The sequence below is a fragment of the Sparus aurata genome, chromosome 13 (assembly GCF_900880675.1).
Source record: "Sparus aurata chromosome 13, fSpaAur1.1, whole genome shotgun sequence".
NCBI lineage: Eukaryota > Metazoa > Chordata > Actinopteri > Spariformes > Sparidae > Sparus > Sparus aurata.
Window position 1 is genome coordinate 21,802,218 of NC_044199.1, and position 66,884 is coordinate 21,869,101.

The 66,884-nt window shown below is 41.3% G+C and overlaps 1 protein-coding gene across 9 annotated transcripts; it reads left to right on the forward strand.

The window, feature by feature from the left end:
* The first annotated feature begins 13,839 nt into the window (after positions 1-13,839).
* sytl2a (synaptotagmin-like 2a) lies at positions 13,840-57,805 on the forward strand. 9 transcript variants are annotated; one of them, XM_030438574.1, is made up of 18 exons: positions 13,840-13,875; positions 16,391-16,687; positions 16,974-17,134; positions 18,063-18,186; positions 25,586-25,649; positions 25,754-25,862; positions 27,587-28,168; positions 31,542-33,605; positions 34,162-34,263; positions 34,510-34,595; positions 34,813-34,917; positions 35,559-35,728; positions 36,555-36,657; positions 36,749-36,910; positions 36,997-37,093; positions 37,197-37,302; positions 38,870-39,075; positions 57,088-57,805. In XM_030438574.1, exons 2-18 carry the CDS (start codon positions 16,587-16,589, stop codon positions 57,210-57,212), a joined length of 4,467 nt encoding a protein of 1,488 aa, XP_030294434.1. In that variant the 5' UTR covers positions 13,840-13,875; positions 16,391-16,586; the 3' UTR covers positions 57,213-57,805. The 9 variants fall into 9 exon arrangements, 7 of the variants coding, with proteins under 7 accessions (XP_030294434.1, XP_030294437.1, XP_030294439.1 ...); XR_003986496.1 differs by lacking the exon at positions 37,197-37,302; XM_030438577.1 differs by lacking the exon at positions 27,587-28,168 and having other exon boundaries at positions 57,088-57,375.
* Positions 57,806-66,884: the final 9,079 nt, after the last annotated feature.

Sequence of the window (66,884 nt, forward strand, 5' to 3'; positions counted from 1 at the left end):
ATGCCAGGCCCCTGTACGCCTGCCTTAAAAAGAAAGAGGAAGATGGAAACGGTGGGCCTAGGAAGAACTGGGAATGGTCGGCTACAGACCAGGACAACCTGGAGAAGTTGCAGGCTGCCATTCAGGCCGCCGTGAGGTTGGAGCCGAGAAGCCTTACCAGTAGGCTGGTGGCCGAGGTCAGCTGTGAGGACGACGACGTGGTGCTGCGGGTGAGCAACGAGGAGGGGGGAATGGTGACCTTGTGGAGCTATACCTTATCAACGGTGGAAAGGAAATATCCACCGGAAGAAAAGGAGCTAGCAGTCCTGGCCAAGTCCTGAAGGAGCTGGCCCAAGGCCAGGGGATCAGGGTCATCACCCAGAGTCAAGTCCACCGGTACCTCAGGAAAGGTACAGTTGAAAGCACCAAGGCGACGAACACAAGATGGGGACGGTGGGAGGATATCCTGCTGGACCCTGACCTAGATATCGGCCCAACTAAGCCACCGAGCAAAAGACCGCAGAGGATGGACCCCGCAGAGGTGAAACCTTATGAATGGGCGTTGTATACAGACGGATCCAGGAAGGGTCGGGATGATACAGCCCACTGGGGATTTATCCTCAAGCACAACGGGAAGGAATGTTTCAGGCAGAGGGGTCGAGCTACCGGCAGTGCACAGGCGGGAGAGGTAGCCGCAATTCTGGAGGGGTTGCTGGAGCTGGAGAAGAGGAAGGTAAAGAGGGCTGAGATAATAACAGACAGCTACTATTGTGCACATGCCTTGAATGAGGACCTCACCATTTGGGAAGAGAATGGGTTTGAGGGGGCAAAGGGTAAGGTAATAGCCCACCAAGACTTATGGAAAAAAATAGCCGAGTTACGGCTGAATATGGACCTGAACGTGGTGCACCAGAGAGCCCACGTGAAGGAAGGAGCTCACTGGCGGGAAAACGACGAAGTGGACCGCTACGTGCAGCAGAGAAAGATCGTCTTTGTCGGAATTGAGGAGTGGGATGAGTCACCCAGAGGAAGGGTGGTCCCAAAAGTGTCCATGCAGGAAGTGGTGCAGGCTGTGCATGCATCGTTAGGGCATGCTGGCACCTTACCCACATGGAAGGAGATGGAAAAGCAGCAACTCTGGATTCCAGGGAGCCGTGTCCGTCGTGTTCTCAAAGATTGCGAAGTATGTGGGAAGTACAACGCAGGGCGCCGAGGACGACGGGTGGATGGCTTGACCATAAAGAGCACCGTCCCATGGGGATCAGTCTGCATGGATGTGGCTGGCCCCCTGGGAGTGACAGGGAAGAAAGGTGAGAAATACCTCCTGGTGCTAGTAGATTCAATGTCAGGATATGTGGTGGTTAAACCAGTACGAAAGGCTAATGGAAACAGTGTCATTAGCATGCTGGACCAGGTCTGCAGTAACCTTGGAGTGCCCAAGGAGCTGCGAACAGACAACGGTACTCACTTTCGTAATGCCCAGGTGGACCAGTGGTGTCAGCGTGAGGGAGTAATGAGAGTCTACTCGCCACCCTACACCCCTCAAGCTAACGGGGTAGTAGAACGAACCATTGGTTTGGTAAAGAACTGGTTGGGCAAGAATGCAAATTCCAAAGAATGGCGTATGCAGGCAGTGGAGGTTGGGCGAGCCTTGAATGACAGACATCGGGTGGAAAGGCCCTCCCCAGCGGAGGAACTGAATCATCGTTCATTCACGTCACTCGAGGTGGGGCGGGGCTCTGGAGATAAAAACAAGGCTCCAGACCCGAAGGTCTCATTTCAAGTTGGACAACGCGTGTGGGTCAAGGCACGTGACCACCCCACCGGTACAGCAGTAAAAGCAAAGTATGAAGCATCTGACATTGTGAAGCAGATACTGGATAGTAATACAGTACTGTTGAAGAAGAAAGGAATCCAGGGGGTGGAGCAGCTTAAGCCAATTCCTAGCTAGAAGAGAACCAGGAATTCAAAATGGCCAGCAGCACACATCACTTGCCACCCTACATCAGACTGGCCACTGTATATGGGGTGGTCACCATGAGGAGAACAACCTCGGGGCTCTGGACAGGCAGAGCCCTGAAGAAATTGGATTATGCCAAAAAGGGATTCCTGTCAGAAGAAAAGGAGGTGTTGGAGTGGAGGGAGATAAAAAAAACTGTTGCGTAGTGTGCTTGAAGCCCACTACATTGACCATCCGATGGGAAGGACCAGGTCATGGGAAACCTGCAAGGCCCGACGGGGCCAAAGGGGAGTTCAGAGGAATGGACTACAAACCTGTTAAAGTCATGGATGCCTACATCTGTGGAATATGTCGAGTTACGAGCCTGCCACGATTGATCATTCTCACTCAGTGGGATCTGAGGGGGACGAGGCATGAACCAGCTGAGTGTGCCTGCCAGTGGGATGGTGAATATGTCCAGTACTGCAGCGGCTGTTCCCTTCTTCTCAGGAGCGGAAGGCTGTTTCAGGTGGGTCAGGCGAGAGGATGGCAGGTGAGGAGATTCCTGGATCCATTGGAGTCATTCAACCATCCTATGGGTGGTGCGATCTTAAGCCAGGGTCCTGCTGCAGGGGACGGGATTCGCCGGAACAAAGCCCTGGGATGTCCCTCCGCTCCGCCACTGTACCCACCCCTGGGGGTGAGTAAACTCAGGGATGGTGGGGATGGGCTGGAGGCAGGACACCGACGCCAGTCCCACTTGGAGGAAGCAGTTCAGGCAGCGTGGCCATACAGTCCCCTCTACGGGCAGGTGGCTACACCTCCGCTGACCACCACCCAGGTCCCACTGGTGATAAGAGTATATCGGGACCTGGCAGGACCGAGGTACACGTCAGGATTGGAGCAAATGCCTGATGACATGAGGAAATTGGCGCAGGAAAATGGATGGGAGGGACCATGGGAGATCACCACCTGGGGGAACCTGATCGACGAGGTTGTTAAAGGCCAGGACACCCTGCTCAGGGATTTACCCGAGGTCCCTCGAGAGGAAGGAGCTAGGGGCACAAACTTGTACTTCTGGACCACTGGGCTTGATGCCTGGGGTAATGCTGGAGCCAGAGCCAGAGAGAAGAGTGCGGAATTCATTGTGACCCCGGAGGCGTGGCATCGTAATGGTGTCATGCAAGCACCTGGCACTCTGGCTGCCACACCCGTAAGGCCGGAACATACCTTGAGGGTAAGAGTGTCAGTACAGATGGTCATGGTCCCATTTCGAGGAGTGTACTCGGTGGGAGTGGACATCAGAGTTATCAAGAACGTGTCAGAACCTGACACGCCAGAGCCTTCCCCGAAAGTACCTGAGAGAGACACCTCATCGGTGTCCGAGAGGAAGCAGAAAGATGGTTTAATTGATCTCACTGCGGAGGAGGTGGTTGATGAGAGTGCCAGCGACATGAGTGCGGCTATAGGGCGGCAACTTGACCAGTCGGAAATGGAGGTTGATGACGCCATGCCTAGGCCATCCTCGGCCGGGAGCACCCCCTGCAGGGATGAGACCGGGCCCTCCTTGCTCGAGGTCCTGGACTTGTCACCAATATCATCGACAGGCTCACCCGTCCAGCTAGAAGATGGGAAAGTTGCCATGGGGGGGTCAGGTCGATGCCGTGATCGCAGCTATAGGAGCACCACCCGACCCAGTGGATATGGAGGTCGACAGCACCGGGCCCGGACCATCGGAACGCGCGCCTGGCGGATTGGGGCCTGCCATCGAAGGACTAGCGCAGTCACGGCAGCAACCAGCAGATCCACCTGTCGACGAAGGAGATGGGGAAGGGGCCGCAAAGAGTCAAGATGGCGGGGCATCCAAGGCTGTGTCATCACCATCTGACCGAAATGTGATGGAGGCTGACAGCTCCCAGCCAGGGCCATCATCAGAGGATGAGTCCATCATCATCATCGATGCCCAGTGTCTGTCACCAATACCGGAGACGGACTCACCTGGTGGCTCAGACGAGGCCGGTGAATGCATCTGGATCGACTAGGACGCCGCCAGCAATGCCTGATCTCAAGAAGGGGGTGTCAGAAGAGTTGAGATCCATCTACTCCTGGCTGAGAGATATCAGTATGCACACACACACACAGCTGCAGCCACCCACACACACACACACACTCACAACATACAATCCTGCCAGACACCAGACAGGGGTAAAGCTCGGGATCTAACACTCTACAATAGTAGAACGTCTCTGGTTACACCCAACACTGATGGAGGAGCCAGTGGAGTTTCTGAAGGACAGGCGTTATTTTGTCATGGGTGCGGGTGTGGGTGAGCAGGCGAGCAGCAGAGTTCTGGACAAGTGCTATCAACTAACACAATTCCTGAAAAGTTTGGACTTCAGTCGCCATACACCACTGATTGAATTAAACAACCAAAACCCCACAAATTCAGTATGAACAGTTTTAAGTTATTTGCAACATTAAATGCATTTTTTTCCTAAACACCATCCCCAACCAACAATTTTCCTTTTTTTATGAGCTCTAATTTCTATTGTTCAAGCTCCAACTCCCTGTGCTGCAATACTCTTTCATGGTCAAACTTCAAGAATAGAAGTTCCTTCTGTTTTCAAACGTTAAACCTGCAGGGGTCTCAACAGGAGAAGACATACTGGGTTTAACCAGATCGCCACCAGACAGGATTCCTTTTTCCACCATTTCACTTTTCAAACTGATTTTTAAATTTTCATTCAAAGGCTTATCAGTCACTTCAATATGTGCTCAGCAAGCTTTAATAATTTGTCCTTCGTACATTGCTCCAATACCTCCTATGAAGGTGTCCTAATAAAATCCTCTACTAAAGATCCCATTTTTGTTTACTTACCAAAAAGTATAGGACAGTCAACACCACATTGTCCAACTTCAAAAAAATCTCACCAAAACTAATACCTCAACCCTAGTCTTCGAGTGGCCACTTGCAAGTGGTTATTATACACTCACAATCAGTGGGTAGAAAAGAAACTGGTTAAACCAAGTGACCCTCCAGAAGCCACTCAGGGGTTCCTACTTTCACCACCACACTATCGATGAGAACACAGTGAGTTCCCTAAACAGAACCCGCTGTCTTAACCTACCAAGGGAACAGAACTCCAAAACAAAATGCCATACAAATGACCAGCATTTATGAAAAAAACTAAATATTTAAAGGTTACCACAGGCTGATGCAAACTCTCCTTACAAAACAGCAAGACAACTATCTGTGTGAGTCCCCCATTGAAATTTAACCAAGCCAAAAACCAGTAGTCTATTTAGCTGACAAGTCCCCACTTTGTCATGAACCAGCTCTGGGTCCAGACAAAATATGAGAGACCACACCAGAAGATTTCAATTAACAAAAGAGTGTATTGGTCTAATCTAAACAACTATATACAAAAATAAGATCAAGTTTGTAGGTCAGTATCAGCAGTGGTATTTGAAGTGTATGGGTGTGTGTGTGTGTGTTCATAAGTGTAGTGCAGTGTAGCAAATAACTTTTACTAAATTTAACCAAACAAAAGCCCTGCATGGATGACGTATAGTCAGGTTATATAGGTGAGGTATCTCCTCCTGCCAGGCTGGCTCTACACAGTTTGACTTGGCACTTCAGCCCGGCGCGGCAAGGATTTGCATTTCCATTACAATAATGCTTCCCGCTTGAAAGTGTGGCTCTAACTGATGATGTGCTTGGCTTGTGTAGAGGTCTGAAGAGCAATTGTGAACACCCTTCCTCCCTGCAACACTATTGAAACCCTAACTCCAACCCTACTTTAATTTTATAAAATTAATTTGGTGGCAAAACCTATTCATTCATCTCCTATAAATTCTTCACAATAAAACTCCTGTTATTTTTTTATTTAAAAGCATTTATTATGAAGCAGCAACATCAGGAAATGCTGGGACTTTACTAGCAGTGACTTAACACAACTCCTGAAATACCTGAAGAGGACTTGAGGAAACAGTAAAATACAGAAGATACCTAAAGGTTTGAAGAGTGACACTGTTTTTCTTATTCAACTTCCACTTTAACTGAAATGCTTGTCAGTGTAAAAGAATTTCACTTGTGTGTGAGAGCTTTTTCAGTATGGTATGAGTTTTGTTTCATGTGTTTGTAAAATGATTAGCTGTGTATGCAAGCATTTTACTAGTCTGTGTGTGAGCTTATCACAATACTTTATAAGAGCATTTTATGAGTGTGTTTGAAATACTTTTCACAATACTATATGAGAGCATTGTGTGTGTGTGTGAGCTTTCCATCTGTATATGTGGGGAAATCATTTTTCAGCTGTTTCAGTTGTATGTGAAAAAACCTTTCACTTGTATGAGTGTGTGGTTTTCAGTATAGTATGTAAATTAGTTTGGTATATATGTATGTGAGAGATAATTCTTAATATGTCCCCAACAGCCCCTCATCTGCTGCCACCAGGCTGCCCTGCTGTTGCTCTGCCAACTAGCCTGTTATTTCGACGTAACACTTCCAGAGATAGCGCAGTTGCAACAGCCAAAGTGGTCTTTGTGTTTACCAGGGCAAATACATCTCACAATCTGCTGTATCAGCTCTGGCTTGGCCTGTTTGTGTATACAAACCAACTGCAAGAAAACCTTAAAGGGATAGTTCAGGCTTTTTGAAGTGGGGTCATATAAAGTAGATATTAAACATTTTCTCAACCGTAGAACCAACGTATCCCTATGCATTAGCGACAGGTGATTTGCGAGCAGCGCGAGCACAGTGAACCTGAGTGAGCGGAGTGAGAGAGGTGGAGGGGAGCGCTGCACATAAGAGAGACGCTGCGCTCACACAAACTGTGAAGAAAAACGAGTGATTTGCTGAACTTATAGAAGAGAAACTACAACAAAAATATCGATCTCATCACGCTAGTATCGATCTGATACCAATACTCACCTTGGTATCGATACTATCAATATTTGGATCGATCTGCCCACCCCTACTACGGTTAAGAAAATGTAGTGCCAAAAGAAAGGCCGGTCTGAAGGCGATGGAAAGCGGTGTGTATTTTCTCTATACAACGTACACTTGAACTGTTATAGATTTTTTTTAGGTGAGCCTTGTTTTAGGTGGTTAAATTTCGCTCTTTCTCTGTACCCCGTTCACTGCAGTACTAAGCACAATCCATGACCACCACATAACGACCACATACAGTTAGGAAAGAGAATGCTAGGTAGACTACCAGGGTTGCAAAAATCTCCCATAACTGATGGATTATTATTTCCTTAATGTATGTTCAGTGGTTATCTGGTGTTAATGGGTTGTGCTTTTTTCAAAAGTTAAAACAGTACAAAAACTAGATTTAATTTATATTGTAATTAATTATATCAAATTAAATTATTTGAGTCAAACAAAAAACAAATAACTTTCTAAAACCGTATTTATTTCTTAGTCTCTTCTCAATCAAACAATATTCCCTCCCCATCACTTTGCACAGTGAAATACTAACAACCAGGCTACAGCATTGAACTTTACGTACGTTTGCCTGTTTGCAGAATATCTCAGTTGTGAACAGATTTAGGTGTGCAGATTTATTCTTCCCACCCACTATTTGAATTAACACCCTTCAAAATAAATCGAATACTCAACATAAAATGAACACAGCAAAATTATTTGAGTCATAATTTCAATTTTCAATTTTAATAAAAAAAGTTTTTTATAAAGTCTATTCTCAAGTCATTTGTCTTCTGTTAAGTCAAGTTGCAAGTCATTAAAACGGTGACTTGAGTCAACCATGCCCAGATCTCTGACAGGAACATAAACTTTCTGATAATTAACCTAAGCCCTGCTCCTAACCAGGTCCAAGTGGTCACGTCATCAACAGTCCAGAAAGAATTATGTTACAGTGTAGGACAGAGAAATTGCCATATCAGAATCATGACTGAGAGTATTTCAGCAACAGATGCCTCCTTAGTCTATTTTTAAAAACAGGTATAGATGGGGACATTTGCATGTCTCTATCAAGATTGTTCCATACCTGTGGACCTTTACAAACAATACTGAGGTTGGTACATTTGAGTTTCCGTTTTTTTCCCTTAATAAAATGCTTCTTCCTAGTCTGATATGAATGCAGAGGAAAGGAACTGGAATCAGGTCACAAAATCTTTCATTGAGCGTATTAACAACACAAAACATAGTACAAGCATTATGAAAAAGTATTTAAGTTCAGTAATTTTCAAAAGGCCATAGTGATGAAAAAGCGGGTCGGAAGGAGCGTCAAAATTTAGCCCAAGACATAGCTCGAATAATTTTCTTTTGCAGAATTGTCAAATTCCCTACGTGGCTGGGGAATGCATTGCTCCAAATAATATTGCAATAATTAAGATGAGGCTCAAATAATGACCAATATAATGTTACAAGTGCTTCACTATGGAGTAAGGTCGCTGTCAAAAAGACGTGTGCATGATTCTAATATTCGTATTCGTAATGTTAAACTTTTGTGTGCAAATAAAAATGTTGTACACAAAATTCTACTGTCATATACACAAGTCTGAGAAATTGTTTGGGTTAGGATTGTTTTTATGTGAGTATGAATCTAAAAGCTGTGAGTGCAAAGTCTTGTGAGCACGACTCTAATTTCTACGACTACGAAGTCTTCACTGTGAACACGAATTCAAGTTTTTGGGTACGAGTAGAAAAGTGTTGAAATGACGTCACGTAGGTCACAGGCAGGTCACAGGGGAAAATAATCGAACGTCGATCACTCCAAACATTGCACTGTACCTGTCCTCTGTGAGAGGGGCGGGTCGAGAGGCGAGCTACCGGAATCTGACCGGACCAAGACCCCAAGACCAAGAGAGAGATTTACTGAAACTGTAGCAGAACCACAAGGTCCAAAAGACTGAAACAATCCGGTGCCCAGTGAAGGAAAAGAAGGAAAGAAGAGGAAGACGTGAAGAAGATAGAGGTACAGTAACGTCAATGTGATGAAGAGAAAGGAAATTAATAGTTTAATGATCGTAGTTACCGTGTGTTAGCTTGCTAGCTTACGTCGGACGATAGCAGCATTGTTTAATAATCAATAAATAGTTCGAGTCGCCGTGTGTTAATGTTACTCCACCTTAAATTCATCAGGGACGTTTGGAAAGTTAACATTGGGCCTGTTCAGGTGTTATTTTACAGGTGTCTTTCCAGCTTGTATGTCAGTTAAAATGCTAGTAGTTTTCCATCCCCTTTGTAATAGTGTAGTTGTAAGCCTTTGGTTTATTGTGTCACAGTATATGTTTGTTAAAGTGTATTACTGTTAATACTCCACATCTTAGCTTTCCCATATCATTCATAGGTGAATGAATATACGTATATATATATATATATAAATATATATATATATATATGTATATATATATATAAAATTGTATTGCAATGACAATAAACTGAATGAATCTCATCACATGTTCATTATTAGTCTTATGTATAGCACACATCAAGCATCTGTTTTTGTTTTTGTTTTTTTATTAAAACTAGTGCAGTGCCCGTAACAAAAGTGTATTCCTATAAAAAAAGTGGGAGGTTAAGGAGCTTTTTCATGGATGGCCAAATGAGGCTGTGTTTGAAGGTGGGACATCAGGGATATTTAGGTTTTCTGTGAAATCTGATATTCCAGGGTATAATTGGCTGTTTTTGACTATTTTTGATTTTGCCATTATATTTCACCCTAAAAACTATTTACTTGGTGTCATTATTTTTAGCACAACCTCACATGTGTGACTGTACAGTTATTTTTTTTATTTTGACAAACTGTATTAACACAATGACCTAAAATCACAAAAAACCCATAAAATCCGAGTAGAAAAAGTTTGATTTTTTTACTGTGAAAACCACAAATAAACATATTTACAACAAACCATTATTTTTTTTTTTACTTATGATGCAAATATAAATTGTTATTTGCTAAATTTGTGCATACATTTAAAAAATTTACAAAGTTATATGTAACTATTTACATTTAAATGCAGGCAATGCTCAGGTCTGCCTGTGCTCCTTGAGAGCTGCACTGCCTGCTCCACATTCAGCATCTTCTCATTGTTCTGAAGTCAATGCTCCACATTCAGCATCTTCTCATTGTTCTGACTCATTAAACAAAAAACCGACTCCACTACACACTAAACACACTACACCAAACACTACATAACACACTAACTACACACTCCAAACACGCTAAATGTAACAAAACTCTCAACTCTCACACACACCGACCGTCGTTGCATGTCAATCATCCGCCTAGGTCCCTCCCACAACTTCCTGTTCCTCAACAACCAAACTTGCTGCTTGGACACTTTCGTGACAAAAGCCCGTTTTTACCCTTTCTTCCTGCACCAGACACAAAGCAAACGTGACGGCAATGTTCGCGAAAAAGCGTGGCGGACATTATTTACCCTAGGTCCGGTTTTGGACGTGCCGATGCGGCCGGTCCGTCGCCTCGGGAGGTGGGCCGTGTAGCTAGCAGCTAGCGGCTAGCAGCTAGCTAGCGGCTAGCTACACATGAACATCCACAGATTCCGATTCCACTGTGTTGTCCACGCGTCTCCGGATCTCCTCAGACCCGAACAGACTCGGTCCGGACTCGTTTAATCTCATTAATCCACAACAGTCAGTTTAGATGCACAGAACAGAACGGACCGAACCGCCGGCAAAATCCCGGTCCAGCTCGCGCCGCTGCAGGTATAAATCCGCTTGTTTCTTCAGGTACGTCGTGGGCTTGAGCTCTGCAGTGATTGGCTCTGGTGCGCACATGGCCACGGTGTGCAGTGATTGGCTCTGGTGCGCACGTGACTGTGGTGGCTCTGGTGGACAATGCTCAGCGGAATGTGTAAAGCGTTTATGAAATACTTTATTCACGGTATCATTGCAGTCCAAACAAATGCTTAGATGCACACCACTGAACCACGCAGCAGCCATGTTGAAAGTCTCGGGTCAGTGTGATCCTTATCCGCAGAGATATTTGACCAACAGACACACACACACACACACACACACACACACACAGACAGTGATTCCGTGCATTTATAGAAAGATGTAACATGCAGTGGTCACATATACTTCTCTTCTCTCTTCAGATGCAGTTTTAAAATATTTCACCAGCCCAGTGACACAGCACCAGGTGCTCCTGTCCCTCTACCGCAACACAGCCCAGTGACACAGCATCAGGACTAAAGGCTGACTGGACATCTCTTCTGACTAGTTCACAGAGGACCAGTTCAAATAAAAAAGCAGTTACTCATTTTCCAAAAACAAAGATGGGAGAGTGTCAACATGACTTTTGTAGCAGAGTCTTAGTCAATGCTGAAAAAATCAAAAGAAGCTGGCTGATGTACTCAAACAGAAATGATAGCTTGCACTGCTTCTGCTGCTAAATGTTTTCTCCAAAAGTATACAGACTTAATAAGGAAGGACTAAAGGACTGGAAAAATGTAAGCCACTTGCTGAAGGTTCATGAGGATGGCCAGGAACACAATAATCACATGGCAACATGGAGGAGTTGGAGGTCGTTTTGCAAAGTGGCTGACAATAGATAAGAGAGAGACGGCACTCTGAGGCTGAGAAATAATGTTTGTGCAATGCCTTATTTATATTGTATTTTTATCACTTGTTTCTTTCTTCGGTTTTTATTTGGTGTGATATTTTTGACTTAAAATAAATAAAATCTTGAATACATACATGCAGTTTCTGTGTGAGTGTATGAACATTGATTGTGAAATTGATGGCTATGATCTTGCCTAGGGTACCAGATTACTCAGGGCCGGCACTGTGGGAGGAGCTGCCAGCTCAGGTGTAGCATCACAGGTAAAGTCAATAACGTATATATCCAATATTTATTTCATAAATTGTGCCATTTCAAATAATATACAGTTCATGGACTTACAGACTTACTGCTTTAGCTTGCAAGCTAAATTGACATAAATCTGTCCATCATATAAGTCCAGTTTCTGTTCCTCTTTGCTAACCCTCCTCTCGGTCATGTGCATTTGTCTACAAGGAAGCCGGCATGAAATCAATCAGTGGATCGATGGATTATCATACACACATTATGATGTGTATATTGTGTAGTCGTATCTGTCATAAACAAGAGATTACGGGTTACGGGGCGCGTTTGTGTCGCGGTGCTGCAGAGGCGAGAGCTGGGGAACCGGGTCGGAGGCTCCATTCTCCATGTAACAAGTTACAAGTCGTTAATTTAACCAGCACTATTACTCTGAAGCTGTTTAATTAACGCAAAAATGAACCATAAGGCAAATGTCCCGCATAGTTCATTTTTAGCCTCTTTCCATCTGTGCTCCTCTGATCAGAGCGGTGTCTATAGCAACTGTCTGTTTTACAGAAATTGACACAATTTATCGATAAAGTCGTATTTTGATCAACTTTATGTCTCAAATTAATTATTTCATATTTTGCAGGTCAGTGCTAATTAACTAGCAGAAGCCAACTTCTAATGCTAGTAATAGTAGCACAAATTTCGCGTCACCGACATGTCGTTAGCTTGCTAGCTAAAGCAGTAAGTCTGTAAGTCCGTGAACTGCATATTATTTTAAATTGTACAATTTTATAAATAAATACTGGACATACACGTTATTGACTTTACCTGTGATGTTTCACCTAAGCTGGCATCTCCACCCGGTCCACTGCTGTTAGCCAAGGCTTTGGCGCATGCGCGTTTGGAGTAATCGGAGTTCGATTATTTTCCCCTGTGACCTGCCTGTGACCTGCCTGTGACCTACGTGACGTCATTTCAACACTTTTCTGCTCGTACCCAAAAACTTGAATTCGTGTTCACAGTGAGGACTTCGTAGTCGTAGAAATTAGAGTCGTGTTCACAAGACTTTGCACTCACAGCTTTTAGATTCATACTCACATAAAAACAATCCTAACCCAAACAATTTCTCAGACTTGTGTATATGACAGTAGAATTTTGTGTACAACATTTTTATTTGCACACAAAAGTTTAACATTACGAATACGAATGTTAGAATTATGCACACGTCTTTTTGACAGCGATCTTACTCCATACTTCACCAGGTAAAAAATGCCTCAACGTAAAAAATGATCCGACATATTTTGACTTATTTTTTGGTTAATACATCAATATGCCCCCTGAAATGTACGAACTCGTCCATTTGAACTCCCAGGAATCTAGTGGTCTTCACTCTCTCAATAGGGCTGTCATTTATTTTAATATCAATAAGTTCAAGGTTGCTTTGATTTCTGTTTGAACGAAAAATTATAAAGTTTGTCTTGTTTAAATTTAGTGACAATTTATTGCATTTTAACCATGTATGAACCTTGATCAATTCATCATTTAGATTCTTTTGCAGATTGTGTATGTTCTTGTGTGATAAGAATAAATTAGTATCATCTGCAAACAGAACTTTGTGTAGAATGTTAGAACAATGTATAAAGTCATTTATATATAAAATAAAGAGGATAGATCCCTGACATATTGTTTCCTCCCAAACATGTAGCTACAAAACCAACTGAGAGCAGTACCTCTGACACCATAATATTGAAGCTTATTCAAAAGAATTTCAAAATCAATCGTGTCAAAAGCCTTTGACAAATCAAGGAAAACTCCAATGCCTATCTTGCCCTACAATCATACATTTTTTCCAAAAGATACTTAAAAGTAGAAAACAAGATTATTAAAATAAAAATAGTAAAAAAAGAAGAAGTTCTGAACAAGTTCAAATCAAAGCAATGTAGAACAATGTATTAAAAATGTTTCAATGTGTTGATGAATATGTTTCCATTCAGACATGTTGACATGAGATTTTCAGCAGGCCGGTTATAACAGGCTGTACCTGAAGGCAGACTTTCTAGCTGCTTTCTGCTGCCTCCTGCTGCTATGTGTGTGCTGCTCCTCCCACCTGCTGCAACTCGGAATCCAGTTGAAGTTTAGTTGTCACTTGGCAAGGAAGGACTGCGAGAGGTGAGCTGACTACTTTCTAACTTTTCACTTTTCACAGTTACTCTCTTCCATAAATTATATACTCCAAATTCCCCTCTAACTTGTTATTCTTACACTAATAAGATGAAGAACTGGGATGACAGTGCAGTTTCAGAGGAATGTTGAGTGAAAGTCCAAGCAAAGAAAAGAGAAGTATTATTTTCCGATCCAAATGAGCAGTGCTGTTGGTCAGAGAAGTCAAAAGTTTCAGCTGTTTACATTAATGCTAAGCTACACATTCTGTAATTATCAAGTGGTGACATGTGCAGATTGCACGTTACAACAAACTCATTATATATGTCATTGTATAAACTTTATAAAACCCCCAACAGGAATATGGTGTAGATCTTTAACTTTAGCAACTACTGTTTAGACCCTCATAGTATCTAAATATGGATGCAGTTATATTAATAGAACATGACATCAAATGCAGCACTTTGTCTATATAAGAGGATAAAAACATTGTTTTTCTGCTGTTAAATTCTAAACGTCCGCAGTCAATAATGATTCATTATTGATGAATCGATTGATTAATTTTACAATGAATCAATAATTGTTGAGTCTATAAAATGTCAAAAATATTTGATAAATATTCATCAGAAATACCCAGAGGCCAATGCAATGTCTTCAACTTGCTTATTTCGTCCAACCAACAGCCAAAAACCCAAAGACTTATGTTTTGCTTTTTAATGCTTAATTTTGACTTAGTATTCAATAAGTGCAAACCAAGCAAGGATTTGTAACCACAATTCAGCTTTGAATCTTTGAAACCTGGTGCTACAGAGACAGAGGAAACAAAGTGAGGTACCAGGCAGGACTTAGTGTAATAGCATGTTTGGTAGTTAATTACTTGTCAGGTAATCACTTTTTGACAGTATATTTACAGTATATTTTTTAAAGCTCAAGTTTTCTCAAGGAAGTCAGACAGTGATGAGGGGAATCACAGATACCACGACAAGGAACAGATTTCTATCTTTCAAAGCTTGGAAAACAAGACAAGCAACATTCTTCTTTGGAAAGAAAGAACACGCTCTGTTTTTTTCACAGGGACCTGAGTCACCTTACGGAGGACTAACTGTTTCTTGCAGCTCAGTTTTAATGCAGCCTTGTACTTGAGAGTAAGACATGATTACAACCTTCCTAACTTGGGTAATGAATAAACAATGGCAGCCTGTGTAACCACAACTATTTATACAACGAAGTCAAGTCGAAGTTGTAGCTGATTGACATCATTTGTTTTTGGTGAGAACATTTAATAAATAGAAGAGAATTTTCTTAAAAGATTTTTTATATAAAAATGTGAACCTATGTAGCACTGCAGAGATAAACAAACTGAAGTTGTGTCCTTGTTTCACTATAAATCAGTATTGTTGTTAATCAGGCAGACATCACAACCTTGCTGTCTTTGTCAAACACTGATCTATTTTCTTAGAGATACTGTATTTTTGGTGTCCTGTGGCAGACAGAAGAAAAACAAAGAGTAATAGTCAGTGGGAGGGAGGAGTGTGAAAGGAAGAATGTTCTAAAGAGAATATTCTGCAGTTTGTGAGCATTACATGCCCAGGCAAAGGAGCCTGTTTTATCAAGCTGCTGTAGTGACTTCAATACTAATCAGTGCTCTGTATTCTAACAAGATGTGTCCATACATGTATTCATTGTGGACTGCTTTTCTGTGTTTCATGAGTTGATCTTTTTTGTTCTTATTTGAGAACTAATCTGCTGCATGTTTTACTGATATCATCTGATTCCATTTCACATTCAGATTTAATTTCCCCATTCTTCTTAAAATGAACTTAAACAAGGAATTGTTTATAGCCCTAGCCCATCACAATAAAATCACAAACTCAGGAAAGAAATACGAAGATGAGCTTAATTGCCTTGTTAACTCATTATAATACAAACTTAATTTAATTCCTCAGTTCACAGTGTAAAATGTGAAAATATTCCAGCTCACCCCCTGCTGGTGCCCGAATCTCTCTCTTATGTTGCTTAATGCCTCTCCTGTCCATGCCCACTCTTCACGTAAACTCTAGGGCCATTGGCTCTATGGCTAACTGATGAGCTAATTAGTTAACATACATGCCAACACTCACAGGACTCTGCCTATTATTAACCGTTTTTTCCCCACTGAGCTCCTGATTGGAAATATCCCCAGTTAATCTTTCAATTTCATAGTGATACCCCAGAAAATCTCCCTTATTCCCCGCCTAATATTGGCAGGTATGAGCAGTAGCTAGCTTAAATCAAGGATAAGCCATATTCTACAAAGTATTCCTTTAATTGTTTGTTTAATTGTTTTATCCTAAGTTTTTTCTCAAGTAAATCTGAACGTGATGGGGACATAAGTCATATCCCAGCTACCACAATAAAGGAAATTGATCTTCTGCTCATCTATTAACAATCTATTGAAGAATACTAACAGAAAAACAGTCTCTCTCACATTCTTATGTGAATCTCAGATAGAAATTTCCCTTGATTCTTGCTGTATTCTTTTTAGATTCACACTAGTCTACAGAGGGTCAAATATGGCTGCAGAGAACAACTCCAGCTAAAGAGTAAACACAAACATTTCCTGGTGGACAGCACCACTCACCCTGTCTATGTAAACGACTGACTGGACTTGGGAGAACAGAACAAAGCGTTCAGCAGCTTGAAAAGAAAAACTGTATGAAGCAAGACAAAAACTCAGTACTATGATCGACCTGAGTTTCCTGTCGGAGGAGGAGCAGGAGACCATCCTGGCTGTGTTGAGAAGGGATGCTCAGCTGAAGAAGGCTGAGGAACAGCGTGTCCAGTGAGTTCCTTGTGTCAGCTGCTACATGTTTCAACAGATTTGGGTGGGGTGCTTAACTTGTCTCCAAGTTTGATCTGTTACAGTCAAGACTTTGTAGAAAGTACATGTATTGGCTCCCTATAAGTTCCAGGTTCAAGTGAACATTTTGCTTGCAGCACAGCAGAGGCTTTATACCTGGGTTTTCTTGTAGTAGATTTTTGTAAAGACACTAAATTCTATTCTTAATTTGTTTATACTATATGAAATAATGTTCATATCCATTTCCCTCTTACATTTCTGTATTCAGGAACCTCCAGAGGACTGTCAGTGACAGGGGCCAACTGAGGTATATGACTGGAGAATGGTTCTACGAGACCAAGCAGCTTCGCCATCAGGATCGAATCCATGGATCTGACATCATCAGGGCCTCCATGAAACAGAAACACACACAGAAACCGCTGACTATATGTGAGTCTGCTATGTGCAGCATTGGTTCACTCTCGCTCTGTCATTGTGAGATGAGCATGATGCCTTCAAAAACAGGTTTAGTGAGATCTGTGACAGCGTCCATCAATATTTTACCATGGGAAGAGTTAGAAAAAGCTTCAAGGCCTCAGTGAGAAGAAAAATAATCTGTTTTAAGTGCTTCTCCTTTGGAAGAGCCTTTAGTGAACAGCTACATGGCTGAGGTTCATAAACTTAAACAAAATGACAAACAATGTGTGGCAAGTGCCCTCACTCTTGTGAGCTTTAAACTGCAGCTCCCTCCACTTAAAAAGGCAACTTGCTTCAGAAGATTGGACTGGAATTCACTCAATGACCAAGATTCAGCTTTTTTTCTTTTCTTTCTTTTATTTGAAGGTGAAAAACCTTAAACAAAAATAGAAGGTCAAGAAAAATGTAACCCAAGAAACCATAATCCACATAACCCAAAATCAAATACTTAATCTTTTAAAGTACTAGAAATCAATCTTGAAAACAAGTGTAAAATACCCATACTTAAACACCGTAAATGAATTAAATACATTTTAAAGCAGTATCTAATGATGATTTTAACCTTACAAACTTTGTCAGCTTTTAACTCCCGTAAATACACAGATCATTATTTATCAAATTACTTTTAGCTTGAATACTTTTTAAAAATACACCACGTTATTAACTGTGTTTTCAACCCACTTGATATTAAAATACATAATTTTGCAGCTCAACTCAACAATGTGTTTATATGCCAACTGCCAAGTAGGCCGCATTGTTAATTTCTTCTGGGCAGGATGCACATGTTTCACATGAATTTGTCAGGTGATTATTGGGTTGGAATGACGCATGTTGGAATGAAGCATGTTTTACAATGAATGGTTACCTTTCTTTAACAGTAGCTGTTTGTTGTCTGCTGCAGTGGAACTCTCCCAGATGTTGCCTGAGAAACCCAGTTTTGTCAGCTGTGATAATAAAGAAGTGTTCGTCCCATCTGTTCTCTGTGGAATCCTTCAGGAGCCTCAAACACAGCTAAGCAATAAAACGTGAGTACACAGAACCGAAGCAGGAAGTAGTCTGAAAGAGGAGGTAACACATTCATCACATCACATCACTACATTTACGACTATACTGTACTATCCTGAAGTTTCATTTTATTTTCTGCTATATTATACCCCCACTTCCCTACATCTCAGAGGGAAAATGTTGTACTTTTTAGTCCACATAAATTTTTTGTGATAACCTTACTTATTAGAACTTTGTAGGTTGAGATCAATAATGCATCAGTAATTATAATTTACAGTAGTAATATACCTCTTCCACACAAGTCAAGAAACCCACCAACACCCGCTACCATCTGGTTTTGTCTTTAAGGAGAAAGAGTACAATCAGCATTAATCTAGCGTCAAATGACTGTGCTGTAGTCTCCAGCTTCCAATGATGAAATCTCAACCCCCGGGGGACAAGCTCTGTTTCTCCCTTGCGATGCTTTTATGGGTGTTGAAGTGAAGGCAGCTGGCTTGTTAATACTTGTCCACCTGTCTCTTGTTCAGTTTGTGCTGAATTTAAAAGAGAGACTGAAGTACTTTGTTACGACCAGGGCCTAGGGGAAACCCTGGCGCAACATGAAAAGGAGACTCCCCCCTTCCCATCCTCCAAGCACCACTAGCAGCAAAGCATTTTTAAATGGTTTTATTCAAAAACATGGCTTGAACACAATCACACTCTGGCAGTCTGGGACAGCTGGAGAGCCTCCAGGAACTGAGAGGAGCTGGCCCTTAAAGTCCTGGCGTCAAGGCAGCAACCAATCAGCTCCCCAGGACAACTTGCAATCACCCAAACACACTCTCACTCAGGTAAAAGAGGGTTATTCAAGGAGAGCAAAGCACAGAGAAATGTTTGGGTCGTAACACCTCCCCCCTTAAAACTGAACATTTCTCCCCTAAAGAAATATTCATGTTCAGAAATGCAATAGGGTGTTGAGCCATCACAAGTCTGTCAATCAATCTACGTAAAAGCGAGGGGTGCCACTCCCACTAACAAAATGGCCACCACCATGAGAAGAGAACACAAAAGCAAATACGCCAACTGTGGTAACACACACACACACACACACACACACACACACACACACACACACCACAAAAACAGCAACGGGTGTCCAACCCAGCCGTGGAGCGCAACAGCCACCACACAAAAGGCATCACTGTGTAGTCACGACTACACACAAATGTTGCCAGTTTACACCTAAGCTGCAAGCACAAGTGACCCAACAAAAATGAACTGCCACTCCCACAAGCAAAATGGACACCTTGTGGTCTCCAACCACCATTACTATAATGGAAAGTGTAAGAAAAGAGACAAAGTGACCAGACAAACTGGGAAGCCATACCCACCACTCAAAATCCACTGATCTGTGGAATGCATCAGTGCATCACCGAAGACCAGGAACCTAGTCAGCTGCAAAACATCACTCAGGAAAAGGCAAAATAATGAAGTGGCAAGTTCTTGAAAATGCCCGGCAGCTATCTGGTCAGGGTGCTCAGTCAGAAACACAACATGCAGCAACAACAAACTAACAAAAGTGATGACCTTTATACTTCACTAAAAAAAGGTTGTCCAAAAACTCTTTTTAGTAAACTCTGTGTACACAAACAGTGTTTTCAATGCTCGTGGTCATGTGTGGAGACCCTGGTGATACTACGAGCAAAGTTTCATGTTGTGTCAAGCCTTCTGAGTATTTTAAAAATAGTGATTTTGATGCTATTGCTAATTTGCCCCAAGCACTCCCATTGAAAATGAGTTTGACCCGAAAACGATATTACCGTAAATCTTAAAAGTGCCTCTTTCGTCATAATTATGCTTTTACACAAAGGTTTGACATTCACAAAAAAAGCCTAGGTTGCATTTTGGAGAGAGTTTCACTTTAATGTTTTTTTGTCTCTGGGGAAAGTTCCTATGGAAGCAAATTTGTACCATAATTCAAATTAAAATGCATTTACAGAAATGCTTTTTCATTTTCAGAATGTAGCTGCATTTTTTGACTCATAAATAAAATTAGTAATAAATCATCCAGATTGCATTTTCATTTTCTTCTTTAAAACTGCTCATTTTGTTACACAAAGACAAAGAAAACTGCTTTTTCGTTTTGAAGCCCTCCCCCCGCAAAAAAAGGTCCAAAATTCAATTTGAATTCGCAATCCCAAGTGGCGCAGGAGAGTGACGTCAGCGGCCTCTCTTCTTCAGTGTTGCCAACATGGCGACTGTCTCGCTAGACTTAGTGACTTTTCAGACCCTCTAAGCGACATTATTTCGAAAAAGCAACTAGCGACAAATGTAGCGACTTATTCAGATCATCGGGGGAAAGGCGAGAAATAGATTATATAGTAATTCACATGCTGCTCAGAGTCATCGCAGTCCACGGCTCCTCTGCAGCAGCGCCGGGGTCTCTCCTGTCCCCTCCTGCGCGGCTGCTCAGGCGACAGGCCGGTGTGTGGGGGCTGGCTGGTGCAGGCAGGAGCGTGGATCTGATATCGGATAGCTGCCGTTTACTCTGTTTTGATCTGTTAATGTTAGGTGTCTTTAGCACAGGTGAGACCCAGAAGCGGACAGGAGGCTGTAGCTGGATGCAAGGAGTGTTTATTGTAACACAGACAAAGTCAGAGTAGGAGGGGGTGTGCACGGGGAAGCCACGCTCCGGGGCGCCGGAGAGCCGGCAGTCCTGTCGGCACTCGGAGGAGCGCCGGGTGGGTGGAGCTGGAGCGGGGTCTCGGCTCGGTCGTGGCACGGGAGGTCGTTGGAGGCAGAGTAAAGCAGAGTTAGGGGGGAAACACTGGTAGAAGTTAATGCACAAAAGCTTTAGTCTTGGCAAACCTATGACTTAGCCAAATACCGCGCGTCGTGCACGAAATCATCTGGCAACGGGGCGGCGCGAGGCACAACAACACAACAAAACCACAAACAACAACAACAACAACAACAACCAACACAAAACAACAAAACTACCCCCCAGGGGGGACAGCCTGACATTCCGACAAACCACCATTGCGAAACCCCACCATTCCGCTGTTCCGACCCTCCCCTCAAAACACCGCTGTTCTGAAATTGATTTTCAAGTTTACATTACTTCCTACATCAAACACTGCCGGCCGCACTCACACAACTCATTGTTTTTTATTGCTAATAGGCCTATGTCACTACCTTCATTTATTATGTAGTTATGTAGTATATTTTTGCTTGCAGCAAACACATTTAAACGTTTGTCTAATCTTTTTACACGCTCTATCCGTGGTGCTGAAATCCCCACTTCCAGCCGCACTCGCACAATTCTGAAATAAACTGTGGCCCATGGGTGCGATCTGCCGGGGAATGACCCCTCTGGTCGTTCGTTTTAACATAATTTGTCTTTGTGGAAGGTTAACAATGTATGAGTGGATTGAGCAGTGCTGCTCAGTTTGTCTTTGAAAAAAAAAAGCAGAGGAGAAGACAATAGGCTACCTATGTATTTTTGATTCAATAAAAACTACATGAAATTGATTGTGAATCCATCTCTTACAGCCATAGACAGATTATCATGACCACGGGCCTACACACGCAAACTGTGCGCACGCAAAGGCGCAAAGGCTGTTACATTATTACATTGAATGTAGTAATGTCCGTAAACGTAATAAACCTCAAACACCTACTAATACTACTGACCGTGCGTGCAAAATCCAGCTGCTGACCCTCCGCACACAACGGATCCCCCGTCCGCGCTCCCTCTCTCTTATAATTGTTTGCCCGAAAAATAATTTCCATGAAGAAAACATCGCCTGACATTTAAATTTAAATTCCCATTGACGATACAAATCTCAAAAAATCTGGATGTATTGCTCATTTGTAAACACAACACTTATCAGTCTATAGGCAAGAATCTAAAGGTTTATTAATTCAATTCATTTCAAATTCACTTTATTGGCATGAATGCCACAACAACAATATTGCTCCAAGCACCAAGAACCACGAAAAGAATACCTCGCACAGTACCATTATACTTGCTGTGTGTGTGTTTATGTGAAATAATAATAATAATAATAATGATAATAATAATAACTTTGAACATTATCACAATTAAGTTATCAATCTGCAATGTAAACAAAATGCAAACATTACAGACTTCTAACCATTTTTCTAAAAGTGTCTGTATTTTAATTGAGAATAGTTTTTATATAAATTACACAAAAGGAAAAGAAAATGTGATTTGCTTTACCTATTTCAGCCATAAGCGGTCATATTGACCGCACATCATTTCTCGGGATTTCATTCATTGTCTCTCTTGTCTCTTACTTTGTTAGCGGTCTCCAGCTGTGCGACTGTAACACAACTTTATATGAAGAAGGACTAACACTAATAGCCTAATTGATTCTTATTTCTTCCACTTACAGAACTGACTCGAAACAATGTTATTATATATGACGTTTCTAAACCAAATGTCGCGGCTTCAAATGCATCAAATTCCCACATCCAGTTACGCAGGCAGCTTTCCAGGGTGCTGAACCAGGTCACAGACAAAGTAGGCTGCACTCTGCGTTCTGATGTTTGCTGGGCAGATCTGTCCCCCTTGCTTTCTCATCCACTCTGTTGTGGGAGATCTCCCACAGAGCAAAAGCAATACACATTTTTTCTCTCTCGGCTGAACTCTGGCTTGAGCCCACTTCACCCAGGCGTGAGCCTGCAGCCCCCGCTCCTGCTAACAACAGACCGGGGGAGAAAACAGACATTCCTTTGCTCAGAACCCATATCAGGCTGTGTCTGAATATGCACGAAGATCGGTATAACGCATTGGAGTTTGGAATTTCGGATATTTAGCATGATAAAATAATTTCAATTCAACATAGCCATTTGTCCAGCTGAAGCATAATGAGCGTTATGTCATTAATATGAAGTAGGCTTGTTTTACGGTTAATCAGCCACATGATCCGTTTGAACCCACAAAGGAAAAAAGGATAAATGTGCAGCCTCCGTTTCCTTTCTGATTGTGTACGTTCGAAGTGGGGGGGTTTCGGAATGGAGGGGTTTCCCCAATAGACTTTTCGGAATAGCGGGTCTTTGAAAAAAAAAGGAAACCCCGCCATTACGATGAATTGAAGTCTATGTTCGGAACAGCGGGGTTTCGGAAAGGCGGGGCTCCAGGCTATAAAGCGGCCGGTGATTTTGTGAACCGCTGCAGGTGCGTGGGTGTGGGAGAGAGAGACATTTGCTTATAGCACTTTGTAGAAGGAGCTTTATAAAGTTCACTCAATTGACCACATCCAATATGGGGGCGACGTCGACGTACGGTCCAGCGCTGATACCTTCAGTTTATTACCGGGAATACTGACTGTAAATTACTGTGTGTGTTTCATGGGTCTGACTGTGAGTCTGTAGTCTGACCCACCGTCACTGCCAGCAGCTCTTCAGAGCGGCTTCATTACGATCACCGTAAATGTTAGAGAATTTCGCACTGGAAAAAAAATGTGCGGCTGATTTAGCCAAGCAAACGCGAACCATGGCTGGCTTGACCGCAGTACAGAACTGGATATGATGGTGATTTCCCCGCTGTTTCTGAAAACATGTACCACAGTCTATGCTACCAACACAGCCTTCACACTCTCCTCTTGTCCCTTCTCTTGCTCCAGTGTCGAATAAGCACACCACCGCCCCCTAACGTAGATGCGTAGCACGGTCGGTCAGATTGGGGGCTGAAGAAGAAGAGAGGCTGCTGACGTCACTCTCCTGTGCCGCTTGGGATTGCGAATTCAAATTGAATTTTGGACCTTTTTTTGCAGGGGGAGGGCTTCAAAACGAAAAAGCATTTTTCTTTGTCTTTGTGTAACAAAATGAGCAGTTTTAAAGAAGAAAATGAAAATGCAATTTGGATGATTTATTATTAATTTTATTTATGAGTCAAAAATGCAGCTCTGACTTTGAAATGAGAAAGCATTTCGGCTAATGCATTTTAATTTTCAAATTGAATTTTGGTACCTATTTGCTGGGCCATCTTTTGAAAATTAAATCTTAAGTGTCCTTTTCCTTATCATTTGAATTAATACATAATAAGCAGTCTTGAAGAAGAAAATGAAAATGCAATTTGGATGATTTATTACTAATTTTATTTATGAGTCAAAAAATGCAGCTACATTCTGAAAATGAAAAAGCATTTCTGTAAATGCATTTTAATTTGAATTATGGTACAAATTTGCTTCCATAAGTTCCTGCTATTGTGCTATTGTTGCCTTATTTCTGCTGGATGTGTGCATAAGTGACTGTTTGCTCTTAAATTCAGCAGTGCTGTGTTTACAGCGTGTTTCTGAAGTATTCACCTTTTAAAGGGGTTATTTCCTCGGCCAAGGAAGTTATGTTTTCACATATGTCTGTTTGTTTGTCAGTTGGTTTGTCAGCAGGATGACACAAAACCTGCTCAGCATAAATCCATGAAGCTTTATTTAATTAACAGGGACTGTTGGGCCTTGCGGAAGGTATGTGCTCAACTGTGTGCCACTCTAATTTGCTAATGATATAGATATACATGTTATGTTTGAATCCAGAAAAGGTAGAATATGTTTTCAGTCACTCATCGTGTTGTTTTAAAGTGTAAGGCTAGTGTTATTAATTTATTTTTTTTTTTTCGTCAACAAATCCAACAACGGGACTGAGATCATGGGATTGACGATGTGAGTTTGTGATGATCCTCTAAGGCGCAGATCTTTTGGGCTCGGGATACATAGTTATAAGTAGTATACATTCATTGTTGAGCTGGCTCTGCTCACGACATTTGTTGACAAAAAGAGACACAGAATATCACCAAACTTATCCTTGTTCATACAGTTCTTTTTGTTGTGGCACTTCAGCCATTGTTATTCAGCAAGTTCAAAACTCTGTTTTGGTTCACATAGAGCCTACTGCCTATTACAGCACTCAGCAACGTCTAAAGTATACATTTTAATCTCTGTACACATTTAGTAAACAGTAACCTCGCATGATGATGAATATGGGGTCTGTTTAGTTTGTTTTGAGTGCCATCACATGCTGCCAGAGTAGAGCAGATTATTTGGGTGTGATAGTGAGTGGTGTTGTGCACAGTAAATGGATACTTACTAATTGGCTCCATAGTCCCCAGTAATCGTCTTATAAGGTCACAGCTCACATGCTCATGTTTTCCCACTGAGTCTGAGGAATGATTACACTTTTAAATATAGACATTCTGCCTGACTCATTTGAGAGGTCTTACAAACAGCCTTATATAACTGTCATTGTTTGTCTTGAAACATGCTCTATGATATCTTTTGTTGCAGCTTGGACAGCCAGTTGGACTGGGACAGAACTTTTTGAATTAATATTTTGAAGAGAAAGAAGGCGTTTGAAGTTGTACATCCTATCTACAGAAATTGTAAACACAGTAATTTTGTAATCTGTTTATTCCAATAGATATGAAAACCAGAACCTTGAAACACAAGATACATCCAAACCAGTTTTACTTTCACCAACTAAGGTAGGATCCTGTCTTGAGAAACAAAATACTTTGAAAGTTCAGTGTATTTCTCCATGTTTTCTTGTTCTGCAGGTGTTATATGTATCAATCTCATTTTGTTGAAGCAAAGAAAAAATCCATTCAACACTGAGATCACTGCAAGTCACACTTTTGAGGGAAAGGACAGTCAGTTATTGGACAAACCTGTGGATCAAACCCAGACACCGTATGAGGGTGAGTTTTCATATAGATATGGCTTGTGCTAAAACAAGATGTATTGTGTGTGTGTCGATTACTTTATCAATGATCTTATGGTATGTCGTGTTTTATGTTTTGAATTGAGTGGACTGCTTGATGGACAATTTGTGAAACCCGGTACATTACGAATCAATGTAAGTCTAGTTGGTATGACATCTAGGTGTGTGGGTCCTTAATGCTTCCGCTGATACAACCTTTCCTGGAAACAGCATGTTGGCATGAACAGTGGTTGCATGGCAGTGGAAAGCTTGTACTGGCTTGTCATTTCAATGTTATGATCTGATTTCATTCCATGTAGTTTTTCAGACAGGCACCTTTACACAAGGGGAAGGTCAACAAATCACAATTCAACGCAGCTCGTTGCTAGTTAATAGTTCTGGTTCAGAAAATTCTAAAATAGCTTATAATTTCCTCAGAGTTCTGTAGTAGAAAAGCGGCAGTATGTGTGCAAGTGTGCTTTCTTTCAGACAATGTGAAATAAGGCAGTGAGCTGGGACCACAATTTTCCCAGGGGCTGTCAAAGTAAGGGGAGGACCAAATACTCAAGGCTGCCACACTGAGCAGAGGATTACACAGAAATACATTCCAAAGCCTTAATCTTTACTGCATGACTTGTGCTAGCTGGAAATATTTCACAGCAGTGATGAAAACAATGTTTGAGTGGCAGAAATGAAAGGATGAGAAGAAATAACTATCAAATACTAACCATTTAGACAAGGCAGAGTAGGTCAAGTGATAACCTTTAACCTATCGCCACAGAAAACTGTACCAGGGTTATGTATATATGTGTGGATGTTGCACACAACACGCTATTAAAATACTTAGATCTTTAAGACTTGATGATAAACGTTAATATTATGAATTGAGGTCGATTGTGAGTCCTCATCACTGGTGTTAGACATAAAAACAGCCTGACTTTACTTGTACAAGACATAATATTTCTAGAGTAGAAATATTATTTATTTCGAAAGAAATGGTACCAGGTTTTATACGTTAGGCTCTACAAGACACTTGAACTTTGTGTCATCTCAGACAGAGAACAAGATGTACGCCTGAAAAAAGGAGTACTGTAGTCCCTGATGTTCAACAGTTGAGTTGACCTTCCCACTAATTAAACTTGTCTAAAGGTAGACTATAAGAGAAAGTGGTAGAACAAGGTTTTTAGAGCCTTAACTTAAGTAACATTTTTACTTCAGTTTGTTAAATTGTAATTGAGTATTTTTACGTTGGGCTGTCCTTTGAGGACAGTTTGTTTGTTCAGTTTGAAAGTTTGAAATCAATCAATAAAGAATTTTTCTTTTTTGAGTAAAATTACATCCCCAGAATTACATAGTGTGCCTGTAAGTCCTCTTATTGCAGTGGTTCTCAACCTAGGGTGTGGGCTCCTCTTTAAGGTCACCAGATAAATCTCCAGGGTCATTTGTTAATTCATTGTTATGGAAAGAGGACCAAAGTAATTGACATGACAATGTGTGAGATATTTAGAGAGGAAATGTCTCTTTGGTGGAACTGCTAACAACTCATAGATATCTGAAACATGACGAGGAGCCACAACTAGACCAGACTTTCCTCTGCTAATAGAAGACTGGAGTCTTATAATACAGGCAGTAAAAATCACCCCAAGAGTTACGTCCCTGACAGAGACACACAGCTGATGGGTTTTGGTTAAAATGGCGATCATGTGTTTATGTTTCTTTCAGGGCATTTACCATCGTCTGACAGCTGCATTTCTTTTGCTACTGAAGTCAAACAAGACCCTAGAGATAGCCTGGTCACCCAGAATGCATCTGTTCCCATGGCAATGCCTGAAAACAGAGCAGCCAGTCCCAGTTCTCACGAGTCATTTGCTGAGACAGATGAGCCAGAAGGTCGGCAAACTAACTCTGCTGCTCCACGTGGCATCCTCAAGCGCTTGTCCACTTCTAGCTCAACAGACTCCCTTATCTCCCGCATGGACCCACAGAGTGCAGTTAGCCTGGATTATCTTACTGAGACCTTGATAGACAGGAAGCAGGTAAGGTTTAGCTCCACTGTTGGTCAGACCAGAGTTGAGTGGCAGGATGGGAAGGAGTTGGGAGAGCACAGTTTGCTGGACAATGACTCCATCGCTCCTTTTAGGCTGGAAAATAATAGTGACCTTGAGAATGCCGTCAGTACCGCTGTTGGCACATGTAGGCCTTTATTCAGACAGAGTCAAGTGGATTCTCAGGAAGGTGAACTCAAGTGCAAAAACGAGGCATACCTTCTAGAGCAAGAAGCTGGCCAACACCAGGTCCTCGGTGGTAAGATTTTTTGTTTTTAAACAATGAGTCAACTAAACAACCATTCAATAATTCACAATAACTAACAATGACATAAAAAATATTCAAAATTATACTGCTTGCGCATGTTCTTGCATGCAATAAATGTGTGCATTTATGTATGACTGCTTATAGAGTATATTAAATATAGAAACAATAGTATTGGGCTCTGCTGCACCTTGCTTTGGTCTGTCACAGAATTCTGAGATCTCATGCCATGTGTGGCTTCTTCATTGGTTTATTATTTGTCTGTGCAATGAAGTGTGGCATTGCTCCCAAAGTATTAGAGTGAGGCTTAAGTGCAGTCTTCATAATCTGCTAACTAAATTTGGTCCACTCAGCCTTAAAGCAACATTTTGTAGAAATAAAAACCTTGCCTGGAAACAGCATGTTGGCATGAGCAGTGGTTGTATGGCAGTGGGAAGCTTGTACTGACTTGACATTTTAAAATATTTTTTATGATCTTAATTCACACCATTTAGTTTGTGTTACAATTTTAGACAAGGCATCGGCATAGTGAGCTGATAACTTTGCAAACAACCAAACATCAAGCAAGTGCAAGTACAGAATACAGGACAATTTAGCAATCCACCTTATATTACTTGCTATTCAACGGCAACAAGTTCAGCTCTGTGTCTGTCTGCAGCATTTTATTTTATTTAAGTCTTAAATTTACTCTTGTCTCTTACCTCTCGCTTGATGCTTTTTTGTGGTTTTATCACATACACTGCATGAAAAGTGGGATTTTCGGCCCCGTAAACGCCCGGAAATCTCCTTAATTTTCGGCAGTCAACGACAATTTACAGGCTGTGAACGTGGCGTTTGTGTGTGCCGAAAATTGTCGGAAACGAACCATGAAGTCAGTGGAGCTCCCGGAGGTGCGAACGCCTCTAATTTGCATATGAATAGCAGCGAAACCACGCCTGGCCATAGAATGTGTGGGCTGGCTTGAATATCCTCACTCAGTATTGGATGAAACCACTACTCATAAACAAGCAAAATCACTCGTGATTGGTCACCCTGGGTCATTATAAATGTAAACCCCAGTGGGAATATATATATATATATTATGTGTATATATTTATATTTATATGATTTATTCATTCATTTATATTTATGGTATCATCAATGACATGAATGAATTTACTGAGGAAAGGAACATTTGCCAGGAAGGAGTTGTTTATTCAAAGAAAGAGTTTTATTAGCACAAACACAAACACACCGCATGTACAAAGCATAATATGCCCACACAACAAACGGGAAGCTCACAAGAGGCCCAAAATCCTACAGCACCGAAGTGTCTGTTTCTGCAGAAGTCTGTGGTGCGCTGCCCTGTACTTCGGAATCGCCTCTCATGTGACTGCAGTGTGGCGCAGAGCTCGGTGAGCTCCCGGCTGCGAAAGGACGGAGGTCGCACAATTCATCCAGACACCCGCCATCTTGTGCCGTCTTCCTCCTCAGACATCAGATCCATGGCGGCGAACTTCGAAAGGTCCACCTCATCCTCAGCTAGCACACTGTCTCGCTTCCAGCAGCTGTAAAAACAATCAATAAAGACGATCAGTACTGCGCATGGATACAACACATATATTATTTGATAGAATAATAATCACATTGACCAAAAACGGACCTAATCTAATAAATCTTACCCTCTTTGTCCTCGATCGACTCTGAGCTGAACTCCTCACAGCGTCCGCCTGCGATGCAAGATCTGGTTGTTTGATGTCCTGCGTACTGTCTCGTAATGTCTTACAGGCAGCTGGAAAACAATTAAAAAGACTGGTATGAATAAAGAAACGCAAGTCACCGTACAATTAAGCGAGGGAGAAAACAGTAACAGTTACTTACACAATGGCGTCATTATCGGCATCGTGTAAATCTGGTCTTGCAGACGTGGCTCCGAGCTAACAGGAGGTCGCGGCCTTGTTATGAGGCGAAGTTAGTCTGTGAAAACAAAATGCTCGCAGCGATAAACCTCCGTGTCCCTCTGCGGCAGCGAAGCTCCGTCCGTCGGCGACATTCTTCGTGGCGACCCGGCAAAGCTTCTCCCGTCCGCGCAGGCCTCCTCTCGACAATGGCCGGGCCGCTAGCCTAGCTCTTGCTAGCTAGCTTAGCTCCTGCTAGCTAGCTTAGCCGAACTTGCTTCGTGTCCATTAAAACACAAACACTTCGACTGCGATGGAGAGTCCAACTCACACACTCACAGCACGTCGTCCGACAACAGTTCACAGTCTGTTAGTGATAAAACACACACTGTCCACTGTTAGCGGCTCGACGCCATTAACTCTCCGCTCCTTCTTCCTCGTCACTCACGCTCCGGTCTACCCGGAAGTGTAAAAACTCTTACAGGTCATGAACTCTCACACGCAATAAGAATTACTTTTCAACTGCTTTTAAAACATTCAGAACCCATGAAATTATAGAAAGACTTTTTTTTTTACATTTTAATATCTTGGTTATCTCAAAATATTTCATGCAAATTTTAACTTCTTAACAACTGGCGTTTTATCTTTAACTTGTTCCCAGGAGAGAGAGAGAGAGAGAGAGAGAGAGAGAGAGAGAGAGAGAGAGAGAGAAAAGAATAAATAATCTTTTTTACATAACATTGGCCATTGCTAATGACATACACAGTAATTAATCTAGCATACTTTCATTAAATAAATCCATTCAAGCTCAAATATAAGGGTCTATAATTAGGCTATACTGAGCCTGATCTATTTATACCAGAGATTTTCTTAAATGAAGTTAACACCTCTTAGAAAAAGGTCACCTGGGGTAAAACTCCCCCTGCAACCCTGATTTGCATTTGTATAGCTCACTGCATTTTCATTTACATGTTAAAGCCTCCCCTAGAATCAGGGGGAGGGGGGTCATTGGGGGACAACTGCCAAGCAAGGCCCACGTCAATTTCCGACAATTTCCGTCAATTTTCAGTGTTGCCTGCAAATTGCCGCGTGTAGCCGCAAACCTGAAATTCCACGTCAATCTACAGTGCCGCATACTGACGAAAATCCCACTTTTCATGCAGTGATATTTAAAAATTATTATGCTGCCATAGGTATTTGTAGAGAAAAAAGACAAGTGGTGCACTCAAAGTTTTGCAGCCATTTAATGCCATTGTCAGTGAGTCAGATTTGCTAACATGTGCATCACTGAGTGTGTTTGTTAAACTAATACTTAGGGGCACCAAAATTGCATGTTTTTTTAAAATCTTATGCATGGTCACTTTTTAAAGGAAATGCCATTCTTCATTGAACAGTGCATGAAGAGTAGATGACTATTTATAATGTGCACTGTTTAGCGGATATAATGTTCTGTACATGAGTAATCAAATAGATGGTTGCTGTCTTTGCAGATGTCTTTGAGCCCTGTCAGTTGGAGTTCTTAAGCCCAGTACGGTCTGGGCTCATTTCTGCTGAGCAGGAGTCAGGACCACCTGTTCACTACACTCAGGCTAACGCAATAGACTGGCCAACAGGACACATCATCCAACACCAGAAACTACCTGAACAAAGCATTGAAAGTTCTGTTGAGGCCACCTCAGATACTAAACCATCAACTAATGGCAGCTCAGAGGGTACATCTTATGCTTTTGCAGCGAAGCCTAGACGAGGAAAACTTGGATTTTCTACAAGTGAGAACATTAAACCTGTTGAGGTACAGAGTACACAGAAAGAAGATGTAAAGATATCTAAACCGAATTTCTGCCGAGGTCCTGCAAATACAACCTTGTATGAATCTACAAGTGTCAAACAAGAAGTTAAACCATCTGTGGTCAGAACACTGCCACTAACAGCATTGCAGAACACTCCCTTTCAAGAAACTGTGACCTCAGTGAAAGCTCAACAAGAGGCAACAGAAGGCAGAGTTGTTCAGCCTCCAGAGAGACTGTCTAATCTGAACACTTCCTGGGAGAGAGAAAAAACTGGTCCCAAAATAATATTTACCAGAGAAGAGGCAGGGCACACTGACATTGCCAAGAGTGAAGCTTCACATCATCCTAAGACTATCTCTGATGTGGTGAGCATAGGCAACAATATCTCACATCAATTGGTAGTGGCAGTTGAAGATACTGCTTTCACATCCCAAGAAAGGAGTTTGTCACCACAGACTGATTGTAGCCTCAATTTATCTAAAGAAGATGGCACATACAGAGCAAATCCAGTCATCCTCTATGATGAGACAGATGACTCTCTAACAGGCTCAGTAACAGAGTCACAGATTTCTGAGCCACTGGATAGTGTCAACACTCCTGTGCCTTCCTCTGTAGCCATCAACACCCAAAAGCAAAAGGGGGATATTCCAGTTTCCTTCCCTTGGAATTCCATTTCCAGTCCTCAAGAGCACAAGCCAGCCAAAATCATTGAGCTGAAACATTTGTGGGAGAAGGAAAATAGAGGAATATACAGGACCCAGGATAATTCCAACAAGCATAAAGCCCCTATCAGTTCAATATTCAGTAACAAAGTGGTTTCCCCTAAGTTTGATCTGAGAACATCCTCAGATGGCAGAGATAAGTTTGAGGGAGAAGCACAAACATCTCTATACAAAACTAAGTCTAATGTTTTGAAATATTTCAAAGTAACAGACAAGGGTTTTGTCTGTCAGAGTTCAGACAGATCACAGCTGAGGAGTTCTGGTAGTACTGTAGATATGCAGTCAACATATCATCAATACCAGGTCAAGGCTGACACAGAAGCTCAAGAAAGGCCCCTCATTCCTAGTAAATCCCAAACTTCAAGATCAAATGACCAGGATGACGAGGTCAGGAGGAGTCCATCTAAGACCTGCCACCCAAGGGTCTTACCTAGAGAATCCTCCAGTCCCAAGAAATCCAGACTGGAATGCTCTCCCTTAAAAACGTTTCCAATAAACATCGACCCGCAAACTAAGGATGCTGAAGCGCATCCTTGGAAGCCAACAGCAGCACCAAGACAGAGGAAGAGTCCCACTCGTGAAGCAATGCAGACAGTGATGACTGACAGTAAACCTAGCAAAGACATCATCTCATGTCCTCTCCCTTTACATCAAGAAGACAAAGCAACTTATTCTGGTTATGATAAAAGTTCAAGCCCCTCTACTTCAACACCATCCAAACAACCCCCAGACAAGAATTTGGGGTCATTCAAACACCTTGTTAGATCATTCGTCCCTCATGATTATCAACACTACCTCGGGCCACAGGAGACATGCTATGTTCCCACTTTTGACCAAGGGAAAGCTGCTGCTGCTGCTGCTGATAATAATGCCCTACACAGACCACAAAATGCCCTTGAAGACTTTGTGCAAAACCAGAATGACAGTCCCACTGAGGGGAATGCTCCAAGGGGCAGTTCTTGGGTTGTGCAAAATAAAGATGGAAACTTCAGCCACAAAACAACAACTACGGCCTGGTCTCTGACTCGGGCAAGTTCAAGCAGTGAGCTTTTGAACTATATCTCCCTGTCTATTTTTTCAATATAATGATAGAGCAGTGGAAATCAGAATGGTGTTTTCATGAAACAAATCACTTCAAATGAACAAATTACCATTATATTAGCTGTAGACATAGACATTCACTATTCGGTTTGATTGAAATCATTCTGCCTAGAAATTCCAACTTAACTGTTTACATGGGAGCTTAATTCAGTGATCTGATAAGATGTGCGTTTACATGGCCCAAAAATATTTAAATCAGAATATTACTTTTTTGACAATCATTTTTATTCTGATTGGGCTGTAATTCTGATAATTAATGGAATATTAGGGTCCATGTAAACACAGCTAGTGAGTCAGCTTGAGAATTAGTATATATTCAATTGTGTTATTTTATTATTATTTGTTTTGTATTCACACAAAACTGGAGAAAAAAAGGTTTATGTTTCAACTTCCCTTTAAAAAGTGGACAGTTTAAAGTTGAATTTTAGTAAATCTGAAATTGTGCAAATCTGCCTTGACTCTATTTTCCAGAGCTGACTTTGTTTCATTTGTGGCAGGTTATGATGAGACTTCTAGTCCTGTTATGTCAACTCTGAAACGATTATCTGCAAGGAGCATGTCCTCTTCCAAAAGTCTGGAAAACCTCACCACACAAACAAGTAGCTCAACTCTTTCTTATTCACATCCTGTACATCTTTATTACAGCTGATGGTCACAAAGCTTTATTGTATTGCCAGTTCATTATTGTGGTATGTAAAAAATGCTGTCTCATGGTGCTATATAACAAACTTCTCCAAGAGTGAATGATGGTTAGCATGTAGTCCTCTCTTTAAATCAGCTTACAACACTTTTCCAACTCATTATCTAGTAATTGTAAGAAATTGAAAGTCATATCTTTCTTCCAGTTTCTTCTCCACCATCAGCCTTGACTCTCTCCAACTCAGAGCAGATGAAAACCAGCATGTCAGTGCCTGTTCTTCAAAAGGAGGAGGTAAATTTACTCTTGACTGACTCTCAAAACTTATAACAAAATATGACATCCAGTTTTAGACATAATGAACTAATACATCTGCCAACTTTTCACATAATAGATCAGTTGATGAAATCCTCTCTGACAGATGACTGTTTTTTTATTCTTCTGTGACAAATATTTTACATTTGTGTTTAACTAACATTCTGGCTCTTATTTTTTCCTCTGATATTTTCAGACAGACAGTGACAGTACTTTTGAGACCAGCCTGGGCTGGAGAAGAAACACAGGCAGCTCCATGTCTGATATAAGTCTCTCCTCGGGAATGGTCTCCATGTCATCTGTATGTCTGCATGCAGCTCAATTGATAGTATATGTTTTGGGTAAAAATCACACTGTTTAATCCTATTAAGTCAGAATATTTTAATCATTGATTATTGGTGGTCATGTTACAACTATCTTTTTGATTAGATTACTTGATTGATTGATTTATTGATTGATTAGTCTACTATTGAAAGTCTAGTAGGCAAATATTTTGAAGGATAAGGCAGTTGATATTTAGCATTTTGGTCAACAATTGAGAGAACCAAACCAACAATGTGACATCTATAGAGCTCCAAGCCCAACTATTTATTTTAACAAGCTTGCTACTTTGGGGAAAATGAATAAAACACAGGTCTGGGTTCAATCATTGTTGGTTTTGGCTTTTATTGAGATTTGATGACCAGAAAAACTTTCAGGGAATACGATCACACTCATCCTTTAATAAGAAAGAAGCTTCATTTGGGATTTTTTGCTTATACCACTTGTGTTAATGGCACTCACCAGAATGAACAAAAAATGATGTAGCAGCCTTCAGCAAAATAATTCAATGAGTGTTTTTTTTCCTACAAATCATTGTAATCATTCTCCCATCACACAAACATTGAGTTAAAACCAGAGAGGTTGATGTTTTCTCTGTTATGTGTTATTGTGAATGAACAGGTCAGTGGCAGCATCAGCAGCATTTACCCTGCATTTATTGGTGACAGTGAAGTCCAAGGAAGCATCCAGTTTGCTGCGAACTACATCCAGAAACTTGGAGAGTTTCACATCTTTGTGGTACACTGCAGGGATCTGGCCGTGGCTGAAACCAAGAAGAACTGCTCTGACCCGTGTGTTCTTGTTATATGACTGTATGATCCAAATGGTGGTAGAACCTTAGTTAGTTTGGTTATTATCCTTTTCGGAATTTCTTTTGTCCATGTCTATGGCAATTGTTTAACAAAAACAACCACAACATTAGGACAATTAACGGCAAAGTGTTTCACGTCATCACCAACAATAAAGAATATCAGGTCTGACAAAGCAGTGACATACTCTGTTGTTGCTGGCCTGCAGTGTTGCTTGACATATTAACAATCTTACTAAGTTTGTTCTTCTTAACTACAGACAGTGAAATGAATGAATGAATCAGAAAGTCCAAATACTCAATACAAATACAAATTAACATTAAAACATAGCCAGTATTCTTCTGTCTGCTCAAAACTGTTAAAGCTTCCACATGAACTACAGTCATTGCGGTCCTTTCCTTTATGACACCTGTGTTTCTATCCCATGACAGTTTTACATCAATTAATGGTCCTAAATATTCATGTTCATTTACTGTATATACATATACAGTCTTGATGGATACATACACATAGTATACCCTGTATGTCCCTCTTCTCGCTCTAAAATCAAAGGTCATTCCCTTAGTTTTGATAATACTTTACTGAAGAAAAGAAGAACTGAACTGAAGAAACTTGCATGACACAAATTAACAAACCCATCTACACATACAATAAACCATATCACCCAGTGATATTTTTGAGATGAAGGTTAGAGGAAGGCCACAGGCAGATCAGGAAAGTCCTTATCAAATAGTGGCTACCTGCTGCCATTTGAAGTCTTTTGAATATTTCACTGTTCAGAAATGTAACTCCCAATTTCTTTTTACAGGTATGTGAAATGTTACCTTCTTCCAGACAAAACAAAGTTAGGGAAGAGAAAAACCACTGTGAAAAAGAAGACACTAAACCCCACCTACAATGAAATACTAAGGGTAAGCATTCCAGATTTAGTCTTTTACAGAGTTATCATCACCTGTATAACATATTTTACAAGCATATTTTTGCCTTCTCCTATTTCCACAGTTTAAAGTCATAATGGAGGTGCTGAAAACTCAGAATTTTAACATCTCGGTATGGCACAATGACACCTTTGGGCGGAACAGTTTCCTGGGCGAGGTGGTCTTGGATTTGTCAGAGTGGGATTTCAGTAACACAGAGATAAATGAATATGCCTTAAAAGCCAGGGTAAAGGCTTAATTTCCATATGCAGCCATTTTGTATTAAAGAAATCTTTTAGCTAGACATGTATTCACCTCAGCTCAATCCTTAAGGTCTCAGCACAAACTTCAACATTGTCTCCCTCACATCTGATGGACAGCAGAGGACAGATGAGAGTTGCCCTGAGATTCCTGCCACAGGCGTCCCATGGTGAGTTGATGACAGCTCATTCTTTATCAATTCTTTCCTTTCAGTTTTGTCTTTGGTCACCTGTCATTATGGTCTTTATCTGTAACTGTTACTTCATCCACAGGTAAGAGACCATCTAGGATGGAGACTGGTGAGGTGCAGATTTGGGTGAAAGACTGCAAGAATCTTCCTCCAGTCAGAGGAGTTATTATTGACTCTTTTGTGAAATGGTAGGATGTCCTGAAACTGTCAGGTTGCTGACTATGGAGACCCCAAGTATTCAATAAATAAAAGTCAAAATATTCCAATAAAGTCAATAAATAATTAAAACATTATGAGCTAATGATTAATAACAAAAATAAAAACTACTTAGAAAAAAATACAGAAGAACACACACAAAACACGTAATATACTTGTGAAATTGTGAAATAAAACCAACTATGGACATTTCAAAAATGAAAATTGCTTGAATAAAACCTCAATGATTTGCAATCAACTTTGAGAGTGTCGGAAAAGGCAGAATGAAACCAGAATGGCCCTTAGTAATGTGTGATAATGTGACGCTATAATGTGCAAAACTCCGCCAAGGCCCAACAGTCCTCTTTAGTTCAATCAAGCCTAATCCAATATCAAACATGATGTATCACTCTAAATTGTTAACAACCCTCAGCTACCTAACCATAATTTAAGTTCAACAGATCTAGGATCTGCATCAAATTGTTCTCACTTGCCTGAATACACCTAATTTGTTTTCACCAAGATAGGTGCATTATTTCCTAAGAAACAAAAGTGTTGAAAACACCTTATCACGCAATGTGAAAGAAGTGTGCGGATGCCGTTTAGCTCAGCTGGTAGAGCAGGCGTGTCATGTACAAAAACTTTGCCCTCGCTGCAGAAGCCCCGGGTTGGAGTCCTGGCCTGGGGCCCTTTAAATAAATACTAAAAAAAAAAAAAAAGTGTGGAATAATTCCTGCACTCCTCTCTTTATCCAGATATGCCTTAAAAGTCAATGGGGTCTATTCTCGGCCGACACCCATCCTCCATCCAAGTTTTGATGAAAGCTGTTCAGTAGATTTTATGTATTCCTGCCAACAAACCAACCAACCAACCAGCAAACAAACAGTTACATGTGAAAGCATAACCTCCTTGGAACAAGTAATAAGATTTCATAATGAATGGTGATGGTAATGAGTTGAGTTTCAAAGATTGTTTTAATAAATTGATTATTTCACTATTTAATAGTTACATTAAAGAATTTGTCTATATTTGGTCATGTGAATATTTATCTATTTATGTCTTAATTGATCACCGTGAATTACCAAATAATAGCCGGGGCGCTTATTTGTTTCAATCACTTAACAGACCAGGCGTTTATTTGGGACAAGGCGGCAATTTGGGACAGGCAGCAATTTGGGACAGGCGTTTGATTCCTCACAAAAACTCTTTTTATTTTTTGCTGCATTGGAGCCATGGCATCATCAATGTCATATTGACTGACAGAAAGCAAGCACAATACGTGAAAAAGGCAAAGAAAAAAAACGTGCAGTGTCAGTGGTCACATCTTCTTCCTTGATTTAAAAAAAAATTAAAAATTAGACCCGGCATTTATTTGGAACCGGCTTTTTATTTATCAAAATATACACCTGCACCCGGCGTTTAAAGGGGACCCTGCAGGCAATTCAAACCCAGCTATTATTTCATATTTTACGGTATTTAGTTTTGAACACATCCATACATGGCTTTTGTAAGCTCTGCCCAAAGAATAAATGCATTTTATCACCTTTATTTCTACTGCAGCACCGTACTTCCTGACACAAGTCGGAAAAGTCGACAGAAGACACGGGTGGTGAAGAGGACAGCCAACCCAATGTTTAACCACACAATGGTGTACGATGGCTTCCGACCAGAAGACCTCAAAGAGGCCTGTGTGGAGATCACAGTCTGGGATCATGACCGACTGAACAACCACTATATTGGGGGTCTGAGGCTTGGGCTAGGGACAGGTGAGATACAACTTTCCTGTAGTAAAGATTCCTTTTTTCCTTTTCATCTTTCACACTTTCCTCCCCTACCTCACTTCCTTTGCCTCACTTCCTTTCTTCTCCTTTCCTCACCACTCATTCATTCTTCTTTGTTTACGATTGGTCACACCGATCTCCGTGTGGAATAGTAGTGTTCAAGCCACGTCAAAATGAACATACATGACTTGGATCGATGAGCAGGGTCATCGGAATGTTTTTCCTGGTTAGCGGACATGGCCGAGGACCCCTCTCCAGACGGGATTCTCAAACCACACCTCCCAAGATGATCCTCACCCGACTGGCCAATAGGAACGTGGCCACGCCCATGACATTATTTTCACAGCGAGAGCAAAATCTTGACACAAGAGCAAAAAACTGCATCGAGAGCAAAGACTTAGGTTTTGAGAGAGAAGAAAAATGTTTTGAGAGAAACACTTTTTTTTGAGAGAGAGAGAAAATGTTTTCACACTGATAGCAAAAAATATATATTTGAGAGTAAAAAAAAGTATTTTGAGAGAGATTTTTTTTTTCTCAGAAATAATTTTAAAAATTTCAAATTTATATTTCTTTATGTTCTATGAGAAAATATTTTATCTCAAAACTTTCTTTAGTCTCAAATATTATTTTTTGCTATCAGTGTGATAACTTTTTCTTTCAAACATTTTTTTTTCTCTCAGATCATTTATTTTATATATTTAGTATAAACATTACAGACAAGATTAAGTCAACATTTTAAGAAAAACAAACCTGAGAGTAACAAGCAAAAGAAGGAGTAAAAGAAACTTTAAAAAAAATGATAATAAAAACAAAACAATAATAATAATAATAATAATAATAATAATAATAATAATAATAATAATATTCATGGTCATAAAATCAATAATGTAAAAATGATAAGTAATAAGATGCACATTCTTGACAGTTAAATTCATCACAAAACACTATTGCATGACATGTCTATTCCTTGAGCCTACATAGATAAATAGGTATATGGGGGAGTGTACAGGTAGCCATCATGATCATTTACTTTCCAATCGTTTCTAAATAAGGAGCCCATATCTTCAAGAAGATATCTAAATTATTATTGATCTTATAAATAAGTTGTTCAAAAGAAGCTATCTTGGTTAGTTCATCTCTCCATTCCATAAAACTGATCCCTTCTTCTGACGTCCAGTGTCTCAAGACTACCCTGTTTCCTGTTGCAAGAGCTAGTTTCACCCATGTGCATATTTGTGTGGATAGGCCAGATTTCCTTGGCAAAATACCCAGAATACATAGAGCTGGCCCCTCCCGGAACTCTACCTTCAGTACTTTATTGATGCACTGGATAACAGCCACCCAGAGGCTATGCACCATCTCACATCTCCAACACTTCTCCCTAAGTCCCAACCTGGACATTTTTGCTGGAGTCCAGTAGTTTCTATTCAATATTCTGAATGAAATAAGCCGTGTCTGCATGTCTCGGGCTATAGTGTACCAGGACCTAATTGTTTCCTCCCAGACCTCTCAGTCAATAGGTGCCCCAAGGTCTTCTCCCCATGCTAGCTTAATACCTCCATAGTTTGGGGGTTGATGTTTTCTAAACATGTCATAAAATCTGGATGTCCCTCTTCTAAGCTTCCAGCCTGATAGCCATAGCTCTTGAATACAAGAGACAGGTGCAAATTTGATCTTTCTATCAGCTGTTGTAATACAGCTCCTTATCTGAAGGAACTTCCAAAAATCTTTGCTGGGGATATCATATTTAGATGTACATTGTTCAAAGGAGATTAAGTGTTTCCTGTCAAATAGATCTTCCAGTAACATTACCCCTGCCTTCACCCAATTTTCCGACATGACCGATTTTTTGTTAATTTTCAATGACTTATTATACGATATTGATGATCCCATCGTGTGGTAATAGTTCAAATGGCACGCCTGGTGTGCCCATATCCAACTTTCTCTAGAAAATGCCAACACAGGGTTTCTGTAGGCTACATCACCTCCTGTCTGGGTGAGGAAAGCTTGCACTGAGAAGGGCTCTATCAACTCTTTCTCTATCGCCACCAAGGCAGGAGCACAGATCTCCAACATATTTGACTTGGATAGCTGACTGAGACTGAAGGCATGGTGATACCAATCTATTCTTGGACATCCTAGACCACTCTCCTCTACTGATGTATATAGTTTCTTTTTGTTAAAAGCAGGCTTCTTCCCCTTTCACAAGAAGCCTCTTATGGCCCTATTTTATATTATATCTAGACAGAAGGGGGAGTAGGAGGTCCAGAGGCAGCATGCTTGTTATAAAATTATAATAATCTGTGGAATTGTAATCATCTTCACTAAACGTATCTTTCCAATAAATGATAAACTTAATTTTGACCAGTTTTGAATATTACTTTCAGTTTTTTGGATAAGGGGCAGTAAATTTGAATTCATTACATCTTTAAATCCTGGGGTAATCATGATCTCCAAGTAGACCAGTCCAGATGGAACAGTCAGAACATGTACAGGAAGCATGAAACTGAAACACATCACAACAACAACAGTCTCATCAACACTTGAGAATTCACTCACATGAGTCTTTGCGCCATCAGCGCTCACCATCCGCAAATGGTACTCATCAAAAAGATCTTCCAGTAACACATCAAACCTCTCAAAAATTCTCAAAAATTGCAAATAGATACTCCCATTACACTCTATCAAAAGCTTTCTCTGCGTCTAGAGAGAAAGCCACAACCGGTTCCATGCTGTTCCTCGTTTGCCATACCAAATGTTATCTGCTGAGGACCGTCCCTTAACAAATCCCACCTGATCAGGGTGGATCAAGGTAGGGAGGCACACTTCTAGTCTTAATAACAATATCTTAGCCAAAATCTTGGTGTACAAGTCAATTAAGGATACTGGTCTATAGCTCCCACAGTGATGTGGGTCTTTGCCCTTCTTATGTATCAATGTTATTATTGCATTCTGCATACTCTCCGACAGGCTTCCTCTCTGGAACGCATCCTGAAAGACAGTAAGAAGTCTCGGGGCATCAGAATATGACTTATAAAAGTCTGTGGGAAATCCATCCCCCCCAGGAGACTTCCCAACTAAGATATTTAATCACTTGTTGAACCTCTCCCAGTGTGATGCATGCCCCCAGCCTCTCTCTAGCCAATTCAGTTAGTGCTGGTAAAGTAGTCCCAGACAGAAAATTTTGAAATTCACCCATATCCCAAGAATCCTGTGATGTGTATAATTTTTGATAAAATAATTGGAAAGCGTTATTTTCTTCTATAGTATCTGTTAGAATGTCCCCTTTCTCATTCTGTATCGCTGAGATCAAAGTTTGAGCTTGCTGTTGTTTCACCTTTTGAGCCAATAATTTCCCTGCCCTTTCCCCCTGTTCATAATACTTTTGCCTACACCTAAACCATGAAAATTCTGCTTATCTCTGCATGATAGTGTTTCATTCAAATTTTGCCTTACTTAAATTAGCCAATAAATTCTGGTCTCCTCTATCTGCATATTCCCTCTCTAGGTCTTTTAATTCTGTTTCTAATTAAGAAAGTTGATCAGATGCCTGCTTTTTTTGAATGTTGTATTAACCTGCCACTTAATGGCTTAAAAGCATCCCATACCACGCCTGGATCATCATCCACTGTGCCCTCATTAATTTCCCAATAATCTAATATTTGTTGACATATAAACTGACATGAATTTTCGTTTTGGGGCTGAGATGTATTCAGTCTCCAACAGGTAGAATGCCCCTTGCTCTCACTCTTAAATCCCAGAGTCATATCTACAGGACCATGATCAGTAACAACAATATTACCAATAGAAGTCTGCTCCACCATTGGTAAGTTGCTTTGATATCAAAAAGTAATCAATCCTAGAATATGATGCATGGGGATTAGAGAAAAAAGTATATTCCCTCTCTTGAGGATGCATGAGCCTCCACATATCAACAAGACCAAGTTCCTCTGAAATAATATCGATAGCTATCTGAGATTTCTGGATATTCCTAGATCTGCCCACGTTGCCGGATCTATCTATTATATTATGCCTTACTTGATTGAAATCGCCTCCAATTATAAAATCAGTATTTCCCATAGTCTGTATTACTGCATGTAGGTTATAGAAAAAATCTGGAGAGTCTGTGTTAGGGGCGTAATGAGCATCTCCTGCCCATTAGGTCAACAATTGCAACCCATCTTCCATCTGTATCCGATTTCTTGTCATTCACTTTAATAGTCACAGTTTTGCGAATCAAAATAATAACCCCACACTTATTGGATGAGAATGTACTGTAAAATATCTGACCAACCCAGTCCCTCTGTAGCTTTTTTGATTCTGTTGTATCTCAATGTGTCTCTTGTAGAAGGGCAATATCCGCCCTCTTTTGTTTAAGATAGATCATAAGTTTTTTCCTTTTTGTGGCTAGGTTAGCTCCCTGTACATTCCAAGTAACCATTTTCAGTGTTCCTGTCATGTTATAGATTGCTCTGTGTTTACAGTGTAAGTTGGCTGTGATGAATAACCAGGGAAATGAGAATGTGCTAAAGAATCATGAAAAAAATAAATGAAAAAAAAAACAATAAAAGATACCGACCATAATAATAAGACAAAAACAACTATCAATATTTTCTTTATCTCAACATTGCTCAATACCCTTTTACCCCCTAAAAGTTCAATAGGCTACCAAACATAGTTGCAATAAATAAAAATAATAATCAATAAAAACGATCATGATGAGAGAGGGGTTTATAGCTGATTCCGTGGTCTGTCTAGGGACCATGGTCTCTGGAACGGACCAGTGGTCACTTCCACTAGGGGCGCTAAAGACACTGGTCGCTACCAGTGGCACAGTGACCAGCTGCTCTGACAGCCCTTCCAGAAAAATGCAGAGTTTTTTTGTGATTGTTGCGGGCAAAAATCCTTGAATATGTGGCACGTTTTCTTAAGAATTGCGGGAACTTGCAAAAATTGCGGGAACTTGCAAAAACTGCGGTTTGATGAAAAAGAGAAAAAAAAGTGATTCCCCCAACACCCTGTTCTCACTAGGCTACTACCCTAATGTAAAGAGTCATTGCTTATTACTTCCTATGATAAGCAAGCATATTACATCACAGAAAGTGCTGGGAATATTTAAGTGCTCATCTTGTTTTATTTCAGACCTTAATAAACACATGGCTCAAACTTACAAAACATTGACGAGTCAAACAAGTTCTGTAGCTTTACAAAAGGAATATGCTACAACTTCTGTAAAAATGAATAAAAAAAATATAAAAAAATAAAATGTGTGCTTCCAGTTTTACAGGGGTAGCTATACAAAACAAACATCTTCTGTTTAAAGAAGTGCTTCCAATGCACAAAGTGCAATCTCTTACTGTAACGTAAATTTACATACTACTAATATACTTACAACTGTAAGGTTTTTGGAACTAGTATGATTTTTTGTTGGCAAATGAGACTGATTTACGGGCCTCATCATGGCTTCATCGCAGGGTTTGCAGTAAACGCAACATTTTTCAACTTTCTGCTAAGATATATGTGACTTTTTTGCAACGAAAATGCGGGGAGTATGAAATCATGCAAGCCCCGCATATTTTGCGTGGAAATCGGCAATTTATGTGGTGAAAGTGCGGCGTATTTGAAAAAATGCAAAATATGCAGACTTTGGCTGATTATGCATTGAATTATGCAATCGAATAACCAAGTTTTTCTGGAGGGACTGCTCTGTGATCTGTTCTGTTATTTGGACCAGTTGAGTGATCTGTGGAGTGTTTGTTTGTTTGTATTTATTTTTAATAAAACTTTTCCCTTTTCTCACTGTGTTAGCAGAATAGCCCAAATGTGAGAAGCCATAATCGTTTGTCTATCCAATGTTATTGATAACTATTTTTAATAGAAATCATAATAAAAATGATTAAATTATTATTATTAGTCGTAGTTGTATGAGTAGAACTATCGATTGTGCAGGTCCGTGTCTTCCTGACTGGTTTAAACTTTACTAATGTGTTGCATTTTAAAAGCTTGTCACATTACCCTTTGTATCAAATCTTGATCTAGAAACTAATATCAAATAAATGTAGTGGAGGAAAAAATGTAGAGTTGAGTGACAAAGCAACATTAAATAGAAATACAAAAATGTAGAAAAAAGTAGCCTACAGTACAGTAACAAAAGTAACACTCGAATCTTCTTGATTGATCCAGCACCTGATCACTCGATGATTGTTCCAAGGATTTTCTCTGCATAAAATCTGGAAAAACCCTCTAATCTCACCAGGATGTCAATTGTGCCCTGCATAACAGAAACCACTTCAGTAGGAAAACAATAAAACATCAGTTATTTGAGACGTACAAGATGGCTCAATTCTAAAAAGAGTCTGATCGGGTAAGAATATAGATAGATAAATAGATAGATAGATAGAATTACTTTAATGATCCCAGACTGGGAAATTATTTTGTTACAGCAGTAGTGGGTCAGCAAATAAAACACTTTGTACATAACATAAATAGAATCCAATATATACATAGTGTATATATACAGTGCACAGTGTGCTATAAACAATAAACAATAATAATATATACAACAAAACAAAATATGCAAAATATACTATAACAATAATAATATATACAACAAAACAGTAGAGAGACCAGAGTTCTCTGTCAGGCAGAGGTGAGAGAGTTGTTGTATAAAGTGATGGATTGTGGCAGGAAAGATTTCCTGTATCTATTGCTACGACAGCGAAGCTGAAGCAGCCTTCCGGAGAAGGTGCTCCGCTGTCTGACCAGTGTGAGTTGGAGAGGGTGGAGAGGATTATCCATGATGGATAACAGTTTTTTCAGTGTCCTCCTCTCCACCACAGCCTCCAGAGTGTCCTGTTTGCAGCCAATCACAGAGCCAGCCTTCCTGATCAGTTTGTTGAGTCTGTTGGTGTCGCTGGCTCCAATGCTGCTTGCCCAACAAACCACAGCAAAGAAAAGTACACTGGCCACCACAGACTGATAAAAGATCTCCAACATCTTGCTGCACACGTTGAAGGATCTCAGCTTCCTCAGGAAGTAAAGTCTGCTCATCCCCTTCTTGTAAACAGCTTCAGTGTTAGATCTCCAGTCCAGTCTGTGGTAGATGGTAACACCCAGGTACTTGTAATCCTCCACCGCCTCCACATCCCTTCCCAGAATGCACAGAGGTTCGAAAGCCGTCTTCCTCTTCTTCCTGAAATCTATCACCATCTCTCTGGTCTTGCTGATGTTCAGCCGCAGGTGATTCTGTCCAGTCCACTACACAAAGTTGTCTACCAGTGCCCTGTACTCCTCCTCCTGTCCCTCACTTATACACCCAACAACAGCCGAGTCGTCAGAAAACTTCTGCAGGTGACACGACCCGGTGTTGTACTGAAAGTCAGTGGTGTATAAGGTGAACAGGAAAGGAGACAGTACAGTCCCCTGTGGAGCTCCTGTATCACTAACCACCGCATCAGACAGAACACTGCCCATACGGACGAACTGTGGCCTGCCTGTCAGGTAGTCAGTAATCCAGGAGATCATTGTGTCGTCTACACCCATCACCCGCAGCTTCTCCCCCAGTAGCAGTGGCTGAATGGTGTTAAAAGCACTAGAGAAATCAAAGAATGTGATTCTCACAGTGCCTCCTCCACCATCCAGGTGCGAATGGGCTCGTTGCAGCAGGTAGATGACAGCGTCATCAACTCCCAAGTGGGGCTGGTAAGCAAATTGCAGAGGGTCTAGCAGGGCTCTCACCTGCGGCCTCAGGTTGGCCGAAACCAGTCTCTCCAGCACCTTCATGACGCAAGATGTGAGGGCCACTCGTCGATAGTCATTGAGGTCTGATGGTGTCAACTTCTTTGGAACAGGAACCAGGCAGGAAGTCTTCCAAAGCACCGGTATTCTCTCCTGACCAAGGCTCAGGTTGTAGAGGTGTTGTAGGACAGGAGACAGCTGGCTGGCACATGTCTTCAGGATCCTGGGGCTGATACCATCAGGGCCTGCAGCCTTCTGCTGGTGGAGTCTCTCCAGCTGTCTCCTAACCTGGCCTGCAGTCACAGTCATGCGGGGAGGCTGCTGGTGTCTTCAGTGGAGGACGAGGAGGTGGAGGAGGAGGTGAAGGTGGAGGAGGAGGAGGTGGAGGAGGAGGAGGAGGAGGAGGAGAGGTGCTGCACAGGAGAGCTCACAGCAGGGGAGTGAGGGGGGAGGGGAGGAAGCATTTGGGGCAGTGAGGGTGTGTGGGGGTCTGGAGGTGTCAGGGAGACGACAGAATGCTGTGAGCTGAACCTATTGAAGAATCTGTTCAGCTCGTTTGCCCTCTCCAGGCTGCCCGATGACTGTCTGCCGCTCACCTTACACCCAGTGATCTGCTTCATACCAGTCCACACATCCCTCACATTGTTCTGCTGGAGTTTGGCCTCCAGCTTCCTCCTGTAGGCGTCTTTACAGGCCCTCAGCATATCCCTGAGTTCATGCTGCACTCTCCTCAGTTCTTCCCTGTCTCCAGACCTGAACGCCCTCTTCTTCTTGTTAAGAAGGGCTTTCAGGTCATTGGTGATCCACAGCTTATTATTAGGGAAGCAGCGTACAGTCCGGGTTGGCATGGTGGTGTGTTCACAGAACCTGATGTATTCGGTGATGCAGTCGGTCATGCTGTCGAGATCCTCTCCATGTGGCTCAACAAGTGCATCCCAGTCTGTCGACTCAAAGCAGTCCTGTAGTGCGTCAGCAGCCTCCTGAGTCCACTTCCTCACGCTCCTAGTAATGACAGGCTGCCGCTGAACAAGGGGGATATACTTAGGAGTCAGCAGAACCAGGTTGTGGTCAGATCTTCCAAGAGGGGGGAGGGCTGTGGGACTGTATGCATCCTTAGCATTTGCATACAACAGATCTAGTGTGTTACAGTCTCTGGTGGGGCAGTCAACATACTGGTGAAATGTTGGAAGGGTTTTGTCCAGTGAGACGTGATTAAAATCCCCAGTGATGACAATAAATGCATTAGGATGCTGCGTCTGTATCTGGGCAACAGCGGAGTGGATGACGTCACAGGCCAGCGCTGCATCAGCTGGAGGAGGAACGTACACACCGATAATGACGGCGGATGTGCCTCATCCCCACAGTCAACAGTTCAATGTCCGGGGTACAGAGACGTTTCTTCACATGAACATGTCCGGGATTACACCACCTCTCACTCACATACAGTGCAATCCCTCCTCCTTTCTTCTTTCCGCTGCTTGACACGTCCCTGTCCGCCCGAACAGTGCTGAAGCCGGGAATCGCCACGCTGTGGTCTGGGATGTTTGAGTGAAGCCATGTCTCCGTGAAACACAACACACTGCACTCACGATATTCACTCTGAGCCTTTATCAGCGCGGCAAGCTCGTCCGTCTTGTTCCGGGCAGCAGTGCAGGTTCACACAGCGCAATCAGCTGGTCGCGTGTGTAAACAATGCGCTCAGTGATGCGCTCCTGACCCTCCGTTGCTAGGGCTAGCAAAACCATCACAAAAAAAGTGCCGTAAAAGTTTAAAAAAGAAAAAAAGAAAGGTGTTCGTCTTCTCTCAGTCTCTGGAGAAGAGTTGCCAAAAGTTCAGCTAAAATCAGTACAGAAATACAACAAAAACTACGAAAAAACTTAAAAACCCACGGGAGCTGCTGTTACAGGCTGCCACCTAGTACGGCGCCATAGCAACCGAATATCTCGATGAATAACAATGAAAACATGATAAAAGTCAAAGATAACTTACACAGATTGTTGGAATGGGCCTGGGAATCCAAGGAATTCAAGCGAATATATTGTAGTGACCAGGGGCGGACTGGGGTTGAAATTCGGCCCGGGAGCTTGGTTTGGAGAGGCCTTTTATCCGATCGCATGACGGATGCAAGTGGAACCATAATTTTAACATGAATACTTTATTTGCACTATAATAACTGCAGGAGAGGATGAGTTTATTGTTTCTGTGTGACTGGAATTGGAACATCAACATATGACATCTTAATATACAGTAATTCTGTGCAAAGACCTATTGCCAACCCAGTCCTGCACACTGCACCTGTACCTGGCACTGTTTTTTTGGTGGTTCTTGCTCCACTTTCCTCTTTCTCCTCTTGCTCCTCCTTCTTCTCCTCCTCCTCTTCCATCTCCTCCTCCTCCTTCTCCTGTCCCTTCTCATCTGTCTTATCCTCCTCCTCACTCCTATGACTGGCATTATCCTGTCCCTCTGCATCAACTCCATGACTGACACTGACCTTGTCAGCTAATAATAACAGTAACAGCAACAAAGATAAACTTTATGGCACTTTTGCAAAGAATTCACAAATACAATATAATAACCAACAAAAGGGCCTCACACACACACTGTAAATGAATTACTCACTTTAACGTATTTTTCTTGAGCTGGTAAAAATGGCTATATATTAATGTAGAAACAGAACAGGAAAACAGGATGTATAACCTATATATTCAAATAATATCTTTTTAACTTTGAACACAGACTCTCTCCTGAAATATGTTTTCTTTGCAACAAGGAAATTTGTGCGTTTTTCTCGTCAGCCAGTATGGATGTTATTTTTAATTGAAAAAGCAGATTAAGGATTTACGCAGGTATGGTGTAACATTGCTGATAGGCTACCTTTAATGTTTCTGTGTAGGCTTTATACGATCAGGATTTCTGTCTTTATGTCTTTGTGGCGTTTATGTTTTGAGCCCTGTCACTATGTGACAGACAATAAAGTTTTTTGAATCTTGAATCATTAGCTAGCAACATCATCACTAAGTTAGCAAACAGACATGTCGGTGCTGTGGAACTTCTTCGGAGTAAATGAGACAGATAAAACACAAGCTGTCTGCAATCTATGCGGCAGGAACATCTGCAAACAGTTTCAACACGACAATGACGTCATTGATCGGATGGGTGAATTAAGACATCACGGCTGATCTTACAAATTGCACAAAATGCAAAATATCGGCCGATCCGATACGATCGGCGGATAGCCTAGTTCTGTGTGCCTTGAACACATCCAAAAACACAAACTAGAGTTCTCAAGGGGCCTGAAATTACAACCCAACCCTCGCAGCCCGACATACCGGCATTGGGTCTGCTGCTGGGTCCCGTTTCTTCACTGGCCTGGCTGACAGAAGCCCCGCTGACCTTCACCCCTCCACACTTGATATGGCGCATTTGGCTACATCCTGTTTTAACCGTTTTTTCTTTTTTGCCCTTAATTTTTCTGCTCCACCCATCTCTTTCTGTGGCTTCTTTCTTTTTAGCATGTTTGCTAATTTGAATTTATCCCGCTCCACTTTCTTTATTCAAACAGGAAAATAACAGTTTAATGATAGACTGATCGGCTGAGCCAATCACATTTCAATAGAAAGATTAGACCCAGTCTGACGTTCCACTCTGTGCCACCTGCGGCCGTTTTATGGGGTAAAAAAAAACGTTCCGACCACCAGCCAGTTCGGCCTGGAACAGACCGGCAGTTCGGGAATACTCCCGAACCTCCCAATGGCCAGCCACCTGCCACCGGCCCACCAGCCCACCGGCCCACCGGCCCACTGGGGAAATCCCAGGTGTCCATGTACGCCAGTCCGCCCTTGGTAGTGACCGGAGGAGTACCGTTTGCGGATGGTGAGCGCTGATGGCGCAAAGACTCATGGGAGCGAATTCTCAAGTGTTGATGAGACTGTTATTGGTGTGATGTGTTTCAGTTTGATGCTTCCTGTACATGTTCTGACTGTTGTTGTTGTGTCCTGTTGTGTTCTGAGGATGTTTGATGTTGAATTAGCATAGACATTGATTTTGAAGTGTGCACCATGACCGAGTATGATAAGGCGGGTGATCATGTTCATCAAATGTATAAGTTTATCAGGTCATTGAAGATATGGCCCTAAGATGTTGCTGAATCAGCAGCACGGCAGTTGTGTTGAATTAATCTGCTATGAAAGACACTCTTTCGCTGGTGCTTGCTGCAGTGTATTCGAAACCATTTGTGGATTAGTGATGGGAACGGCAGTTCTTTTTACTGTACTGAATCTCTAGAATCCGTTCATTAAAATGATTCGTTCAAAAGATTCGTTCACCGAATCGTTCAGTGCTCTCCAACTCCCTGAACTGATAAGCAGCCAAACGATCCGTCATTCAGTTCATGATTCAGCCCTGAGGTTCATGTTCACTTACGGAGAGACGGTGCGTTCACGGACTATAGTACACAATCATTCTTGGGAGACGCAGCACTGCTTTGAGTGGTATACCTACATGCACTAAAATTATTACACGGTGAAAGTGTCCTCTGTGCACAGTAAAATCACTTAACATGATGCTACACGGATGTTAGCAACACAGCGCTAATTTTAGCAGTACGTTTTTTTTTTTTTTTAATTTAGTTTATTTAACAGGGACAATGCACGGCTCTCAGCCGTACCAGAATTAGCTCCTCGCTAAATTTCATCTGTAGTCCCTGGGCAAGAACAAATAACATAAATCTAACACAGACAAGCACATATAAAAAAAACAAAACAAAAAAAAAACTCATCACACAAACAGCCTTTCAAACAACAACAATAACATGGTTTCACACTCTTAAAACACAATACAACACAACAGGAATAAAATAACAATGTTAAAACACAACAAAACAATATTAAGATACAGCACTAAAAAGATTACAAAATAGTGAGCTAATGAACGTGAATCAACTCCTCTGCCCTGAGTGAGTGAGTGAGTGACACAGCGCCACTTTCAGCACAGTACATGAACGAGAATCTCGTCCTCAGCGACGCGAATCATGAGTGAGTGACAGCGCAAAATTCACGTCCTCAACAGGTCGTTCGCGAATGACCTGCTGAGGACGTGAATCACGTTCGCGCTTGTCACTGAATCAGCGTGAACGTGAATCAGCGTGAACGTGAATCAGCGTGAACGTAAATCACGTTCGCGAACATAAGTTACTTTTACTGTGCAGTAAAATCACTTAACATGATGCTACACGGATGTTAGCAACACAGCGCTAATTTTAGCAGTACAGTTACTGAACGTGAATCAACTCCTCTGCCCTGAGTGAGTGAGTGAGTGACACAGTGCCACTTTCAGCACAGTACGTGAACGAGAATCACGTCAGTTCTCTGTATGCAGTGGAGTCGCGAATCATGAACGAATCACAGCGTGAATGTGAATCCACTATTGTGGATTTAGAATGAGCAAATGATCAACACAATCCCACCTGGCATCAAATTTGGAAATTGCTCCTGGTTGGCAAGGAACTGAATCACCAACCATTTCCTTCATTTCATTGGTTTAAAGGCAGTGATCATGCCGCCATGGCATGATCGAAAAACCAACTGAAAATTAATCTTCAATTCTCTTCAAAAAGGAGTTAGGCTAAGTGGTCCTGATCGATTAATGATGTAAGACAAGGACCTGCATAATCGAAAGTACTACTCATACAACTACGATTAATGATAATAATTTAATCATCGTTATTATGATTTCTTTTAATAATAGTGATCAATAACATTGGATAGACAAACGATTATGGTCATGGTCATGACCACTGTGCCACTGGTGGCGACCAGTGTCTCTAACGCCCCTAGTGGTAGTGACCACTGGTCCGTGCCAGAGACCAGCTGGTCCTGACCACACAGATCTTCATAATCAATGCGAAAATACAGTGTGAATGCTAAAGGCTGAAGTCACTTCGGAAATCTGCTGAATGTACTGCCGAAAATGCATAAAACTATAGGAATGGTCAAGAATTTGCAGATAAAGCAGAATTTTTCAAAAGCCGAAAAGGCAGAAAAGCTGAAAGGTTATTGGCTTTAAGAGCTTAAAAATGTGAAAGAAGGCTGAACAGCTGTAGTGTGAAAGGGTTGGGAGAGCTTAAAAAGATGAAAAAAGCCTGAAAAGTTAAAGGCTGGAAAAGCTTAAAAAGATTAAAAAAGGCTGAAAAGGTGAAAGCTGTAGAGTAACCGGGCTGAAAGAGCTTAAAAGGGTGAAAAAAGCTGAAAAGCTGTAGAGTAAAAGGGCTGGAAGAGGTTAAAATTATGAAAAAAGGCTAAAAAGGTGAGAAATTAAAGGCTGAAAGAGCTTAAAAAGGTTAAAAAAAAAAAAAAAAAGGCTGAAAAGATGAGAAGCTGTAGAGTAACCTTACGTTCAGACCAAAGACGCATAAAGAGGAAAATGATCCCGGAAGTCATTCATTGTGTATTGGGAGCCAGGCGGACAAGGAGGGAAAGGTGGAAAAGGCGGAGGCAGGTGGAATAGGCGGATTAGGAGGAAAAAAAGTTTAAAAAGTCATGCGATAACCAGTGGCGTGGCGTGATGAAAATTTCCGAGGAAGCCAAGTGAGACATAACCTCTAAGCTGTGTATGTTTTACGGGGCTGGGGTCAAAAAATCGTATGTTGCAATTTATATGTTGCTATTTCATGTAGTCGGATGAACTATTAGAGCGCCCAGCATCATTTTACCAGGACACGCTTGTTATCTGACCGACACTTTGAGAACCGACGTGCTCTCTCTCTCTGTCCCTCAGTCAGTCAGTCACTCATACACGCACACACACACAGTCCTGACAAACGTCTCATTAATATATGCAACCACCCTCCCAAAAGCACAACCAGCTACTTAATGCACAGCACACATTTGATATTGGAAAGATGCGAATTCATTCACACACTCAATCAGAAGCCGTTAAGTTTTACGTCCACGTCAAACACGACTTGTACGCTCTATGTGAGATACACAAATGCTTTTCACTTTTCAGTTTATATACATAATAATAAATGTAAATGTTCATGATACAGCAACACAACAACCCAGTACCAGTGGCTGTAAACAGCACACCTGACATCAGACAGCCCGGCCCGTCACAGCCGCTGTCCGTGGTGCTCATTTTCTCCACATAAACAAAACAATAAACAACAACTGGAGTGGACTCACATGCTGCTTAATCAAAGCAAGCAAGACACAATAAGGACTATAATCACATCATTATGATGCGCACAGAAAAAAAAGCGTTTTCCTCACCCTATTCGTAGAGGAAGGCCATCCTCCTGTCTCTCATGGTGGCAAAGTGATCGTGACCATGTCGTATAACTTCCCACTGGCTTTTAGGTCCTCCACAACAACAGAGTAAATGGATATCTTGGTCAAGTTTATAAGCCTGTCCTGTCCACATGTGTTCCTCAGTTTTGTTCCTCTTTAGAAAGGAGAATGAGCGCTCTGCTGATGCGCTGGTAGCCGTAATCGTGAGCATACGCTGCAGCAGTTTGAAGACCTCGGTGTCAAACTCCACAAAAGTTTGCACCAACTCCACAAAATTGCCCCTGTTTGCGCTGCCAGTGGCCTCACTGTGACCCCTGAACGCTTGCTCTTGGCGCGCAAGGTACAGGGCTGCAACGATGAGTCTCATTAAAATATCCCGTTTTTTCTTCACCTGCTCATTGTGCTTCTTTGTGCTCAGACTTTTTGCCAAATCCAGAGCCTCGTTAATCCAAGCTTGGCGCTACCAGCTAGCCACTCGGTGCGGACGTAATTCTCCTCATTAAAAGTCCGAAAACTTTTCTTCATCTCAGTAAGGAGCTCTAGTGTTGGTGTTAGCCTGCCGTCAGATTTAATTCGGACTTGAGTTGCTGCTGTAGAGGCAGTTTAGTAAAATTATTGTTTACTAAATACTCCAAATCTCCACCCTCCATACTTGCGCTTAATATTTTTGCTAGCTTACCAAGTATTGACACAAAACAACAACTTCCGTCATTTCATTCAATGACGTTAACGTACTGTGATTTGATTGGCCTGAAGCCAACGAGTTTGTGGCTTCCCTTAACACTGTCCTGACCAATCACAGGGGAGCAGTGTCGTGCCAAACGCCTCACCTGATTGGTCAATCATTCTTTTTTTTTTCACGAAGGGAGGCCAGCTCAGCTTGGCCTCCTCACAGAGAACAGAGTGCAGTACCATGTTTTCAACGCTCATTCACCACGTAACATTTAGAGGGGCGCTGTTTTACACATTATGAAACGCTCAATAATTAATGAAGAGAGACGAGGAGGAGACGACAGACAAAACACAGAAGGATTACGTAAACTGTTAAAAAAAGTATTCTTATTAAATGACGGTTATATTCTGAAAAAAGTGAGGAAGCCTGGCTTCCCTTGGCCTCTGCAAGAAAACGCCACTGGCGATAACCAATGGGGGATGTCTCGTTCTGCTGTCGTCCCTTGGTCAGGTCGGTCCCAGAGAACAACCCGCATAGTTTTGGTTCCTACTAAACATTTGTTCCGAGATGGCGCTGGAAATGTTGATTGCTGCCGTAGCAGAACACCTGATCCTCTACGATTTGACCCTGTTCACATATAGGGATTAGAGTTTAGATCGGGCCCACAAAATCAAGCCCGACCCGAAGAGAGAGATGTGCGTTTTGTAGCTGGAAATACAGTCATTATTTTGAGTTATTTAAAAAATACAAAAAACAAATGCTTGATCAAGGGCCTGGCCCGAGGATAGTGGAGGGAAATATCGACGCGGCCCGTGGTCAGGGTTGGGCTCAGGCTCGGGCAGACTCTCTTGAGAGAATCTAAACTCTAAGAGGGATCAATTAAAGACTGCCGATGCGTGGAAGAAGGACGCTCTAGTCGTTGGTTTGCCTGGTGAGCTTTTAATTGTGTAATATGTTTGTAAGAAAGGAGAGAAATTATTGCATACTAGCATTGCAACGTAGCATGCTAGCATGCTATTTGATGACTTTATCAAGTAACTTTCCATCAAGTAACTTTCCGTGATCAACGATGTCGGTAAATGGATGGGCTGTGCTACAGCAGTAGTTGCGTGGTGGTGTTTAACATGAGTGGCATGCGGGCCCTTTAAATAGAGAGGCAAGGATGAACAGGGTGACAAAAGCGACTTAAGCGACTTAGGTGGAGTGGAAAAGGTGGATTTTCCTCTTTGTGCGCTTTAAGTCTAAATGCACAGTAAGAGGGCTGAAAGAGCTTAAAAAGGTGAAAAAAAAAAGCTGTAGAGTAAGAGGGCTGGAAGAGGTTAAAATGGTGAAAAAAGGCTAAAAAGGTGAAAAGTTAAAGGCTGAAAGAGCTTAAAAAGGTGAAAAAAAGGATGAAAAGGATGAAAAGATGTAGAGTAAGAGCGCTGAAAAAGCTTAAAAAGGTGAAAAAGAATCAAAAGCTTGCCTTCAGCATTCACACTTATTCCAGAAACACAATAGTGTGAATGCCTTCAGTATTCACACTAATTCCAGAAGAAAAATAGTGTGAATGCCTTTAGCATTAGCACTAATCACAATAATTCTGATATAATGTATTTTATAGACAAAAGATTATGATCTCTGACATTTATCCAGATAACAGACCGGAAAGGGGAGAAAATACTAAAGCCGCTTCACAGACCACAGGGACCACAGGGCAGATCACTGAGGAGCTGGTCAGGACCAGTATCTTTAGCGCCCCTAGTGGTTGTGACCACTGGTCCGTGCCACAGAGCAACTGATCGCGACCACTGATGAGCTGGTCGCAACCAGTGTCTCTAGCGCCCCTAGTGGTAGTGACCACTGGTCCGTGCCAGAGCCATGGTCCCTGAACAGACCACAGAATCAGCTACAACCCCTGCTGTGCCCGTTGAGGCACTTATCCATAGTATACTTGTCTGCACTGTGCTGCTAGCAGTCACCAAAATGCCCAAATAATAAGCCTGTCTTTGTCCCACTTCTGAATATAAAATATATTTTCTATGCTAAACTTGAGCAAAACTTAAAACATCATCCTGTGCAGACATTATAAACTTACATCCTGTGAATGTGGAAGGGATGTTTTTCTGAATTCAATAACCCAGAGCTTTGGTTTTAGAAATGTGAGTGAGCATAACACCATTGTACAAGGCGATGGAATTTTTTCGATTTCCACACACTCCCATCCCAGTGGGGGTCATTCCAGCATGACTTTCAATTAATACCTTCAATTAAATTCAAACCGTTTAATTTTCAATAATTCATTTCTGTGTTTCTGTGCAGGAAAGAGCTACGGGACAGAGGTCGTTTGGATGGATTCAACGACAGATGAAGCACAACTATGGCAGAGAATGTTACAGTCTGATGCTGAATGGGTGGAAGATGTTTTACCTCTGAGAATGTGGTGATGACAAATAGCATGTCAGAGTGACATTGTACAAAATGTGTGATAAGTGTTGAAACTGTATGTGAGCACACTGCATCTACATTGGGATGGATTTACAAGCTGTACACTTTTAGTGGAATGAACTGATGATTATTGTATGATAAATGAATACACAACGTACTTTAGTCCATATAGTCCAAGATGGATTTGATTTTTCCAAAAAGTTAATCATTCATGAAATAATACGAAATAGGGCAAGGGTATAATCGCACTGATAAAATGTACACATTGTTTTGATCTGAAGATATATTTGATCTGAGCACTGATTATTTGTATATATATAGTCATAGTGTTCTCTAATGTGATTACTGCATCAAGCAATTCTATCTTCAATAAACAGGATACTAATGTGACCTGCAATTTGATATTAATAGAATGGTGTCATTTTAGGTGTAGACTTATTTGGAGCAGATAATAGTTGTCATAGTATTCATAATCCACGCATGCAGAAATTCATGATCAGATTTCTTGTATTTTACCCTTTATTTTATTTTACTTTAATAACCAGCAGAAATAACTGGTAAATTAATTGTTTATTAAACCATTTAAAATTGACTTGACTTGACTATGAGTTGCAGTAGGGATTGGAAATGTTCCTCTCAAGACTTGTCATATGTAGCCAAACAGCAGCCTCTGGTGGTCATTAAAGAAAACGAGACGAATTGCATTTCCTGCGAAAATACAGTGTGCATGCCAAAGGCTAAAGCGAAATCTGCTGAATATACTGCCGAAAAGCTGAAAAAGCTGAAATGCCAGAAAAGCTGAAAGGGCTGAAAAGCTGAAAAAGCTGAAAAGGCTGAAATAGCTGAAAAAGCTGAAAAGTCTGAAAAGCTGAAAGAGCTTAAAAAGTTGAACATGTTGATAGCTGAACAGTTTCTGTAGCTGAACATGAAGCTGAATTATGAAAAGGATGAAAAGCTGTAGAGTAAGAGGGCCTAACAAGTTTAAAAAGGTTAAAAAGGATAAAGTAAGAGGGCCGAAAAAGGTGAAAAAGGTGAAAAAGGATGAAGAGCTGTAGAGTAAGAGGGCTGGAAGAGGTTAAAACGGTGAAAAAAGGCTAAAAAGTTGAAAAGTTAAAGGCTGAAAGAGCTTAGAAGGGTGAAAAATGGATGAAAAGGATGGAAAAGGATGAAAAGCTGTAGAGTAAGAGGGCCGAAAAAAAATAAAAAGGTGAAAAAAGGATGAAAATGTATAAAAGTTCAAGGGCGAAAGAGCTTAAAATGGCTGCACATACGCTGGAGCAGAAGCAACCATGGAGCAAGCCAACAAGATTTCCTACCTTTCTGTGTATATATTGTCTATGTAAAGTAAAAGATGTGGGATCCAAATCCAGCCGAAGAGAATTCTTTCTCCAGATTTTCCAGCTGCTCTACACTCTAGCGATGATGTCACGCACTCTGGCTCACGCAATACACATGCAGTCTTCAGATACACACGCTGGAGAAGTAGCAGAGACAGAGATGAAGATGTCCCCATACGAATGAATAGGAAAATGCCTCCCAAACTCCTGTGATTTTTGAAAAAACTGTAATGGTTATTGCCCAAATATCTACATGGTGAGTGAGAGGAGACATGGCTGAACGCACTCATGTTGTTTTTATTTCTGTCGAGTGAGAAATGAGGGCAGAAAAGCGAGAGACAAATCAGGTACCGTCTGCTCTCCTTCGGAAATTTTGCCTCAAAATTAACATTGCGGCTTATAGTGCAGCTGCTGGACTCCTTGTCGCTCTCGGGCTTCTAAATCCAAAACTGTAAATCCTACATCTGAAATAAGACCATCAGCTGATACCCAACAAGATTTCCTACATTTCTATGCATATATTGTCTATGTCAAGTAAAAGATGTGGGATCAAAATCAAGCTGAAGAGAATTTTTTCTTGAGCTGTTCCAGCTGCTCTACACTCTAGCGATGATGTCACGCACTCTAGATCACGCAATACACACCAATTATAAAATGAGAAGACGGGCTGAAACCCCTTAAAACTAAAACTGCGATTATTTCAAAACCCTACAAGATTTTTAAAAACTGAATACATCGCCAATAGTTCAAGGTCTTGTGACTCGTTTAAAGTTGGAATGGTGTCTCTCGCTCAAAGCATGTGGGACGAGAAGAGGTTGAAAGGCGATGAGTGTTGCAGAGGCTTTGAAGATTTTCCCATTTGATTCGGTGTTAAATTTTTTGGGGAAAAAGCTGAATTTATGCTGAGTCAGCATTCAATGCTGACTCAGCATTCACACTATTGTTCTTCTGGAATTTATGTTTCTTCTTCTTTTTTTTCTTCAGCTTTTTCAGCTCTTTCAACCTCATGCTTTTCAACTTTTCAACTTTTGCAGAAATTCAGCTTTTTCCAAAAACAATTTAACATTGAATCAAATGGGAAAAGCTTCAAATCCTCTTCAAAACTCACCAACTTTCAACCTCTACTTGTTCCTCATACGTTGAGCGAGAGACACCATTCAAACTTTAAAACGGTCTCAAGACCTTGAACTATTGGCAATGTATTCAGTTTTTAAAAATTTAGTACGGTTTTGAAAATATCGCAGTTTTAGTTTCAGGAACTTTTAGCTCCTCTTCTGATTTTCTAATGGGTGTGTATTGCGTCGGTTAGAGTGGGTGACATCATCGCCAGAGTGAAGAGCGGCTTTCGAAGACAGGAAAGAAAACTCTCTTCAGCTTGATTTTGGTCCCACACCTTCTACTTGACATAAACAATTTATGGATAGAAATGTAGGAAATCTTGTTAGGTGTCAGCTGGTGGTCTCATTTCAGATGTGGGACTTACGGTTTTGGATTGAGAAGCCCGAGAGCGACAAGAAGTTGAAATGTAACCCCATAAGGCGCAATGTTAATTTTGAGCCCAAATTTCTGGCCGAGAGTGGACGGTATCTGATTTGTCTCTCGCTAATGTGCCCTCATTTCTCACTCGACAGAAATAAAAACAACACGACTGCGTTCAGCAATGTCTCCTGTCACTCAACATCGCTCTTCCAGCCCACTTACTCTACTACTTGTAATTTTTTTAGCCTTTTTTCACAGTTTTAACCTCTTCCAGCCCTCTTACTCTACAGCTTTTCATCCTTCTTCAACTTTTTCATATTCTTTTTTGGCCCACTTACTTCATCCTTTTACACCTTCTTTAGCTTTTTCGGCACCCTTACTCTACTTCTTCTTATCCTTTTTTCACCATTTTAACCTCTTCAAGCCCTCTGACTGTACAGCTTTTCATCCTTTTGTCACTTTTTGAAGCTCTTTCAGCCTTTAACTTTTCGCCTTTTTTCAACATTTTAACCTGTTCCAGCCCTCTTACTCTGCAACTGTTCATATTTTTTCACCTTTTTAACTTCTTCCAACCTTCTTACTTTACAGCTTTTCATATGTTTTCACCTTTTTAACCTCTTCCAGCCCTCTTACTCTACAGCTTTTCACATTTCATCACAATTTTAACCTTTTCCAGCCCTCTTACTCTACAGCTTTTCATGTTTTCACCATTTTAACATCTTCCTTCCTCTTACCCAACAGCTTTTGATGCCTTGCCTCCTTTTTTCACCTATTTAAGCTCTTTCACCGTATAACTTTCGCCTTTTTAGCCTTCTTTCACCATTTTAACATCTTTACTGCCCTCTTAATCTATAGCTTCTCGCCTTTTTTTTCAACATTCTTATAGTTTTATGCATTTTCGGCAGCATGTTCAGCAGATTTCGGAAATCGCTTCAGCTGTCAGCATTCACACTATTTTCGCAGGAAATACACATTTTTCTAGTTATTAGTGTGAATGCTGCAATGCTGCACCAATAGTGTGAATGCTGCAAGCATTCACACTATTGTTCTTCTGGATTTTATTAGTATCACCATTGTTATTGCTCGCGCCTCTTCTTCTTATTAGTGGGCTGTGCTCGCCAGCCCACTATGGACACCTCTATAGCAGAGCTATAGGTGTCCACTATTGTTATTGCTCGCGCCTCTTTTTATTAGTGTGAATGCTTGCATTCACACTATTGTTCTTCTGGTGTTTATTAAAGTTAATATTATTCCAGCTTCCGTACGTTTTTCAGCACTCTTCTCCTTCTTCAAATCTTGAGCTATTCAAACCATTCAAATATCAAAATGTTCAGCTTTTTAAGGACATTACTGCTTGTATTTTTCTCATTTCAATGTTTTATACTTTTGGAAATATTAAGCTTTTTCTGCAAAATTTTGCCCATTCATCCTTATGGGGATTTTTTCAAATTTCATTCTGCTATAACTTCAGCGTACGTTCAGCTATTCAAACCATTCAAATATTCAGCTTTTTCAGCTCTTTCAACCTTCTGCTTTTCAACTTTTCAACTTTTCAACTTTTTCAGCAATTGAGCTTTTTCCAAAAATAAATTAACATTGATTCAAATGGGAAAAGCTTCAAATCCTCTTCAAAACATTCAACCTCTTCTTGTTCCTCATACGTTGAGCGAGACACCATTCAAACTTTAAATGAATCACAAAACCTTGAACTATTGACCTTGTATTCAGTTTTTAAAAATCTTGTACGGTTTTGAAATGGTCGCAGTTTTAGTTTTAAGGATTTTAAGCCCATCTTCTGAGTTTATAATGGGTGTGTATTGCGTGAGCTAGAGTGCGTGACATCATCAACTGCCGCACCCCAGAGTGAGGAGCAGCTCCGAAAACTGGAATTTTTTTTTGCTTCAGCTTGATTTGGATCCCACATGTTGTACTTGACATAGACAATATAGGCATATAAATGTAGGAAATCTTGGGTTTCAGCTGATGGTCTCATTTCAGCTGTAGGACTTGCGGTTTTGGATTTAGAAGCCCGAGAGTGACAAGCACTCCAGAATGTTCCCCATAAGCCGCAATGTTAATTTTGAGCCAAAATTTCTGGAGGATTGCAGACGGTACATGTTTTGTCTCTCGCTGTGCCCTCATTATGCACTTTACAGAAATATAAATGACATGAGTGCGTTCAGCAAAGTCTCCTGTAACTCAACATATGTCATGTTTTGGCGATAACTATAACAGTTTTCCAAAAATTTGCAGGGGTTTGGGAGGCATTCTCCCATTCATTCCTTATGGGGACATTTTCGTCCTTGTTTCTGCTCCTGCTGCAGCATGTCTGCAGCCATTTGAGGCTCTTTCTGGCTTTAACTTCTCACCTTTCAGTCTTCTTTTGCCCTTTTTAACCTCTTTCTGCCCTCTTACTCTACAACTTTTTGGGCTTTTCAGTCTTTTTTCATCCTTTCATTCTTTTAAGCTTTTTCCACCCTCTTACTCTACAGCTTTTTAGCCTTTTCAAACATTCATTTTTCTGTTCAAGGTTTCGGGATTCATTTAAAGTTCATTCATTCACTCTACAGAAATAAAAATAACATGGGTGCGTTCAGCAATGTCTCCTGTTACTCAACATATAGCATGTTTCGCCGATAACTATAACAGTTTTCCCAAAAATCGCAGGAGTTTGGCAGGCATTTTCCCATTCATTCCTTATGGGGACATTTACGTCCTTGTTTCTGCTCCTGCTGCAGCATGTCTGCAGCCATTTGAAGCTCTTTCTGCCTTTAACTTCTCACCTTTCAGCCTTTTTTCACCTTTTTAACCTCTTTCTGCCATCTTACTCTCCAACTTTTTGGCCTTTTCAGGCTTTTTTTCACATTTTTAAGCTCATTCCGCCCTCTTACTCTACAGCTGTTCATATGCTTTCACCTTCTAAGCTCTTCCAGGCCTCTTACTCTACTGCTTGTCATCCTTTATTCACCTTTTTAACCTCTTCCAGCCCTCTTATTCTACAGCTTTTCATATGTTTTCACCCTTTTAACCTCTTCCAGCCCTCGTACTCGACAGTTTTTCATCCTTTATTCACCTTTTTAACCTCTCCCAGCCCTCTTAATCTACAGATTTTCATATTCTTTTCACCTTTTTAACCTCTTCCAACCCTCTTACTCTACGTCTTTTTACCTTTTCATCCTTTTCTCACCTGTTTGAGCTCTTTCACCCTTAAACTTTTTTGCCTTTTCATCCTTTTTTCACCTTTTTAACCTCTTCCAGCCCTCTTACTCTACAGCTTTCATCCTTTATTCACCTTTTTAACCTCTTACAGCCCTCTTACTCTAAAGCTGTTCATATGTTTTCACCTTTTCACCTCTTCCAGCCCTCTCTACAACTGTTCATATGTTTTCACCATTTTAACCTCTTCCAGCCCTCTCAATCTACAGATTTTCATATTCTTTTCACCTTTTTAACCTCTTCCAACCCTCTTACTCTACATCTTTTTACCTTTTCATCCTTTTCTCACCTATTTGAGCTCTTTCACCCTTAAACTTTTTTACCTTTTCATCCTTTTTCACTTTTTTAACCTCTTTCTGCCCTCTTACTCTACAACTTTTTGGGCTTTTCAGTCTTTTTTCACCTTTTTAAGCTCTCCACTTCCTCACTCTGACTTGACTGTCCACCTGCATCTCTTCTCCTGCTTTCACCTGTCACAGGAGCTGTCAACTACTCCATTCTGTGATCATAAAGTGTCTGTGATGAAAAATAGACTCAATGTGAAATTCCATCTGGAATTTTACAGGGGGGCACAGCGCATGTTTACCGGGGCATATGCCCCGGTAAAAAGTGTCTGGCATCGCCCCTGCTTTCCACCCTCATACTCTACAGCTTGTTAGCCTTTTCAGACATTCATTTTTCCGCATTTTCAGCTCCTTCAAACATTCAACTTCATGTTCAGCAATTAAAATGTCCAACTTTTTCAACTCTTTCAGCCCCCTTAAGCTTTTCTGCCCTTTAAGCTTTTTAAAATATTCATCTTTCTGCCTTTCCAACTCCTTCAAACATTCCGCTTCATGTTCAGCTATGAAAATGTTAAACTTTATGAACTCTTTTAGCCCTCCTAAGTCTTTCTGCCTTTTCAGCTTTTTAAAATATTCATCTTGATATCATGTATGATTTTGACCAAATAGCACTAGTTTGACGTCCTAGATGTGAGGCAGAAATTGCTCTCAAATCAGCTCCTTCACAGTCCGTTGCTACGGCCCTTGCCAACGGTCACCTAGCAACCAAAAACAGCTGGGCCAAGAGAGAGAGTGACAGACAGACAGACACTAGACACACATCAGACAGACAGACACACAGGAGACACACATCAGACAGACAGACAGACAGAGAGAAATGTACACACACACACACAGACATGCTTAAGCGTGCATTCACATGCACACAGACTGAGTCTGTATGCCATTATTCAGTTTTCTAGAATATTAATGTTTGGCATCGTAAGACGCGAACAGCTGCGAGATACTTCCCATAAGGAATGAATGGGATGAGGTCAAAAAACTCGCAAATCTGCAATGTTTTTCAAACATCTCCTGCTCTGGCATACATTCAGCTAGAAACACCATTCCAGCTTTAAAATGTAGGCATAGGTCTTGAGTATTTTTGTTGTATTTGAACTTTTTTCCTATGATGTGTAGTTTTTGAACTGTGATCCTTGAACGATGGTGAGTGATTTTGGAGAAATTCAGGGTTTTCAATGATTGTGTATGGGGAAATTTTCGTGCAGCAGAGTGGAGAGGGCCAACGGACACCATTCCAGCTTTAAAATGTAGGCACAGGTCTTGAGTATTTTTGTTGTATTTGAACTTTTTTCCTATGATGTGTAGTTTTTGAACTGTGATCCTTGAACGATGGTGAGTGATTTTGGAGAAATTCAGGGTTTTCAATGATTGTGTATGGGGGAATGTTTGTGCAGCAGAGTGGAGAGGGCCAACTGACTCCCTCACAGTCCGTTGCTACGGCCCCTGCCAACTGTCACCTAGCAACCGAAATCAGCTGGGCAAAGAGAGAGAGTGACAGACATACAGACAGGAGACATACATCAGACAGACAGACAGACAGACAGACAGGAGACACACATCGGACAGACAGACAGACAGACAGACAGGAGACACACATGAGACAGACAGACAGACAGAGAGACATGTACACACACACACACACACACAGCCACGCTTAAGCGTGCACTCACATGCACACAAACGCACACACACAGTATATTTCCCAACATTTAAACTACATTTAATGATTATTTTTTCGCTCATTCAATGTGCGGCTCGATCGGACTTGGGTTGCTATTATTCAGCTTTACGAAATATTAATTTTTCGCGACGTAAGTTGCGAAAAACTGCGATAAATTTCCCATAAGGAATGAATGGGGCGAGGTCAAAAAAGTCGCAAATCTGTGACGTTTTTCAAACATCTCCTGCTCTAGCATACGTTCACGTAGAAACACCATTTCAGATTTAAAATGTAGGCACAAGTCCTGAGTATTTTTGTTGTATTGTTTTTTCCCACGATGTGTAGTTTTTGAACTGTGACCCTTGAATGGCGGTGAGTGATTTTGGAGAAATTCAGGGTTTTCAATGATTGTGTATGGCGGAATGCAGAGAGATAGAGTTAACAGAGTGGCGACACTCCCATAGACCTCCGTTGTTAAATATGGCGGCGCTTTGTACCGCCTACTTCCGGGTTATGGAGCTCGGAATAGTTCCAAACACTTTCATTTGTGCGCTGGACCTCATTCACTTACATTGCGGCGCATCGAATAGTTCCAGAGATAAGTTGCTGAAATATCGACCTCTTTTGAATTGTCAACTGTCTATATTGTATCAGAGGCCCTTTGTGATGCTTATACTGGTCTTCATTTGTACGTGCACAGCATAATTATCTATATTTTATCTTGGTTGTTAGAGCCAATTGTCAAGCATTGCCTGCTAGCTAGTTAGTTAGCGCGACGTCGCCAGCTGTGAAGGTAACGTAAGAGTCCGGTAATGAATCGCTAGCAACTTTTATATTAATGATGTTTGGTAACTAACAAGCAGAAGTTACATGTATTATCAATGGGTTTTATTTATTTAGGCTTTTATCTGATGAACCTGACCGTGTCAGCCATCGTTAGTCGGTTATGTGTGTGATATAGGACTCGTTCTAGCTGCTAGTAATAGTAGAAATAACGGGGCGTTTGTGATAAATATTTCATTTAATATTTCATTGAATTTTGGGACATACAACCTTTTTTATTACGTGACGTGTTGTTGGCTGCATTTAATGTTTTGTGCTGTTCCGTGTTTAATTTAACATGGTTACTCCCATTACTGTATGTAGGCTACTGCGCTTTATTTTAAGCGGCTGCTGCTGGAGGTCACGGCGGCTGACGGTGGTGGTCAAGGCTGCTGACGGTGGTGGTCATGGTGGCTGACGGTGATGGTCACAGCGGCTGACGGTGGTGGTCATGGCGGCTGACGGTAGTGGTCATGGCGGCTGACGATGGTGGTCACGGCGGCTGACGGTGATGGCGGTGGCTGCTGCAAATGGTCTGCGAATTGGCTGCTTATTTGGTCCTTCTCCTGAGCTTTTTTTTTTCATGGTTGCGATGTCATGGATCACCTGCCCCTGGTTTTTGTTTTTCTTGTTCACACACACAAACACACATTCTTGTTGTCTGTCATTGTTTAATAAAAAATACTTTATTTGAAAACATGGATATGTATCAGCCATCCTTACACTGATGTTTCAATAACTGTAACAGGAGTTACAAGTGTTTTGTTATTTGCTTAAGTTACTTGAGTTGAGTTACAGCTAACGTTATGA

Excerpts from the sequence above, each read along its gene's own strand:
- sytl2a (XM_030438574.1), top strand. The coding sequence starts at position 16,587 with ATGATCGACCTGAGTTTCCTGTCGGAGGAGGAGCAGGAGACCATCCTG. Across the intron at positions 34,918-35,558 it reads GAATGGTCTCCATGTCATCT|GTCAGTGGCAGCATCAGCAG; the intron begins GTATGTCTGCAT and ends GTGAATGAACAG. Across the intron at positions 35,729-36,554 it reads AAGAAGAACTGCTCTGACCC|GTATGTGAAATGTTACCTTC; the intron begins GTGTGTTCTTGT and ends TTCTTTTTACAG.